Consider the following 71,028-nt stretch of genomic DNA (forward strand, 5'->3'; position numbering starts at 1 on the left):
CACACACACACACACACACACACACACACACACACACACACACACACACACACACACACAGCTAAAACTTTGAACAAACAAACAGAAGGTTGGTTAAAAACAAATGTGTTGGGTCTAAAAATCGCCATTTGCCAAGATGACTAGTGGATGTGACCGTGTGGACCGTGACGGGTACAGAACATGCACTCTCTGTGTGTGCACTCAGACGGATCATGTGCTGAACCCAAGAACAGGCCCCAGCAGATTTAAGAGAATTGAAATCATACAAAGTTTATATTTTGCCCACAGCAGAACTTCATGTGTCAACAACAGAAGAATCTGGAAAATCCCCAACTATTTGGAAGTTAAACAACATACTTCTAAACAGCTCGTGGATCAGGGAAGAAGTCACAGGAAGGATTAACACTATTTTGAGCTAAATGAGAATAGCAACCCAGCATGTACAAGTTTGTGGGAAACAGCTAAGAAAAGACCTAAGCTTTCATGTTAAGAGATGAAAAATTAAACCCAGAAATAGGAAGGAGGATATAATAAACATGAAGTAGACAGGAGTGAAAAATGTCAAACCTGAAAAAAAAAAAAAGAATCAAACAAACAATAGCAGTAAAAACAGATGTGCAACCCGCAGCTGGTAAACATCTAACGGGATCCACTTAGCCCAGGAGACGTGCACTGCTGCGGGACCAAAAGGTGGCAGGACAGACCCTGCAGACTGAAAACCAAACCGGACAACCGAACCAGCGACAAACAAGCACGGGGAAATGCTCAGACCAGTTCACTCTAGCCGTTTGGAGTACATCTTTGTCACCGTGATTGTGTCTGCACTAGAGAATGCTTTTCCTCTTAGAAGGTGCAGAACAATGGAGCAGCATCCACCATGATTGGGTGCAGGTAGTGAGCTCACAGCCATGCCCTGCTCTCTCTCCTTTCCAGGCTCAGGTGGCCCCTCCCCTTCTGTAAGCTCTCCCTCCAAACAAGGATGCCACCAACTGTGGGTAGAACTTATTCAAGGGGAAAAACCCGAATCTCTGCTGACTTGTTCCAGGCATTGTTTCCTAAGCAGAGTATAATGTTTATATTGTATTTATACTGGTTATTATAGCTAATCTAAAGGTATTAACACACACAGGGAGGTGAACATAGACCATCCTATGTAAGGGAGGTGGAACACAGATTGTGTTTCGGGGCTGACTGAGGAATTCCAGGAATGAGTACTCTGTGGGTACAGAGGAAACTATATTTAAAATATCCGAGGGACTAGGAAGATGACTCAGTCAGTCCATAAATTACTGGTCCTTACAAGCATGAGGGCTGAGTATGTTCCCTAGAACTCTCATTTAAAACAAAAAAACAAAAAAACAAAAAACAAAAAACAAAACGCCAGGACTGGAGGCCACACTTGTGATCCCAGCACAGGGAGACAAAGACAGGTAGGTCTCTAGGGCTTGCAAGTCAGCCAGTCCGGCAGGAACATCACTGGAAAATACCTGTGGCCTCCATATGTGTTACATGCATGTGAACACACATACACTTTTGAAAATCTAATGCATAGTTGGGAACTGTAAGGCAGCTGAGATGTTAGTCAGCAGGGAGACTCACTACACGCACGTCTGCCTACAAGGATAGTGTTGTAAACTTGTCACTCACAGGGCAGGGCAGGGCTGGGCCTTCCTTATGGTCAGCATAAGGCGATAGTGAATTGAGACTATCAAGCTGCGGACCCTCTGAGGGATTGGTCGTTTGGCCTTCAGTAGGCCCCTTTCACAAGGACCAACATGAGAGCATGGAGTGGCTTCCTCTAGCTACCAGGGATAACTTGAACACAGCCTGCAGCCGTCAGCATGGCTCCGCTCTGTAAACAGAGGCCTGACCTATTTAATTCTTCCCAGGGGTTGGGTAAGAGCTTGACTCACGCAGACATGAAACTGTGGCCTAATTGGATACTAATTACTCAGAGAGCTGCTGTTTACCCAAACTTCCAGTAAACCGGACTCCTCACGCCATTTGAGCAGGCAGCGAGGGCAAGAGGCAGCAAGGAGTGCGAAGCAGGTCAAGACTCGTCATCCCTGGAAGTCCTTTTGTAAAAGATGTGATGTCACTAATTGCTCAAGGATAAACAAAAGCAAGGCTGGCGAAGCCTAGTTTCCAGATTGAGAATGGCTTTCCTGCGTTTCTAAGGGGCCATCCTCTTGGAAATATTTTCAAATATGTCAGACTAGTGGGAATGCTAGAGTAAAGCCCAGGAAAGAGGCAGGGTCCCCTAACAGTGTGGTAACACACATGCACACACACACATGGACACACGCACACACACCGTGACAGAGTAATCCGCAATGGAGATAAACCTCTGTATATCCAGCAACTCAGCAAAGAAAAGGAGGTGGATGGGCAGCCTTTTAGGGGACCCAGGTGATGTCAGGGTAGGACTGGGCAGGAGGGACGGACGGTGGGGAGCAGGCCTCTGCACGCATGTAATCCTTTCCACGGAGAAACGTTAAGTAAACCAAACCCAACTCAGGAAGACATGTGTTATATTCTTGCTTACGTGTGAAGCCAGAGGAGGTGACGTCATAGAAACTGAGAGCAGAGGTCACTGGAGTCACTGAAAGGTGGGGGAGGGGAAGCGTCAGATTAAAATGGTGTGGGATGATGAAGTCATGTTTATTGTATATTTTATAAAGAACTAGAACCAGTCCCCAACACTACATAGTAAATGCCCAAGGAGGGAGAAACGCACATGACACAGAGTTGTCACCATGTTACCCAATGCATCAAATTAGCATACTGTGACCCATACATATGTATAATTTCACTCACGTGAAACATTTCTTTGAAAAAAAAAACCAACCCTGTATATACGGAAGATATATCACTATTTTTCCAAATGTCAGCCATTATGGGTGATTCATTTCAATTTAAGCTTTTTTTTTCTTCATTCCATACGAAATGGACCTGAGGAGAACAAAATTCCTTTGCGGAACTTGTCACTCCTTTCCTGTCACCCGTGTGTCAACGGCAGCGCTCCCGTGACTCTAGACACTACAGTGGTAAAGGGCTTTGACAAGCTGGAATAGACGACTGGCTGCCTCCAGTGAACAGAGGAGCCATACAGCTCACTCAGAATTAAATAAAGCCACCCTCACCCCCACCGCACCCCACTCCCATGGCACCGTGAGTCTCCTGTGACTGCAGGGTCAAAGTACTTGCACTTAGTCTTTCCACAGTCGTACCACACAGCTCAGCCCTCAGAAGTGCGAAGGGAGAGGTAGCCTAGGCACATTGGAGACCCTCTCCTAGCTTCTCTGCAGCTCCTCTGGCTGTCCCTTACTGGTGCTCTGTGGCTGCGGCTTCCCTTCCTTGGACTCTCCTGGACTTTTTGTCATCTTATACTTCATTTCTGTCAGTCTTCATGGCTCCATTTTCTCACTTATAAAGATACCTGTCATTGCCTGGGGTGCCCACCTTATCCATTACGACTTTATCCTAACAATTAAATTATTTCTGGGGGGGAGAAAAGCCTTCCAATGTTGTTGGACCTGTGGCTTTGGAAAGGTTGTGGGCTTTGGGTTCCTCCTTTAGTGCAGAGACTACATACCAAATGCTCATTTTTTCCCAGTTCTGCAAATCTACATAGACCTGCTAGGTCCTACAGCACTGATCTGGAGAGAGGAAGTCGAGACCAAGCCACAGGGAAGAAAGGGCTAGAGAGCTGGTTGCCATGGTGATTCCCTGTGCGGTTTCCATGATACTATGGCTGCCTCCCACATGGTCCTGTGCATCCCACATGGCTCTAGGTTATTTTGAGTCAATCCATCCCACGCAAAGGGCCACAGGTGACTGGACAACCTGTCCTCCTTCCCATAGTTTGGGGTCCAGAGAGGTCTTAGAGAAGGAAGGGCTTCACTTCAAGGGGGAGATGCAGGGTGAGTTCCAGGCAGGAGTAGGTAGGCTCAGGGCCACTGGGAGGCTCAACTGTAGCAGCCTCCAGCCTTCAGGGATGGTCTCCAAGCAAGGCAAACATTGCATCTGGGGCTTTCTGACAACCATGACTGAGTCTTGAGGTTTGCATTATGGGATATGTGTTTAGGAAACTCAAGAAAAGGGCCAGGGTCTTTTTTTTTTTTTTTTGGTTCTTTTTTTCGGAGCTGGGGACCGAACCCAGGGCCTTGCGCTTCCTAGGCAAGCGCTCTACCACTAAGCTAAATCCCCAACCCCCAAGGGCCAGGGTCTTAAAGTCACACTGGGACTCTGAATGGGACATTTCTATCAGTATGTTCAGGGGACAGTCTACCATGTGTCTGGAAAGCCAGGGGCCCTCTGAACTCCTCCCATCCCATTCATCCTGCTCCCACACCCTCTGTTGCCTCTGACAGAACAGTCAGAGAACACCTTCACTTCTGTGAAGACTGCTTTCTGCGGACTTTGATGGAGTGAGCTGACTCACGCCCTTACCCCTTTCAGACTCTGTTAGCACTGTGCCAGGTACTGGTTTGATTTTCTTTGAAGGAAGACTTCTGTACCTGACGTTAGAAATGTTGCAGGCGCAGGGAGAGTCATTGTCCCTGGGACATCGATTTTGCTGTTGCTCTAATCTAGCGGATTTTGTTCAGCCCGGTCTCAATGATTTGGACTTGAAATTTCATCCACGGAGGGAACAGAAAAGAATATTCAAGTATGAAACCAGCTTCGGATTGGCTGTTCACTATTCCTTTGAGCTAATCACATCTCAGCAGTGCTCATGGAGGTCAGAGACCAGGGGCTTACGAGAGAGGGGGAAGCAGAGAGGTGGCTCAGTAGAAGTCCGTCCTCTGATCTCACAAGTAGCTTATACTGTGTGTATCTAAGGGTGGGTCCCCATCAGGACCACTGCTGCCCTGGTTGGTGTCTTGGTGCTGAGGCCCAAGGAGCCCTGAGGATGCCTTGTATGGTGGTTTGAATGAGATGTCCCCCATCGCCTCTGAATCATTAATTGGTTCCCTGTTGATAGCACTGTTGTGGGGAGCAGGACTCCTGAGTGTGGCCTTGTTGGTCACTGGGGTAGAAGTTGAGAATTTAAAGATTTGTTCTCTCTCTCTCTCTCTCTCTCTCTCTCTCTCTCTCTCTCTCTCTCTCTCTCTTTCTGCTTCCTACTTGTGAATCAAGATGTAAGCTCCCAGGTTCAGCTCCGTCCGCACACCTGCTACTTGAGCCGTCATGGACTCTGGGGCTGTAAGCCCAAACAAACTCTTGTCCATGTTGCTGGGGTCCTGGTTTTTTATTACAGCCATAGAGAGTAGTTAACACATCCTTGTCCCTGTGCTGTGTCTCTGTGCCTCCAGTCTCAGTCTTCAGGAGCCTGGGCAGAATCAGCCGCACAGAGGTCAGAGGTCAAGGCCAAGCCTTGACCCATAACATTCCTTGAGAAGGCCTGAAAACCAAGCAAAAACACCCCAATCCAGAATGGCTGCAGGGAACAAATACCAGGGTACACCCAGAGGAGAGGGCTGGCCAACTGAGACTGAAATGCTGCCATTGCGTTTGTTCTGACGGGTGTGTGACTCTGGACGGAGAATTCTACTTAAGGCAAACTTTTCTCACGGTTGGACTGTACAGGCTACGTCAGTATGATTCACAATTAAAGAAAAAAAAGTTCAGAGAAAACTGGGAGCCTCCAGGGAATTTGTTGGTTGGACAATTGGTAAAACTAGAGCATGGAGCTTCAGAGACGGTGGAATCCTTGGTTATGGGTACCAAGGTGGGATCTCTGGCCTTGGGTCAGATCAGTTGGTAGCAGCTCAGATCTCAATCAAGACAGTCAAAGGGGATAGAATGGCCGACAGTACTGAGCTCCAACCTCTCGCCCGCTATTTCTGAAGCAGAACCTGAACTGGCTGGGGTGTCGTGCTCACTGGGGGATGGTCTCAGAAGACTGGAAAAGGGAAAGGAGATGGGGGTAGACAGTGTCAGACCAGGAGTTGGAAAGCAGACTCTCAGGGGCGCAGGGGGGCAGCTGAGAGAACCTGGGCCTGGTGGTTAGGGGAAACTGGAAGAAAAAGATATTTGATGGCAGAAAAAAATCCACAAATCCCTCTCCACAGAGGAAGTCTGAAAGCTGAAAATGTTTGTAAATAACTCCAACAAAGGTCCGGAAAGCCTGTTTGACCAGCTGCCCTGCCAGGCTGCCTGTTGGGGACACAGGAGCTCTGAGGTTTTTCCTTCAGATCCACTCTCCCCCTCTCCCCCTCTCCGTCCCCATCCCCTCCCACTCTCCCCTCCCCCTGTCCCCCTCTCCTTCCCTCTCCCTCTCTCCTTCCCTGGTTTCACCATTCTTTTGGGGGGGAAGGGGGAGATTTCCACACACCAGAGTGTCTGAACTTATTATGCAGGTAAATAAAGAGAGCTCACGGGTGGGGGCAGGGGAGGAGAATCACCTGCTCTGAAAAGCTTGCCACGGGAAGCCTGTCTCTTAGAAGAGCTGCAGAAAGGAAGGAGAGTGGAATTCTCTGAGACATCTTCCCATAGGGCTCACACACCAGGACAAGGTGTGTGTCCCTCCAGTACCCTGACCCTGTGCTCCAGGACAGGTGTTCACCTACGGAAATTCGAGGCCCAAGAATAAGCTTGGATGGGGGGGGGGCGTTATTTTCATTTGATTTCCTGCTGGTAGGAAGAGTTATTTTTTCCCAGTTGTGGAATGCAGGCAGTGCAGGTGGGGTAGCTGGATCCTATACATGGCAGTTGTCTTTGATGTTTTGAGGAAGCTCCCACACTAGCTGCACTGTCCATGCTCCCCAGCAACACTGCCAAGGCTCTGCTCTCCCCAGCCCCACCAGTGTTTGCTGTCTGTGGTCTCTTTGATAGTTGCTGTTCCAACTGGTGGGAAGTGGTGCTTCATTTGGGTTCTGATTTGCATTTCTCTGATGGTTACTGACTCTGGGCCCAGTCCACATATCTCTTAGGTATTCAAATGTCTTCTTTTGAGACACCTCTTTGGATTGGTTGAGAGACTCTTGAAGGAACTTCAGAAAGGAAACTTTATGAGTCTTTGCTTATGCCGTAAGAAGGCTGAGATGTGTGGGTCACTTTCCTGCAACCAGCAGCTTTAGATTACCAAGTAGCAGCCAGAAAAAGTCCCCTGGGGTCCTTAGCCAAGATGTCTCTCTCTCTCTCTCTCTCTCTCTCTCTCTCTCTCTCTTTCTCTCTCTCTCTCCCACACACACACACACACGTGTGTGTGTGTGTATAATATATGTATATGTGTGACACATATGTGTATACATATATGTATATGTGTATGACACATGTGTATGTATGTATCTGTGTGTATGTATGTGTGTGTATATCTCCCAACATTTTAAAGAGGATGGAGGCTCAATCTTTAGGGAAGGAAAGGGTGTCAGGAAAGCCACCTTCTACACCCTTCTGTACCCTCCCGCACCCTCCCGCACCCTCCCGCACCCTACAGCTCCTGTGTTTGGAGTCAGCAGTAATACTTAGTCCACGCTTGGACAGGCTAGATACCCTGTCTCAGTTAAAGAAAGTTGTCGTTGAGCTGCCCCACCCCCAACCCCAGGAAGAAACGTTCGTTCTTACTGTTTCCTTTATGCAAAAGAATATGCGAATTTCTTTTACACATAGAGAGATTTTTAAAGAACTCAAGTCAGTTAACTGCCTGTCACAGGAGCAGAATCCCTAGTGCGACAGTTAATCCTGACTCTGTTTGACAGAGTGTAGGATCACCTTGGAGACGAATCTTTGAGTGTGCTATGAGGGCCTATCCAGATTAGGGTACAGAAGTGAGGAGACCCATCCCCAGTGTGGGCAGCGCTTTCCTTAGAGTGGGTTCCAGGACTGAATCTAAAGGCAAAAGAGCTGAATGGCAGATTCATCTCCTGCTGCCTGACTGGGTGTGGAACCTGACCTGCTCCCCGCTGCTGCTGTTGTGGGCTGCCCTCACACTGTGAGGCCAAATAAATCCTCGGGTTGCTTGGGTCCAGCGTATTGTTTACAGCAAGGAAACTGGGGCCTAGCCTGCTGAGATAATCACTTAAGAGAAGGAGGTTTGTTTGGGTCACAGTTTCAAATGACATTCCTCTCCGACCTCTGCCTTTGTTGCCTTGGTCTCATCGAGAGGTGAGAGAGCACATCACAGAATGAAACCATTCACTTCATCGTATGCAAAAAATGGAAGGTCACTCGGCAGTCCTACAGAAGTCTCCAGCGACCTAAGTGCCTGGCATGAGGGGTCACTGTTGACTTTGAATCAGGTAGAATCCAGGGCCTGGTGCATGCTGGGTCAGCTCGCTGCCACTGAGCAAGCAGCTCTGAGCTCTGTGATTCTTTTGCCTTTGTAATCTCCTCATCAGCGCTGTGATTAGAGTCCTAACCGCACTGCTTTAAGCTACCCGCCCTCCATCCCCACACAGTAGAGAGCCTTCACAATCCTGGTTCCTACAAGCTTCTGAGTCAAGTGCAGGTCTTACAAGCCAGAAACTTGTCTGTCTGTCTGTGGTAGGATCTCAAAAATTTTCCTTCTTTGATGAATGGATGAATCAAAACCAAAAGCCGTATGGGCACAAAACACTCGAAAAATTCTTTTAATTGTGTCTTTTTGCTTTATTTCCCTCTCTCCTGGCATAGTAATCGAGTGCATTGAGAAATTTCGTAGATTGGTCTTCACCTTCCCTCCTGGATAAAATGTTTCAATTCAGGAGAAACTGCAGTGCCAAAGCCCCTGACCGTCTCAGGCTGCCCGTGTCTGACCTTTAGACCTTAGCTTGCTTGCTATTTTTCCGGCATATTCTCCAGTTGTCTCCACTTTCCATCACTCTGTGGGGAACGTCTGTGGCCACACTCTATCTGCCCCTCATTACCTAATGTTGCCCTTGATGGAATGTCACCAACTCTGGGTCCTCAGGACTCCATGTTTCCTCTGTTGCTTCATCCTCTTCTTGGGAACAGAGCAGGAGACCTGCTCAACAGACTAAGGTGGACGATGCCTTAAGACTGTGGGTCTCATCAGGAGTGCCCACTGCTGTATGCTCCCCAGATTCTAATGTACCTCTACTGGCATGCGTGTGCCCATGAGGTTCCTCTGGTCTGTGTGGCTAGGTCCTCTGGCCAATGGCTACCCAAGCACTGGCAGACAGTCGGTGGGGGGACAGGAATAAAGATAGGACAGTTGTCACCATCTCAGATGAGATCATTCCCAGCTCCCTCAAGAGCTGAGCATAGTGCCCCCTCCCCGCCATTGCTCCCTTCTGGGTATCTTGTGTTTGTGGAAATGGATGAATTCATCAGTTAGAGGGGACTCTGGCATCCATCAAACAGAAAGAGTTAAGCCAGGATCAAGCAGGTGGCCTATGGGTACGTGGGTTCCTACTGGGAAGGGTGATTCAAACTGCGGGTCACCTGCATGGACACCAGAATCCACAAACACCCTCTCTGATATGTTTATAGAAAGATAAAGAGAGGATATATCCCAGGATTCCTGGTTCAATCCCAGGTTTTAGCATCAATGTTGTGTTATTAAAAGATAAGGAAAGGGGGGGATATGTTCTATAGAGGTCTGGGGAAAGGGGGTGCCTCAGTGGGCCCATGCTGAGGCATCCCTGTCCCCTGAGGGACCAGCCACACAACTGTATAGTATAGAATAGAGTTCATTCAGGAAATGGGGAAGGGAGTTAAGAGGGTAGTAGGGCAGAGAAAGAGAGAGTAGAGAAGAGTAGAGAAGGAGCGGAGTAGAGGAGTAGAGGCCGGCCATGAGCACATGGAGAGAAGAGGGGAGGGGAATGGGGAGAGAAGGGGCGAAGGGGCAAGGGAGAGGAAGAGGAAACAAGGGAGCAAGATCGAGAGAGTGAGGAGGGGGCAAGCAGCCCCTTTTACAGTGTCAGGCACACGTGGCTGTTGCCAAGTAACTGTGGGGTGGAGCATACCTGGCTGTTGCCAGGTAACCATGGGGGTGGAGTTTAGAATGCTAACACTCTCCCTGGGACCCTGGTTCCTCTGGACTTCTGTCAGTTTCTTGAGAAGCAGTAAGAAGGAAAGTCTCTGGACAGGCTGGATTTGGACTCTTCAGAGCCAGGTCCAGCTGTCCTCTCTACTCCACCACTGGGCTCCCCCCACCAACCCCCACCATGAACACAGTCAGTGCTAACTGTCAATTTGATAGGCCCCAGGATCACCTGGGAGACGAGCCCCTCGTTAGGCCTGTAGGGATGATCTTTAATGCCTTCACTGATTGGGATCCATCTTCGTTGTGGGCGAGACCATCTCCTGAGGGGATCCTGGACTGTGTAAACGGGAAAGGGAGGGAGCCGAGAAGCAGTGTGTACACAAGTTTATTTCCCAGATGTGGATATAGCGTGGCCAGCTCATCCGGGCTCCTGCTGCCTTTCCTTCTGCACCATGAAGGACCGTGCCCTCAAACCACAGCCAGAATAAACCCCTTCTCTCTTAAGTTGCTTTGGTCAGAGCATTTTACCACAGCAAAGGGGAGTCACTAAGACAAAGAGGGGACCAGTTCTTGGAGCTTTCCCTCAGGGCAGAGGTGACCCCCTGGCCTCATCCTGCACATGTGGGGAGTCTGTGCAGCTCCCTTCAAGGTCCCTTTGATCCTTTACTTGTGAACTCTTCCTTCTTGCATCTTCCCAGCTGAGCTGCATGGCTAGGCCTTCTGTCAACATGCTATTTTTACCCAAACCACCCACCATTTTCCCCTCGCTCTTTGATGCTTTTATGATGTATTTTGCAACACCAGTTGGGAAAGTAGGGGAGGCTGGGGCGCCTCTCTGCTGTTTTCCCAGAATGCCTTCACAGTCCTGCAGGGAGGACCTCTGAGATGTTTGCTAAGGGACACCAGAGACTTGCTGCTCTCCACAGTGAACTGAAGCTTTCTCAGCTCTGCCCTTCCTCCTGTGCTCTGATTCCTTTACCTGTTTCCTCCAGGCCAGCTACCTGCTTAGGACCCTGTAGAATATTCCATCTCTAAGGCAAACAGGAACCGAGCCACCAGGGCCAGCCCCCTCTTGGCCTGGAGGACAGGAGGACAGCCAGTGTCCCTACCTGTGTTTTTCTCAAGACACAGTGGCAAACAGCATGGTCCGCATGTTGGGAACACGGAAACAGCTCAGTGCAGACGGAGTGGCCATTCCCAGGCACCGTCCACCCACACTCTAGCAGGTCCTAGCGGGGTGTTCTGTGTCCGATTCTGCTTACCTAAGGCTGATGGTCGGTGCAGCCCATTCTTAATGAAGCCCATTCTGATCAAATGCTCCCTTCTGTGAAGGACTCAGGGCTGGCTCCTTAGCGGGCTCCCTCTGCTTCGCGTTGGCTTAATGTTTAGGTTTATTCGAGTCGCTCTCTGCTATATTGTTCCCTGTTCACCCATTGCCTGTGTCCTTTTTAAAACATCTTCTACCCCTCTTGGGGCTAGAGTGATGGCTTAGCCGTTAAGACCAGGCACTGCCCTTGCAGAGGACCTGGGTTCAGTCCCCAGTACCCACATGGCACCCCACAGTCGTCTGTAACTCCATCTCCAGACCCAGTTTTCTCTTCTTTCCTGGGCCCTAGGCATACACAGGGTATACAGGCACGCACACAGGTAAAACATAAAATTAATCTTAAAATAAAAGCTGTTCTTTTTATCTGGCCCTTCTCTCTCCTCCCTTTCCCTGCCCTCCAGTCCATCCTCTCTCTCTCTCCTCTCCCCTTCTTTCCCCTCCCCCTGACCCCTCCTCTCTGCTCCTCCCCCATCCTTCCTTCTTTTCCTTTCCTCTCCCTGCCCCCTCCTCGCCCCTCCCCTCCCCCTTCCCTCCCCCTCCTCTCCTTCCTCTTCCCCTCCCCCAGTCCTATTCTCTCTTCTCCCTTCCCCTTCCCCTTCCTCCTCCTCTCTTCTCCTCCTCCCTTCCTTCCCTTTCCTCTTCCCTCCCCCATCCTCCCTTCTTTTCCTTTCCTCTCCCTGCCCTCTCCTCGCCCCTCCCCTCCCCTCTTCCCTCTTCCTTTCATGTTCTCGTTTGGGGCCCAGAGACTTGCACAATCTCAGACAAGCAGTCTACCACTAGGGTGCATTTCAATCCTCTTTTCTCTCAGGTTTCATTTGAGCATTTGATCTGATTTTATTTTGTCTCTGCAGTGTAATTCATACCCCCTGTTAATTCTTCCTAGTAAAAAGCCTCTGTGTCTGTAATGTTTTAATGTTTAAGGTAGATAGATCCAAGAGCACAGATGCCACCAGGGGTCCCTAAGCTGTTGTGATCCTGATCAGTGTTGGGAACATGAGTTGAAGAGTCCTCTCCGAGTCACGCATTGACTTCCAGCCCAAGAACCCCAAGGTGGGCTTGGATTCAGAGACAGAGTCTTTACAGAGGCCCCTGGATTGGGGTCAGGTCTCTGCAGTGCCCTAATGCAGGCTGCTGTTATCTTATGAACTGGAGAATATGGACACAGGAACACCAGCAAACGGTGGCCAAAGCGGAGAGCCATACAGGGTAGATGATGAGTATATGCCCTGTATGTCTGCACACCAGGGAAAGAGCTGGGCGTGGATGATGCTTACTTCCTCAAAGGGAGCGAAACTGGTGACATCTTCACATCACTCTCCAGCTACAACCAAATAAATGCTACCCACAGGTGGCCCTGTATGCCAGTCCCAAGGAGTTAATGCTTACAAAACATGGGAGGTTGGACTAAAAGGAGCAGAAACAGCTAATGTGAAACCAGCAGAGTGTTTTCGTGTGTGTGTGCATGTGTGTGCATTCGGTGTGTGTTCATGTGTGTCTCATGTGCAGGTTCTGAGAACTGAAGGCTTAGCTCCCGCTGCAGGGCTGCAGTGGACACCAGCAGAACCACAGATTCCCAACACCTGTTAACTCTCGGCAAAGTTGCCCCCCAAGCTGCCCCTAAAATGCACTGTCCGGGAGAAATAAATTATTTGGGTCCTAACCAGAAACCTAACTAGAATGCTGGGTCCCAGGTTCCTGGGGGACCTGCCTCTACTGCCTCTTTTCCTCCTGTGTTTCTTCACTGCAGAGCAAAAGCAGGCCTGGCTTCTGGTCACCTTCAGATTCTCAGTGGCTAACACCTTACTGATTAATGCTCCTGTGGCTGAATGAGCACAGAGTGAATAGGAGTTAATCAAAATGTTTAGCAAGCCTCACAGTCTGTCTGGAGATCCTTGGATGCCTTAGGAAGGTGGAGGCCCAGCATCCTACAATCTAATCCAAAACACAAACTTGGTGACTGAGGAGTGAGCATTATGGGTAAGAGGCTGATGTGCAGGTGGAAGGGCACCTTTATCTTGACAGAGTGGTGGCGCAGAGCATGCCAGTCAGGAACAGGATAGGCTGCAGCCCCCAGGAAGATGTCTAGATACTCAGAGGAGGAGATGGCTCTGGGCTTCTGGTCACCTGGATCCCTCAACAACTCCAAGCCACAGTCTACACATCAGGCATAACAAGTCAGGAGCCACTGATGGATCAGGATCCAGCGCCTCCAGTGCAGGATTTTTATCTCTAAGCCTCAATTCCCACATCTGCAAAATGGGTGTAGCAAAACCAACCTCTCGGGGTGACCGAGGAATACATGGCATGGCAGATGAAAGTGAACTTTGAAAACGGCGCTGGCTGTTGGCAGTCATTAATTATGTGCTCATCTTATGATACAGGGAGCTGCACCCAATCCCAAAGTGGGTCCTATTTCTCAGCACCACATTCATGTAAAGGTGATCACAGCTGACATGCAGTCCGTTTCTATTCAGAGCCCATGTCTCATATGTTGTTTGTCAGCCTCCATGTTCTGTCTTCCAACCAGCCAGCCTCTCTTCGGTTCACTGGGTGAACCCGTGCTTCTGATCTGCTGTGCCACCTGATCACATGCTGGGCCCTGGCTCTACGTTTGAAGAGACTAGGAGTTGGACATGCAGGAACTGGCTTTGGCAACCCTGAACCATTGTGCCACCTGAACATGGCTTCGGGAGGCAGGGAGGGGACAGTTACTCATAGCGCCTGGAACAAAAGCCATGTCAGTTCCAGTTGCAAAGATGTCGTCACACCAGCTATGCCCAAAAATGGTCTTTCCCAAGTGTCATATTTCAGGCGGGACTCACATGATTGAGCTCCACCCAGGAGTTACAAAATGCTTTCATAACTGGGGGTTTCCCCCGCTAGGCTGTGGGTCTCACCCTTCTGTGTTGCTCTGAGAGAGCTGACAGATCAGCATCTGGCACAGATGAAGAGATTCGAAGGTCATGGGTAATTTAAAATGCAAACTAAGGGCTGCGGATAGAGGAACCGGGAGCTTGAAGGAGCCCCTGCGTGACATCTGCGGTAGTGTCCGTGACCCCTTTTTAAAAATAAAAATTGTTGTGTTTTATAAAAGAGAAAGAGAAACCAGAGACATGCTTGGTGGAGATGCGGTATGGTGGGGGAGGGGGGAGGCTTGGAGGGGTGGGAGGTGTGCCTCTGTGGGCATTCCTTCCTCCTGAGGAACCAGACACATGTATAGAATAGAGTTTATTTAGGGCATGGGGAAGGGAGTTGAGGGAGTAGAAGAGACAGAGAAAGGCAGAGACAGAGACAGAGGGGGGGCACATAGAGGCTGGCATGAGCATGTGGAGAGAGAAGGGCAAAAGGAATGGGGAGAGAGGGGACAGAGGGGGAGGGGAAGAGAGCAAGAGAAGAGAGGAGAGGGGGGAGGGGAGGGGGAGAGAGTGAGGGGGGAAAGCAGCCCCTTTTATAGTGAATCAGGCACACCACCCGGCTATTGCCAGGTAACTGTGGGGCGGAGCCTAGAAGGAATGCCAACAACAATTAATAATATTTTTTATTTAAAAAATTATACAATATATTTTGATCATATACTTTCCCATTGTCTAAACTCTTCCCAGATCCTTCCTACCTCCATATCTACCCAACTGCACGCTCTTTTCTTCTCTCAAGTCAAAAACAAAACCTCAAAACTGAAAATCAAACCACAAACCTACAAAGAAAATGCCAACAGGACCAAAAAAAAAAAAAAAAAAGTCCAAAGAAAACAAGAGTGTGCCCCACCTCTCCCCCAAACAAAACTTATGGAGTTGGTTTTGTGTTGGCTACTACTCCTGGGCGTGGGACCTGCCCTGGAGTGTGGCTGATATTCCCAGGGATACTCCATTTGGGATAACTGGTTTTCCCTCTACCGGAAGGTATGCATTACAAACAGCTTCTTGGTTAGGGGTGATACTTTGTGTCCACTTCCCCTCCTCCATGCTGGGATTCTGTCTGGTTTGAACCTGTGCGGGTCTCAGGCATGCTACTGTAGTCTCTGTGAGTTATTTTTGTCAATCCTGGAAGACACTGTTTACTGGGAGTTATTCGACACCTCTGGCACTTCTAGTCTTTCCCCTCCACTTCCAGACAGATCTCTGAGCCTTGATGTGTGTGTGTGTGTGGGGGGGCATTAGGCTACATTTTATTGCTAACACCCTTTAGAAGAGTAACAGTAACTGGTTTTTCCTTAAGCCCATGACCTGTATAACCTCAGTGTCACCTATAAGTTCTGTCCCATGGAGTGGGTCTTAAATCTGACAGAAACAGCTTGGTTATTGCCATAACATTTGTGCCGCAACTGCACCGCATATCAGACAGACGGACACCTTATTGCTGTAGGTTGAGGGATTGTAGCTGGGTGGTTCTGATGATTGCTTTCTTCCTCCGATAGTGTGCAGAGTAACTTCCAGTGCCGTGCATGCTGGTCAGTCCTTGTGGATCTTCTAGTTGGGCGTCATCTCGGTTTCTTCATGTTTGGTGACATAAGTACATTGTGTCTTCAGCAATAGGACCTTACCATCACATATGGATAGAGATCATAGCATTTGCAACAGCCTGTGGATTTGGGTGGGGGGTGTCTATGGACATTGGGCTTTGTCCAATGATTGAAGGCATTCCTGATGCTGGAGATTATCCTGAGCAGTGTAAGATATGCAGTTGGGGCAGTCACCCCTTATACAGTGACTCCATTTATGTTCCTTTTGTATATGTGTATGTTTTAGGAGGTTTCTAGAGTGGTAGGTTTCCATATTGCTCTTCAGAAGGTCTTTGGTGTTAGTTACCCCTCCCCCGACTCCCTCCTTTACCTTTCTCCCCCTCCTCACACTTCACCCTCCTCCTGTTGTTCCTGTATCTCTTTAAAGCACTACAGTCCCTTTCTCCTTCCTTGGAAGACCCTGTCCCCGGTTCCTGATTATCTACCCCTGTGGATATTTGATTTGAAGCACACATATCTAAATCTTAAAAGATAGCATCTGTATATGAGAGGAAACATGCGAAATTTGTCTCGGTCTGAGCTTCCTCACCTAGGATGATTTTTTTTTCTAGCTCTATCCATTCGCCTGAAGTTTTCATAATTTCATTTGTATTAATAGCTGCAAAATATTTCATTGTATAAATAGTCTGGATTTTCATTGTTATTTATCAGGTGATACCCAGCTAGGCTCTTTCCAGTCTCGGGCTACCGCAGCAACAAGGGTAGATGGGCAAGTGTCTCCGTAGTGAGATTAGTCTTTGGGGTACATGACCAGGAGTAATGTAGCCGCGTGCTGTGTTAGATTGATTTTCAGCCTTTCGAGGATCCTCCAGCACTGACTTTTCGTAGTGGTTGTACAGTGAGTAAGCATCCCCCTTCCCCTCATTCTCGCCAGCACGTGCTGTCATTTGTTTTATTGGTCTTGGCCGTTCTGACTGGGGTAAATCTCAAGGTAGTCTTTAAATTTGTATTTCTCGGATGGCTAAGGATGTTGGACATTTCTCTAAGTGTTCCTCATCCATTTGTGTTCCTTCGTTTGAGAACTCTCTGCTTAGTTCTGTATTCCATTTTAACTGAGTTGTTTCTTTTGTTGATGTTCGATTTTTTTTTTTTTTTTTAGTACTTTGTATATTCTAGGTACCAAACCTCTGTCAGATGTATAATTCATCAGGAAAGGTCTTTTCCTATTCCATCGGGTCTCGCTTTGCCTGATGGCCTCCTTCGCCATACGAAGGTTCTCAGCTTCATGAAGTCCCATTTATTGATTGTTGGGTTTTAATGCCTGTGCTATGAATATCTTCTTCAGAAATTCTTTTCCTGTACCCACGAGTTCAAGCCCATCCTTTACTTTCTCTTTTATTAGAATCAGGGGTCCTGGTCTTCTGCTGACATTCTGATCCGTTAAGTTTTGTAGAGGGCGATAGATATGGATCTATTTATAGGCTGCCTACAGCCATTCAGTTTGGCCAAGACGGTTTGTTGAAGGAAGATGCTGTCTTTCCTCTAGTGTGTCTGTTTGGCTTCTTTGTGAAAAATCCATGTGTGTGGGATTATTTCCAGGTCTTCTCTCTAATTTAGTTGATCACTGTATCTTCTTAAGTCAACAGGCCAAGAGGAGATGTGTGCACAGAGGTACTGAATTGACTTCCTGTCTTGCTGTTTCTCTCACTGTGTAGCTCTGGCAAGCTTGGGATTTGATGTGTAGAATCAGATAGCTTCAAAGTCCCGACAACCCTCCTGCCTCTGTGTCTCGTGTTTTAGGAGTACAAGAGGTGCACCACAGTCCCTGGTTTTAGTTTCACTGTTTCTCCACCGCGGAGAGGCTACTCGTTCCTCAGCTCAGCAGGGGCTCAGTCTTGAGTTAAGGAATAATAGGAGGGGTGGGTGAGATGGACCAGTGGGCAAGAGCATTTGCTGCCAAGCTTGATGGTGAGTTTGATCCCCAGGTCCCACATGGTAGAAGGAAAGATGTAGGTTTGGGCTCGGCCTCGCTGCTAGGGCATACGAAGGCAACAAAACGGGGAGGCGCTAGGCTACATTCCATCCTGCTGGGGCGATGGTGGTGGCAGAACTCAGCCTCAGACGGAGACCCCAACCCCAGGTGAGAAATCACACAGGCTGAGGCCAAGGTTGGGGTTCTCATACTCCTGGGTGCCCAATTGCTGCTGGAACCTCGAGGAGTTGAGAATGGGGGGAGGTGTGGCCAGTGATGAGCAAGGGGAGGGGCTTAGCTCCGGGTGAGTTTCCCAAAAACGCAGGCTTCCTCCATAGCAGGTCTTATGAGAGAGACAGTTTGCTTGTCCAAACTGTTTACTTATAGTGGAAAGTGGAAGCATACCAATTACTGGGGTAGACCAGAGATTAAATATCTTTTGTGGGAGGGAATGTCTGGGAAGGGAAGTTTATTGGCTAAACCCTCAAGGCCCATCCCTCATGAGCATGGAGAACTCTGTGCTCTGTGCTACATGACTAGGGGTCACAATTCTCAAGTGGGCTGTGGTGGTCGTGTGCTCCAGGACAGGAACCCAGTTGGGAGTTGATGAAGTGCCTACTGTTCTCAGATATAAGAGTACGTACGGGGGTTTCTGACTCCACTCAGCCTTTCCAGTTTCTGTCTAGTGACCCAATTTGCCTGACAGAGAGAATTGGCTCTCACAAGTTTTCAGACTTGCACATGGGTGCTATTATGTTCTCGTTCTCTCTCTCTCTCTCTCTCTCTCTCTCTCTCGTGCATGTGTCTCATATAAATGTAATAAAAATGTTAAAGAAAAAGAATGACTTTTCTACATATTTATGTTCCCTTTTCTCTTTTTTTGGTAACTTTCATAAAAATTATATCAAATTGAAATCAGTCACACGTAGAAAACATCTGAACTGATGATATCTCCGCAAATAACCACCTTATAATAAAAGTATTGTTGATTCATTGGGTTCATTAATGGGCTTGGAGCAGATATTTCACAGCCATGTGGGAAAACCTATACATCATTTTCTTGTATCTTTAAAGAAAATATTAGATTTAAAGAAAATATTAACATTCTTAAAACTTGGACTTACTGCGTGTGTATGCCACAGCACTTGTGTGGAGGTCAGAGATCAACTTTTAGGATCTGGTTCTCTCTTGCTATGGGTTCTGTGACTTGGGCTCTGGTTCTCTAGAATCTTACCGACTTGCTGCTGTAGGTTGATCATTGAATGTCCTCAGATGTCCATGTGTTGAAAAGGTTTGATCTCCACTAGGGTCTGGTGAGACCTCTTCAGGGATCTTCAGATCATGGAGAGCACACCTTTGAAGGAGATTATAGGCTCTAGCCTCATCTTTCTCTCTTGTTCCTTCTGCTGTGCCAAAATCTGGTACCATGAAGCATTTGCCCACCACAGAGGCAAAGCAGTACAGGCAGGTGATCAGCCGACCACAGAATGTCATTGCCAAGAGTGTGATCCCAAATGACCTGCTTTTTCCTTTATAAATAGATGATCTCAAGTATTTTGTTTAAGCAATAGAAAGTAACACTTTTATTAAGCAGATAATTATAATTAGTATGATTCAGAACTGTCAAAAATCAGTGATAAAATATACTATTTTCTTAGAAGGTTTAGGATTGGAGTGGTGCATCATGAAGGAACAAGAAAGAGGAAGTTTCAAGTACTTAAGTAAAAATGTGTCATCATTAACTGTGGAGGGGTGTGATGGAGATGAGGAAAGTGGATTCCAGGGGCCCAGGGCTTCTTTGCCCACTTCTACCATATTCTATTCCTTTTGTTCTATGCAAGCATCTCTCCTTTCCAGAATGGCTCTCAAAGCATGGTCTTCAGGTTCCTGATGTAAAACATTTTGTAATAATACTAACCTATTTACTCTTAATAACTATGGCTTTGGTGCAAACACAAAAATTAAGAATTCCAGGTTCCTTTTTAGAGGTTGTCAATTGCTTTCTTCCCTACATTTTGAAATAAAGAGAATGCTCCCCAGAAAAAGTCCCATGTAAGAATGGATTTGATAAAGCAGTTAAGCTTCATTTCCTCACAGAACAGACTTCTTTTCAACTCTGTAATAGAAGTCTGCTGCATTCTGGATAAAGCATGGTGACTGCCTGAGAAAGTGTGTTGGCCATGTTGGAGTTACCAGCTAAACTAACCACTTCATTTACTACTTTTTTTTTTTTAACCTGAAAGAACAATTGGTAAACTATATCTTACTGTGGATATTTGGTTGATTGTTTCTCAGAATTAAATGAGACAAGCTTGATGCTTTCAAAGTAAACAAATTAGGAAAAGGATGGTCATTGATGATAAAAAGTTGAATTTTCAACATTTAAGAACTTGTGTCTGTGACTGTGAGCTTGATAACTTTCTGAAGTTTTTCCATATAGACAGGCAGAGATATTAAGCCTGGAAATCCTTTGACAGTATGTGCTAACCTGTGTTATTTTGCAAATAACGAATGCAGGTTACAAAAATCATACATGGGCAAGGATTCAAAGTAGACTGCTATGGTAGAATACAGTAACAATAAGCTACTCTATGGCTTATCTGACCATAGTTCCTCTCTTGTTACCATGTATGTAGCAGTATCTTATAGAATAACCACAGTATCAACATTTAAGAACTTGTGTGCCATTGAACACTCTTCCTTAATTTGATTATGAATCTCTTAGGCCTGACTTCATATACTCAAGATGTAAGAGCTTAAATATTAAAGAGATGGGTAAACATAGGAGACAAAGCTATAATGTAGTTGAAAAAAAACTTAAGCACTCTTAGGCTAATGTATGTGATTTCGAAATGAGAATTCTAAACGTTAAAAAAAAATTGTCTGCACGCGTGTTCACATGCTTGCCTTGCCACTGAAGAGGGAGTCACATCCTTTGAAACTGGAGTTACAGCCAGCTGTGAGCTTCCAAGTGGGTTCTGGAAACCAAACCTAGGTGCTCTGCAAGAGCAACAAATGCTCTTAAACTGATTTAACTCTTGCTCTGATTTAACTTTTAAAATATTTAATCTGTAATACAATAGCAAGCTGGTGTTTTGCAGGTGTTTACCACCAGCTCCCTGGAGGACTTGGGGGGCTGACTTCAGCCCCTGCTGGGTGTTAATACTGTCACAGTTGGGAGACTTGTGAGACATAGGTGTGGTTTCTCAGTATCTTTGAGTAGGGAGCCAGAGGATGCACCCTAAGATTATCAGCTACACATCATCTCATTGATATCAGAACTCCAGCGAGGGAAACGGTGCTGTGGCCTCAAAAGGTGCTTCAACCTCCAACTCTAGTGTTTCACACAAGCTTCCTAAAATCTCTTCTTTCTCCAAACTTCTATTTCCAATCCTTCCCCAGGTAGATTTTTCACTATAAACAGTTTTCCCCTCCTAATTCCTCGAGGAAGGGCTTAGTGGATTCCATCTTGTTTCTAGCTTAATAAGCTGGACTTCAAGGTCATGCAGATGAGGGTGCGGAATGAGTTCAAATCTTCATCTACCTGGTTTGTGTGGGGGCTGGAGAGGGAGGAGGAGTATTCCAAGGAGCCGACATCACAAAGAGGCATTGTCATAAACCAAATACTTTATTATTTGAGAAAGAGGAGGCCAAATTACAAAACCTTCATACTTAAGACCACGCCAAAGACCTCTGAGGACTTCCATGACTGTTAGATTCAACCATGTAAAACCGTCATCTTGGCTGACAAAACTCGGGCTAAACTTGGCAATTTCATGTGGCTCGACTGCATATAAACTGACTGAGGATTAAGCTTTTGACTCGAGTATGTTCCTAGTCCCATGTCTGTTTATATTACACACAGATGTCCCGGCGACAAACAGGTCCCTGTGCTAAACCGCAAAGCATTTCTCTCTGGGCATGCAGGCCAAGGCAACCCAGGGCTGGCACAGCAGGTCCCAGCTGGTCCTGCATCCCCTGTGTGGTCTCAAAGGCTCTTTATGAATATCTGGTCTGAGGCCACCATGCTGGTAAATGGAGAAGCCCATCCACTTTAGAAACCATATGACTGGATGAAAGCGTGGGGGTCTCCTGGGGGAGTTAGCCCTTCACCACATAAGAACCTCATACAGACTGCTCCAATATATCATTTCCCAGCGTGCTTGCCCTGTCTGTGCTTCTAGGTATCCACCCCCCCACCCCACCCCCCAAAAAAGAGGCGCAAACTCTCTGAGCACACAGAGCAGAAAGAGGAGCATGCAGCCCAGATGGTAAGAGATGTAGCAGGTCAGTGAGACAGGAAGCACCACGCTTCATTTAAGGTCAAAGCTGATAGAAGATCTCTCCTGATTGCCCTCACCCCTGCCCGCCCGACACACCTCCCTTCACACGACAGAGATAAAAATAAAGCTTTCGTACAAATTGCATTTTTTTTCCAGTGAGTTACTTTTGCAGTAAAAATAGCTGCTACATAAATCCCTTCTGATATCTGAAAAGGAGTCATAAATTTCCAAAAATAGTCTTCTTATTGTAGTCACACAGAATACCTTGGGGTGAAGGAAGGGAATGACTGGCTGTGGGGTGGGGGAGGGGAGTTGCCTGGAAAACACAGTTACGCCAAAAAATAAAATACATTTGTGTATAAACTGGCTTAAGGCATGCAGGGAAGTGGAAAACACGTGCCATTGGTCAAGAAAAATACTGCTCTACGGCTTTACAGTCCAGGAGAGAGCGGAGAGGCCACATGGACCCTCGAATAATAACATTATGTTTCTTATAAAAAAAAATATATACAAAGTCCTGGCTGGAGAATGAACCAGTCAGAACGAAAACAACAACAACAACAGAACAAAACAAAAGTAAAAACCAGGGTCATCCTTCAGACCCCATTCCTGCTGGCAAATAAAACAAAAACAGAATATTATGATTTCTCTCAGTTGGCCCCTAAGAGATCAAATCTGTGTAAAATGGCGTTCCTATGTGCTAGTGAAAAAAAAAAAAAGATAACCTATCAGGTATCTGCATTCTTGATTCAAACAAGTTATAATTACTTTAAATACAATATACAATTTCTGTTAAATAGAACTGTCGCAGGATTCGGACAATTATAAGATACAATAATATATACAGACAAACTGACTTCTGAAATGGAACAATCACACCCTCCATCTGCCCGGCCCTCTCAAGCGGGGGTGGCGTTTGCGCTGGATACTCCTGGTGGCCAAAGGCCAAAGGCCAAACAATGTTTTTCAGTGTTTGTGTATCCACCACATGCTGGCTCCCTGGAGCATCTCAGATAGCCACAACGATTGTGATCTGCACACGGCCTGCTCGGTGCCACGGTGGCTTCCTGGAGACTCTTCCCTTCAGAGTCTCATACAGGACAGAGAGGCCGTGTCAGTTTCCACCATGGAGAGTTGGCTTGTGGAAGAGGCGTGAGATGAAAGGCCACTGCTGCTTGGTGGCTCTCCCCAGAGGGGTTTCATCCTGCCCTCCCATGGGTCTTTGGAGCAAGTGGGTCAGGACGGGCTTCCCACTCAGTCCCTGGGGCCCGGGGCTGCCTCAGGGTGGTCCTGAGGACTTCAGTCTTCCGTATCAGGCTGGACGCCCAGGATGGCATGCAGTTCCTCCGGAGTGAAGCCTAGCAAGTTCTGCAGGTCGCACACGAAACGGTACACGTAGCGCTTGCCCGATGTCTTGTGAATGATGTTTTTGTCATAGTAGTAGCGTAAGCCCCGGCTCAGCTTCTCGTAGTTCATCTTTGGTTTGTTTTTCCTCTTTCCCCACCGGCGAGCCACCTTTAGGAAGACACGGAAAGGCCAGAGTCACCTATATCCTCTCTTGGGTCATAACCGGCTCCCCTGGCCCCAGGGGCTCACCCAGAAGAACTTAACTGTCATGGGGACCCACAGATGTTCAGTCTGGGTCTCTATAAATGCATGCAGATGTCCCTGCCTCTGTCCCCAGCTACAAATCAGCACAGCCTCTTATACTAGCCATCTGCAACCAGGAGTGCCCCCATAGTCCTGATTTCAAATTTTTATCCTTTCTCTCTTTTAAAAAAAGTCAGTTTTTTTTTTTTTTTTTTTTTTTTGTATTCCAGGCTGGCCAGGGAACTCACGTGTAGCCGGTGAGGATGACCTTGAGTTCTCATCCTCCAGCTCCTTCCCACCCCTGACCTTACCCAAGGTACTGTGATCACAGGGCGGCCTGTGCCATCACACCCGATTTATGTGGTGCTGGGGATGGAACCCACGGTTGTGGGTAAGCTAGGCAGCCATTCTGCCAGCGAAGTCACGCATCAAGCCACGTGATAGCTGAAGAGAGTATTCTGGCCCATGAGTCATGCTCATTCCTCCAGACACAGAGAGGTTGACAGATTATTAGGATGGCTGGAATCATGCCTACCAAAGCCTTCTCCAGCAGGAAGCCTCAGTGCCAGCTCTGAAGGCTGCTGGGCCGCTTATGTGTTTTGCCTAACTAGGAACAAAGGTAAGCTCCCTCTAGAGCTTGCTGAGGGTCACCAGAGACCCTCTGACAAGACAATGTCCACAGAGGGAGAATGCTGCTCAACGAACATCAGGCCCATTCATCCACAAGGCAGCGACTGCCTTTCAGCCTAAGACCCAGGGGTTCCTGGTGGAGGAGAGCTCTTGTTGGCTTTCCTCGTACTCAGGGCTGGCTTTAGAACCCACCGTGACAGACTGAGACTGAGAGGGCCAGTAACCATACCTCATCAGGGTCAGCGAGCTTGAATTCCCATCCGTCCCCCGTCCAGCTGATGAAAGACTGACAGGACTTGTCAGAGAGTAGCTCCAGAAGAAACTGCCACAGCTGGATTGGTCCACTTCCTGGGGTAAAGAAAGGGAGGCCAGTTACACAGGGAGTCTGAGATCTTCAAGGATCTGACCCTCTCAGTGGCCAGGTTGCCTTGAGAACATGTCCCCGCTGGGTGGGCGTTGTGCTGATGAGTAAGTGGGGCTTCAGGGAGCATCCAGGAAACACTATAATGGTCAGGAGCCACAGTTCTCTCTCCTCCCTACCCACTACTCATGTAAGAGGACAGCTCTGGGAGGAGGATGAGGACCAGCAACTCTCATTAGCACTAACCCTCCTGATGCTGAATGCCTTCCTGTACAAGAGCCTTAAAAGTTTATTTCTGAAAATATCCAGTGGTATTGGAGTAGGGACTCAACGGCCATTTTATCAATGGCCAAAAGGAAACTGTATCATGAGACTTGCTGCCACGAAGCACACAGGGGTGACCTACACTGACAACTGTCTGTCTTTGCTCCACAGGCACTCAGAACTACCACTCTGAGAAAGAAGCTTTCTGTTGCCCTATCTCTCTTAAGAATGTACAGCAACTTGTCTTGGGTTTCCTATCACAGTTTAGGAAAGGAAAGATGAGATCTGATCCTAAGTGGTCACCTTCCTCTCAAATATAAAAGGCTTTGGGGAAGCACAACGAGGCCTCAGATTGAACCAGACCGAGCTGACTCACTTTTGTGGCCACTAGGACTTTTCACCTCTGAACAGATTCACCAATGGGTTTCCACACCACCCATGCTAACACCACGGGGTTAACCAACAATCAGTACTGTTACCATCCTGGTAGATATTCCTAATGCTGTGGGATTTTCTTAGCGGTTCTTGGATTCCTAGGTATTGGGGCAGCCACAGGTTCAAACCCCTTTATGAGTTTTTATACATATATGTAGCTGTTTGTTTTTGATGATGGAAAGAAAAGTCCCACATCCTCATTTTAACCTCCTATCTTAAAAATTGGGTTTTTAAAAAAAAAATCCACAGTGGCTTCTTGTGGCCAGCATATGAAAAGAGGATCTATTTAAAGGCATCTGAAGGAAAGAAAATGAACATTCTTGATATTCTTGCCCTGGTTTTTGAAATCGTCTGGTTCTAAAAAAGCAGCTCTAAGATCTGTTCTCTGTCTAGAAGAGCTCTCCCATCCTCTCTAGGATAGTTTTGGAGGCCAAGTGGGGTAAACAGGGCTGGCATCCTTTGAGCCAGGCCAGGCTGGTTTGCATTCCTGGAGATCCAGAGTGAGTCAGAGTCAGGACCAGAGTCGGTCTGACCTCCGACCTCCTTACCTCCCATCCCAGGTAGAAGGTGTGGCCTGGGATTCCCCCCCCCAAACCCCCCGGATCCTAGCATGAAAACTTCTGCAAGCCTGGCCTGATAGCTATAGGACTTGCATACATTGAACCTCAGAGTATGAGGGTCATGGCAAACCTGGACAAGGCCTGAGTAGGCATGGCAGGTGCTTTGGTCACCTAGGAGCCTGCTGGGGCCCCGAGTGCTCACTCACCAGTGAAGCCAGCCAGTACTGCTGCAGGAATAACTGGTTTGCCTTGCTCAACTGGGTCACTCCTCTCTTGGATGTAGTCCTTGAAGGACATGGTCGGCTTACTGAGGCACAGAGACTGGCTACAGTCCTCCTCGAAGCTCTCGAAGGAAGGTACCCGCTGCACATCCAGTAGGGACGATTGGCTGTTCCAGGACCGCAGCAGCGAGTCAGAGCTCTCGAAGCTGTCCCCACCGTTCTCGGGAGAGTCGTGCTCCTTGGGTTTTCCTGGTTAAAAACAACCAAACAATGCTGAGACCCCTCCGGGGTGTGAGAAGAGTCAGGCCCTCTGGGTCATCCAGTCAGGGGCATCGTGATCCCAGCCCCTGCATCCCTGCCAACCACCCCCAAGGCTACACACAGGGCTGGTACGGCATCATTCAGACCTCCTCTGAGCACTCCTAAACTCAGGCACTAATTTCTTGGACAACTTTATACGCAAATAACATGAGAATGGATAAAATGTAGCCTCGTGTGGGAAATCGCTCTACGATCACGAGGAAGAGCAAATGCCACACTACAGATAAAACCCGAGACTCCAAAGACAAACACCAAATTAGACATCCAGCCAACGCTACGTGTGACATCCCAGGGCGGCAAAAGCCAAGCCGTGATGACACAAAGGAAAACGGGTCGCTCTTGTAAAGAGGTCTGGGAAGAAGCCTCACAGATTGCTAGAAACTCTGCCTCCATGCGGATGGCGGTTAACACAGGAGTGCACAGCCCCGTTAATCCAACCGGATGTGTGGACTGTGTATGTTACATTCTTAAAAAAAGGAACCTAGCATATTCCCATACATCTCGGCAGAGTACTCCACCATGAGGAAGTTAGCTTAAATTTCTTTAGCTACCCAGTGTTCCTCACTGTTTACCAACAGAACCCGGACCAGGGTTTCAAACAGGTTGTGAGCGTGCTTTCTGGATAGTCACTTGGAAGGTGGCCCAGTCCTTTAACCTCCTTCTCCAGTGGCTGAGGACAGGATGTGCTTACCAAGCATCTCTCATCCTGACTGGCTTCCAGGACAAACCAATAACCTTATTCTAGAACATTCTCTTACCAGAACTGCTGTTGAGCAAATTCAAGTTGCCACCGGGGAAGTCCTGGCTGATGGAACAGTAATTGACACTGACGGTGTTGAGCCGAGACTTGGGCAACATCTGGAGCTCCTGCTCAGAGCCGAGAGCTGCAGGCGTGGCTGACGGCGGGCACATGCCATCCAGGAGGCTGTCTTTGAGGTAGCTCGGTGCCTGCATTCCATATGGAGCCTGCTCCATGCCAAAGCCTGAACACAAGGGTGAATCAGACATCAGACATGAGACCGCAGAGACAGCCAGCATTCCAGTAGCTAGACCCACACACAGAGGACCCCATTCTGTGACAGGTATCCGAGTGCCAAGAGTCCAGGGCACAGAGTTTTCCACACGTTTGTTCTGGCCACCTCCTGTGTCATACTGCATTAGTGTCTACTATTGACTTCTTCTTCCTCTTTATGGTTAAAATGGTCTAGAGCGGTGGTGCCTCCTAGAGATTACAGGAGCCTCTTAAGGGATGCTAAGTTTTCCAGGGGCCACATAAAAGTCAAGGAACAGGTGAAGTTGATTTTCCATTTTAACTGCCCCTGCATAGCAGTGGTCACCTCAATATATAAAGAGTATCCTAACTCATCAAGGAATAGTGTATATATTCTTGGTTTCGTTTTAAGACCTCTGAGTTAGTCAGGGTCTTAGATTCTCAATGCACATTTCACGTGGCCCCACCACATTTCAGCTGCTTGGTGGACCAATGCCGAGGGCAGCCCCCACAGGAAGGCCTAGGCTCTCCGAGGAGCCGGAGAGAGACCAACACCAGAGATCTTAAGGCATAGTCACCTGACTGACCTAATGTATTGCTGTTGATCCAGTGAGGAACTGCATTGAGGTGTGAGTTTTCCTCATATTGGTCTTCTGTCTTTTCTTGGTTCTCTGAAAAAGAGACACAGAAGACAGTTTGAAAACTCTATGAGGAGAGCCATACCTCGACTTCCTGTCGTGTGGACACCAGGACGACTTGCCTCGCCGCCGGCCGTTCACATTCTTCCGTTTCATTGCAATACCCTTATGTTTAAAATTACAAGATACTTTTCTAATAATCTTGGGGTAAGTTTTCCAAAAACCGGTGATGTCACTGTCTAGAACAGCCCGGTTTGTGCGTTCACTTCAGGCCTGTGTTTATGAAGAACCATCTGTCCTGGGGCTGGGAAAACAGTGGGTGAAAGCAATGGGCTTGGTTCCTGTCCTCCATGAGGCTCCACATCCTCTAGGTTGGTCTGGGATGTCCGGAGGTCCGCACGGAAAGTGTGTGCTCTCTGTACGTAACTTTACTAGGAACACGGGATCACACACGTCATCCCTTTAAGCCAACCAACACAAACATACACGCTGAACAAAAGCCCAGGAGACCGGACTTGCCACATAAATGGCTGCCCAGAAACGCATCGGGTAAGACCAGTCCATGCTCTCCAATCGGATGGAGTCTTTAAAGTTGGTTTTCTTAACTCTAGGAAGCTTAACTAAACCAGTCTGGCGGCAGAACCCCACGTGAAATTCTGAGTTTATATGTTGAAAACTAACCATGGTGCCGTAACTTTTTGTTTGTTTGTTTTTGTTTTCCTTGTTTTAACTTAAGTTAGCCTGACTGTCACCATTCCTCATTTAAACCCAGGTATCTTTTAAGCAGGTCTCACTGATCTTCTTTAAGGTCGACGACAAGAGCTCCCCTAGCCTCGATGAGAGTTCTGAATCCAGTATCTGCTTTTAACATTTCCGTGTCTACACAAGTCGACCAGTCACAGCCGGTTCTCTAAAATCCTCAGTGGGCAGGAGTCACCTCCTAGCAAATCCAGAATGATCTGTGTATACCAACTCACACTCAGGCAACCCTGTCTCTCTCCATCCTCCTGGTGAGTTCACCCACCTGGCACCCTGGCTGGCCTACATTTCCAAGGTGCTCTGAGCTGGTACAACCAGAACAGCCTGGCAAGAGCCAGCAATTTGGTGACTCAGGCTCTTGCCTCGTGGCTACACCTGGCACTCCACGAACATTGTACACACTTCCCTCCGTGGAATGAAGCCCTGTCGCCACCTCCCCGTTCGACTTGCTTGGGGGGTGTTCTGAGGCAATGGACTCTACCACTGGGCAGCCTGAGGTGGAAGGGCTCCCCGGGTCCCCGCCTGCCTCCCAAGTCTTGCACCTTACCTTTGATCATCTGCTCCAGATGTTCCCAGAGGATGTCGCCCACAAAGTCGGGCGCCAGCTCCAGAAAGCGCTCCTTGCCGAGGTTACACAGCATCTGGCCGTTCATGCCAAATCGCTGTAGGTTCACATTCACCAGGCTGAACTCGTTGGTGGCCCAGTGCAGCCACTGGCACACCTGCTGCTCATTCCACAGCCAGGGGTCTGCGAAGGGAGGGCGAGAGTGGACACTGCCAGTGAACATCTCGGAAGACCGAGAGGGCGTGCGGCCCTCAACAATTCCCCAAGCCCAGCCAGCTCCGAATCAGGAAATGAGCACACACGACCCTGCTGTGACACAGGGATGTTCTAAGGCCCCAGTGGCACTTGGTGTTTAATGAGTGCGGGGTTAGGTGTGCAGCAGACCACAGGCTTGTGGTGGCTACGTTTCTTGGGCTCCTTGAAAGAGACAACCAGGAACATTTTCAAGACGGGCCCAGCCCAACCAATCCCACGAAAGCCCAGCACTTACTTTTGGGAATGCCAAGACGCCGCTGCTCCTTGTGGAAGCCACTGAAGGTGGCTTTTAAGGCTTGGCTCATCACCGCCTTGCTACAGGGAGTGAGCAAAGGCAGCTCGCAGGCGGCCGAGTCTAGAGAGAGACCACAGGGACGTCAGGACTCGGGTGGTAGTGTCCACAGAAGCTGATAAGCCCCAGGCTGCAGAGAACCCTGACTGCAAATCTTGACATGATTCTTAACAGAATCCAGCTGCAGAACTGGGGTGCCACTCGGCACTTCAGCAGTCGCCGAGCACACAGGAGGTTCTATACCCATTATTACCAGAAAAAGAAACTCCAAAAGCAAACAAGGAAAGATTTTTAAAAAGTATACTCCATTACCATAATCACAGAGATATAATTTGGCGTGCTATTTTTTTCCTTTTAAAAAAAGTAAGCAAAGACATTAGGAACCAATTGTGCTTAAGAGTTCCTAGAATTACTCCAATTACAGAAAGGAAAATCCAGAATAAAAATGAATCTGGTGTACATGGCTGTAATCCCAGCACTGGGGAGACAGAGACAGGAGAATTACGAGGTAACCTCGGCTATCCAGTGAGGTCTAAGTCAGCCTGGCAAAGTCCCCGTGCGTTTGTGTTAAACTTTGAAAATAAAAATGAAATATTTTGCGAAGCGTCATAAAGCAGGGATGCACGGACATCATTCCTACCTAAAACGTATTCAAAAAATTTAAATTTTACGGTTTTTGTTCAAAACACTTCGAAGCGTCCAACCTTGCAGCCTGCAGCCTGTGCACAGCCGAGGACCGCTATGAACGTAGCCCAATGCAAAACTGTCAGACATATTCAAAACATGAGGTTTTACTTTTTATAACTTGACTACGTGGCTATTGAGAGTGGCCCCCCAACAGATGACAATGTCAGGCTGCAAGGCCAAAAAGCTAGATCGTCCCTGTCTGCCTGAACGTGTTTGGTGGGAGCTGTGTCCAGTAAGCTAAGCAGACTGGCAGAGGAAGGTGGGTGTGTCAGGCTCAGATAATGCTGCACAGTAAAAAAGGCACGCCACACGGTTTTGTTTTGGTTTTTGTTTTTGGAAAGGAATCTTTTCCGATGCTCTCGGAAATTTCAGGAACGGTATTTCTGCCAGATCACACTGCTCTTACGAAAGCACGGGATCTTTAATCAATCTTTCTGGGCTGTGTGCTTGAGCGCCCGGTTCCATGACCAGTCAATCTGGAACGTGTTCAACCAATTACTCTACGAAGACACTGTCGAGACTTATGTGACGCACCAGGCTTTTGACTGGAATAAAGAGTGGTAGTGAGGATTCCTACCGAACTATCAAGGGTGAGGTGGAGCAAGAGGAATTTGTGGTCCCAGAACTCAAAGGGGAAAGTGTGTCTGAGTTCGAGTGTCCACGTATGTGCGTGTTGTGTGCGTGTAAGCTGAGACACCTTTCAGTGCCCACCACCTTCAATCTGAGAAAGATGCCAGGGATATGAGGAAGTGTTTGTAAAGATCAAAGTACGACTCTCGGAGTTCCGAGCTGTGAGTCTCAGCTCACAGTAGGGATTTCCTGTGAAGACACCAGAGCGACCAGTTCACTCACATAAGAGGAAAACCACCTTCTCTCAGGCCCCAGGCGTCTATCAGACTTCTCATACCCAATACTCAAGATATTGACATTCTTGGCTGGAGAATGATCTATCTCTATTAACTGATCGTGTGTCTTTATTAACCCTGCTGCCGAGGGAGGGAAGCCCCGCACCGTCTGTCAGGGTGGAGAACAAATTACCATGGGAGACAGAATCCAAGCCCGTGGGTACTTCTTGGAGCGTCTGCTCTTCACTGAGAGAAGGGAGCACAGCAAACAGAGAGCCGTCAAAGGTGTCGAAGGCTGGCTGGCGCTGCGGAGCAGAAAAAGAAATGCCTCGTGAACTTGCTGCATGACGTGTTTTCTTAGTGGTCCACAGTAACCCAGCCATGGGTCCGTCCTGATGACATCAGCCATTCTAAGGTAACATGGGCCAATGACCTCAAAGTAATCCAAACAATTCTATCTCACTCTGCACTCTTTAATTAACCTCGTAGGGCCAGATGGCCTGGAAGATTATTTTATCAGCATAATCAACTTAATAAAGGAAATATATCCAGAAACGGCAGAATCTTAGGACCACACTGAGGGGTCTTCGGAGAAGACCAAGACCTCTTTTGGCAGATGGGGTGTAGGAAAAGAAAAACCTGAGCTGACACAGGGTTTTGGTGTCACGCAATTCAAGCAAAAGGCTGGGAAGGCACGGGAAATCGAAACAGTAACAAGCTATTTTCATCTTTGGATGGCTCCTTTGAAGTATCTACCACCTGAAGTGAAGCGAGGGAATTCCTCATCACAGAGCGGTTTGGACAGTAATAATCTGTGAAAAACAGCCTTATTTTCCATGATAATAAAAAATAAAAGAGACCATAGAAAAGAAACGTCCACCACAGGGAAACTTTCAGGAAAAATCGGACACACACACACACACACACACACACACACACACACACACACACACAGCCCTGGAAACTGCGGACGGCTGCCTGATCTCACAGACACAAGGTTTATGAAACACGGCAGCCCCGAATGGGAGGAGCATCAGGCAAGGCCGGTCCACCCCAGCCCGGTTTGTTTAGGAATCGTGAAGAAAAGTTCTATTTCTCAACATAATCTGGAAACCCTACATCATGTGTAACAATGACCCGTGTGTTGAGTCACGGGCGCGAATAAAATGTGTAACACATTTACAAATGAAGTCAGCCCAGCACGAGCCTTCACTCCAGAACTGCAGAAGAATGAGTGATGGCCCCATTGCGCAAGAGGACAGGCTGCTAGCCCCAGGCCCAGTTCCTCAGCCCCCAGACTGCCAACTACCTGGGAGGACAGGCCCCCTGAGGAACGTGAAGGCCTCAACTGGACGTACCTAGGATTTTGCGCAGGGATGATTTGGGTGAAATATTAAATAAATGTCAACAGCGAACAAACCAAACCAAAACCAAAACCCTCCCCCAAGCGTTGCCCAGGCCTCTAGAAAGTGCCTTTCTGGAAGTCCTTTTTTTAAAACCAGGAAGTGAATGAACAGCGCAAACCCTTGCTAAACATTTCCACACAGACTCTGGCAATGGACATCTTCTCCGAATCCAGACGTCAGCAAGTTCTTTCAGTTTACAGAGGGCTTTTTCCCACCTCAGAGGCATGTGCAGCTTCTGCTCCATTACGCTAACTCCTCATACCTTTACCATCTCTGTCCCTTAAGGCACGTGACTACATCAAACAGAGAAAATGAGTGCCAGGTTCTGCCTCTGTGGTTTACGCCAGACGCATAATCTTAAACATGGTTTAGGGAGCTGGGGAGGAGGCGGAGTAGGAAAAGCACCGGCCGGGCAAACGTAGGCACAATGCGTTAGAATCCCGAGAACCCATGTGCGGCTGCCCAGGGAGACCCCTTGCCTGTAACACCAGTGTGCTGGGAAGGGGGGCAGATAGGAGAATCCCCAGAAACTTGGGGCCAGCTAATAGAAGACAAGAGACCCTGTTGCAAAGAAGGGGTTAGGCAAGAGCCAACGCCAGAGACTGTGCTGTAGTTTAGTAATCCTAGAGCTAGGAAAGCAGAGACAGGATTCCTAAACAGGACTAGCGGTGAGCGACAGGTTCAGCGAGAGATGCAGTCTCAAAAATAAAATGGAACACATTAGAGAAAGACACTTAACACTGGCCTTCTTACTACACACACACACACACACACACACACACACACACACACACACACCCCACACACAAGAAATGACCAGTTTATGCTACAGAAATGCTCCAAAAGGAGTTAACAGGTCACAGACACAACATGGAAAGTGTTTCCACAGGGAGCCAGCTCTGTCTTTAGTCTGTTTTGGGGTTTGCATAAACAGCCTCGGGCTGCTACAGCAGACAGAGCACCCTCTAACCTGGTGGGCGCGGCCCCTCCTGGCGGGAGTGACACAAGATGCCCATTCTCCATTTAAGTCAAACAGCCTTCTGGGAGTGAGTCTGACCAGTGAGGACACTCGGGGCCAAGCCTGGTGACCTGAGTTCAAAACGCGGCAGACCTCCACGGTGAAAGTAAAGAGAGAACTGACTCCCACAAATTATCCTCCGGCCTCTGTGTATATTGTGGTGCATGTGCACAGACACAAATAAAAAAAGGCAGGGAAGTTCAGAAACAAACAGCCTTCTTGATCAGCCATGGAAACTTCTAAATGGGTGACAAGCAGGGGATACAGTTTTTTCCAGCTGTTTTCTTTAACAATCACGGGACTCATTTTTCCCATTCGAAAGGAGCCTCAGGATGAACTCATCTGCAAATGAACTACTTTCCTATCTTAGGGGACAGATACAAATACTACCAAGATACCCATTTGACAACACAGAAAACTGAGAGGCTCAAAGAGAGGAGACAATTTCATCAGAGCCACAGAGCTAAGATATCTAAAACCTGGGGCCATGTGTTTTTCTCTCTTTATTAATGGAGTTACTGGAACTGACAAGAAAATTTAATTAAGAAGCTCATACATACCTTGAGTGTCCCTCGAAAACTGTTGGCAACAGGAGCCACTTGGTCCATGTTCTTGATTCCAAAGTCATTCATCTTGAAAAAAGTGAAAGAGACAGAGTCAAAGAGGTCACCATTGAAGCACGTTTCAAAGACAGCATTGACCACTGACGGCGGCTTCAGTTTTTAGCTGGATAGAACACTACAGGTGGCCGAAGTCCACACACTCGGATATGGGAGTTCTTATTTAAAAGGGACCCAGGCAAAGTAGCTCTCAAGGAGAACAAGAAAACTCTCTCTCTCTCTCTCTCTCTCTCTCTCTCTCTCTCTCTCTCTCCCCCCCCTGTCCAGCCTATGCAGAAGCACATGACCCTGAACACCCAGCTCCTCACATTGTCCCAGATCCTGGGCTCTGAGTATGAGATCTGAGAACATCTCTCCTTTATGGGTAGCACAGTTTTGTGTTTCTTCAAGAGGGTAGCCCTTGCTTTAACAGTAGGGGCTTAAATACCAGAGCTGGGCTGACCAACCAAGCAGCTACCAGCTGGCCACCTGTGGCTACTGGCACTGGACATTGCTACTGTGAAGGGAGACAGGCTCTGAGGAGACACATCAGATCTCAAGAGCTAGTAGGAAGAAGAAAAATGTCTCTGTACTTTGGATATTTACTTTGTGCTTATATAATGTTGTGAATACATTAGGTTGACTGAATACAGTAAAATCAATTTGACCTCTTAAGACTGTTTTGAGCACGTTGAAGGAAAAAAAAATGTGACTTGCAGGGGGTCTGAAAATTTTTTTTTCTGGGGCCCTAACGTGCAGTTACGAGTCAAGCAAGTGACACACTAAATAAAGGAAGGCCCTTCAACAGTAACAGAGTGTTAGACGGACCCAGTCACCGAACCTCATTTCCACACACCATCGCTCTTCGGCAGCTCCTGTCTTCCAGGCTCCGAGCTACAGAACTGGAGCCTTCAATAGCTCCATGGTGTGGAGTGTGCAAACCTCAGCCCCACCCCCACCCCGCCCCCACCCTCCGCTCTCCTTCATGCGTACCCACCTGCTAACCACACACTGCCACTAAAATTAGCATGCAATTGATAGAACTCACTAGAGGCAGCAGATAGCATAGCCTCGAAGAATTACTTAAACGTCCTTCGATTCCCTCTTTGTGTCTTTTTATAGTCAACATCATGGCCAATGGCAGATGGCTTAACAATTCCCTACTAACACATACTACTCACATGCCTATACCGACATGTGCGACATGTGCGAGTGAGTGCACACATGTGCACACTCACACCGTGATAGAAGGCATCATCGAGAGCAGAAAGGGATCCTGGGGGAGGCTTCTGATTGCAGATTTGGGTTAGAATAGTCCAGAAAAGCTGAAGCGCATTGAAGGAGTCACCTTCCCGGTAAGGTCACAGCAGGGCCTGTGCAGTCTCCAGAGAGGGCACATTTGTTCAGGCTCTCCCTTGGTATATTATTTAGCTACACTCACTGAGGGTTCAATATTCCTCACAGATGAAGGCTAGACAGAATGCCTGATGGGAAGACCAAGTCCCACGTCCTCAATCCTCCTGAGGGCGGGTTCCAAAAGGAAAATCACCTTATTCCGAGACAACCGAGGCCCAATGATACTGAGGCACTGGCCCGGGTCACATTCCTGTGGGGGTGTCTATGGAGGTTCACCTCAGATCAGTAGGGCCTTAAATCCTAGCCATGGCTGAGTGGGCTTTGCCTACCACAGTTCACTGAAGCAGAGTGTGCAATTATGATTAAACCAGGCCTTTCTGTCACACTTCAGCCCTAGGAAATGCCCGCCAACTGAGAACTTCAGGTCGCCTACTTGGATGAAGTCAGCCCTGTAACCTGTTGATTAAACACAAGCCACCTTCAGAAAACCCAGCGACACAGCCAGAGGTGTCCACATGGTCCCTCCAGGGCCCGTGGGACAGCGCTTTCTGTGGTCCCAATGTGCAGACACTTGGGGACTTCACCGTGATTCTTCGCTTCTGAGATAGGCAGAGAACAGCTTCGGAGATCTAGAATAGAGCTCCCCTGCCTTTTGTGTACAAACAGGAGCAGAAAAGGGAGGCTCCCACTCCCACATAAAGAGCTGTAATTACTGGCTACAGAACAGGGTTCCTTTGTTGCCTGGCTTTTAATGAGTTTTGTAAAAAACCATGTAGAATTAAAGCCCTCTACTAAATGGCTTCAGGCAGACACGCGGCTAATCAAATTTAAGTCCATTTATCCTACTGGATGTGCTTGCTAACCCCTGGGACAAGTCAAGACTCTAGATAAATCAATTTTCAAGTTTAGAGCTTTTTGGTACTTTGGTTGGGGGGGGGTGTACAAGAAATGGAAGAAAATGGCAGAAATGTAATGGCTGAGAATAGTTAATTAAGTTTTGAAACAAGAATTTCCCGGATAACTGTACCCTTATTGGAACAGGTAATCACTTACATAAGAGAGCATAGGTTTGTATTTAGGTAAAAATTTAGGTTAAGAAAAATAAAAGAAAAAAAAAACCTTTTGAAGGTTGGTTTGCTTTTCGCTTAGCGATCAGTTTAGAGAGATGAATGACTAATTCCATATATGAGAGTTTGACTATTTCCCTGTGGGATGCGCGGTGTTCACATTAACTGTACTGCAAGATTACTCAGATTTTAATAAAAGCTTAACACGGAGATGTATCTCCCGATTGGCGGTGTGGGCAGACTGATAAGGGCTCAGGAGCTTTCACAGCAGGGAGTAAGTCTCTCTCTCAACAGTAAATGACTCCTGTCTCCAACCAGGACTGCTCACTGCTTTACTTTCTAAATTAGTAGCGAGTCAACTACTATTTTAGGCTCCCCTGAAATTGAGTGCAGGCTAGTACAAGTCTTATGAGATTAAATAATAAATTAAAACAGAAAAAGGTCAAATATGCAAACGCTTCGGGTTACCCCTTCATTCATATGTTCTAGGAGGAAAATAAAAGCAGAACAGCCACGCGCACCCCTACTTGGACGGGTCCCGTACTGGCTTCCCAGGGTCCAGGGGAACCGAGAGCTGGCCGAGCAGGTGACATGTTCCCGGGAGCCGCAACTTCCCAGGTGTTTCAGGCGTCGGACACCCCCACATCCTCCCAGGCCTAGCTCCTCTCCCACTCAAGTCACCCCAAACCTGGGGCTACTTCGGCCATCTCTCCAGGTGTCTCAAGCCCCCTGGAGAAACACAGACGCGCGCCCCGGGCAGGAACCGCACAGGGCGACCACTGGCTTCCCTAAAACAAAAGCGGGCTGCCCGCGCCCGGCCCGGTTCCCGGATCCCCGGCTGAGGCCACTGGGTGCCTAGGAACCAGCTGGAGAGGCTCCGGGGCGCGCGATCAACCGGCGGGAGCAGGGGCCGCCCGCACTGCACCCCACCCCGGGCGGAGTCCCTCCCGAGGAACGTCGCGCACGGGGGCCGCTCTTACCGCGCCGCAGCAAGCAGGGCCAGCCGGAGGGCGGCGGGGAGAGGAGATCGAGGCGGTCCCGGCGCGCAAGGCCCGGCGAGACGAAGGCGTAGGGCCGATCCGGGCGCGCGGGGTCGGAGACGGTGGCAGGGACTGGCGGGCCTTGGTGGTGTCCACTCCGTGCTCAGCACCGCGGTGGAGGAAGTAACCAGCCCGATCCCCTGGCCGCGCGCTCTTCTGGAGCTGGGGGAGGGCCGGAGGGGACCGGGGGAGGGGACAGCAGGGGTGACGGAGAGAGCGCGGAGGAGGAGCAAGCGCGAGGCCGGCGTGGGAGGAGAGTGTGCTCCGGCAGCGGCGGATCCACGCTGCTCCCGGGCCCTTCCCTGCGCCCCTGCAGCGGGCTGTCGCCTGCCTGCTGGCCCCTGCTCCTAAGGCCCGGCTTGGGCCTTGTGCCCAGGAGGTTCAGCTAGAAGGGCAGGGCCGTGTCTGCCCGCGTCTCCCTGGCGCACGGCCGTCTGCAGGTCCAAGCTGGGGGCCCTGGTGGCACTTGGATTGAGTGGTTAGGCTTCTGCGGTAGAACCGGTCCTGTGTTTGGAGCTACGTGTGGGTCCTGATTTCTGGTCCCTCCGACGTGAAAAGACTCTTACGTGGGGTTAGGGAGGCACAAAGTGGGCGGGTGGCGGAGTCGCGAGTGGAAGAGCAGAACGTGGCGCAGCCGCTTGACTCTGGGGAGGCCCCTCCTACTACCTAGGTGTGGATAGCGCCCCCTAGGGCTGAGCCGAGTCTTAGCGCCAACCTAGCTGAGCACTCCGGCGCCATCTATTATTAGTCTTACTAATGCTTCAAAGCACTGGTGTTTTACTTAACATGGTCTGCCAGGTCAACAACATGCCAAGTCCAACGTGACTCTCCCAAACTCACGGTCAAAACACCAGCCAGAGGGTGGCTTCCTTTTTGGTGAGAAGGCGCCGAGTCCATGATTGGAAACCTATATGATTGGTCCGGAGGCATAGGTGTACGTTCAATATTATTGCGTTCCTCCTTGAGTTTAGATCGATACCAGAGATTTGTAGGAAATTGCAAATGGCAGGCTTAGTTAAGGCCACGGCACTGACGATTGGTACATTACAAGGACAGACTTGCTGAGAAGGGAGTAGAAGGTCCCAGCTTCCCTTGTACTCAGGGTTCCTGGTTTCCATGGCAACTCCCCTTCTGAAGTTGTTGCCAATCAAGATACTGTTGCATTTGATACTTCTCTCTAGTGTATCACCTTTGCAGGAGTCAAGGCCCAATCCACTAAGCTAAAACAGCTAGGTTCACAGGGGATTGATATTTCCTCAGGGCTTCTCCGTGTGAATTCAGGTCTGGACCAGAGAACCCAGGTCAAGGAGGAACTCCCTAAATAGAAGACAGATTCCCTGTTCCGTTTCCATGGAGACATGGAGCGGCATATGCTAACTTAAAGAAGGAAAAAAAAAAAAAAAAAAAAAAACCCAGCAGAAGGTACGGACTTATCTGAAGGAGTGTGTCTGTGGGCCCTCTCTCCCCGCACCTATGCTCACGCCTTGACCACGTGCCTGAGAAGCTTGGTATGGATACACATAGGGATCTCTTGAAGCTCAGGTGCCCAAAACAGGACCGCTTGTTCCCATCTCTTCTGCTCCAGAGACCGTGGGTACTCTGAGACTTCTTTGGTCCAGGAAGGCCTTCTTGAGCCAAGAAAACATACCTTTCAGGGCTGTTCAGGCTGACGGCTGGAGGGCAGCGTTTGATAATACTGAGCCGAAAGCTACAAAAGAAATTAGTACCCGAGTGTCATGGCACCCCTATTGTTAAACGTTGCTTAGATAATGAAGCAAACCTATAATAGGGTTTATCAGCAGGGCTGAAAACTTGGTAGAGACGGGTTCCAAATATCTGAATGACAAGTTTTTCTGAACTCTCTTTTATGAGCATTTTAGGAAAATCTCTGGCAGGGGTGGGGGGTGGGGGTGGGGGACCCTGTCACATACATGAAGAGGAAGGACAGTCTTCAGGAAAGCCACCCCAACCTGCCAGGTCTGAGTATGTGACACCTAAAGTAAAAGAACAGTAGCTAGACGTACTCGTGGAGGCTAGGGAGCTCTCAAAGACGGCAGGCACCTCTGTGTTCTGTCGGTGGTGGCCCCACCTACCTCAGCCTGATCAGTTACATACTTCGGAACATAACAGATACACATTTACCTTTTCTGTTTGTTCTGCCCACCCCCTCTTCCTCTTCTTGGATGGTTTCCTAGTTACTGAGCAGAGTTAGCACCTAGCCTGGCTGAGCTCTGCGATTATTCATTGACTGTTATGGTTCCATTCACTGGGAAGCTGGGGCCTTCCTGCAAATTGAATCTAATAAAAGCAAACCCCTTCTGCTCTGAGATCAAAAGTCAATGGTGTTGGGAGGAAATGGAGGCTGGGAAGACGCGGAGTTGGTGAGGAGTGAGCAGGTGAACTGTGGAGGTGGGGGAGTGTGGGAGGCTGTAGCAGTACAAGGACCAACGTAACTAAACCCCCCACCCCCAACAGAAGGGGAGACAGTACGAAAGAGCATAGGAATTACATAGAGAGTGAAATACAGAGTTCTTTAGGATCTGGGCATAATTATGAAACAATGATTAACCTACCAAGTCATCCTTTTCAGAAACTGCCGGGCAGCCTCCCGAAGAGCTAGTTTGTGTTTACTTTGTGATCTGGCTGGCTGGCTCTAACTTGGGGGCGTGGCGGGGGTAGGATGAGGAGAGGATGGGGCGGGGTCCCAGCTACAAGTTAAACATTTAGTCTGAGGTGTACCATATTCACTCAGCAAAAACAGTGTGAGGTGGAGAGGACAAAAAGGACTGGGGCTGGAGTTCCTGCCCCTTGAGGATCACACACAGAGTGGAGCCCTTTGAACCCAGAGGGTGGGGAAACAGAGGCAAGTAAGGGCCTGGAATATGTGGGGAGGTAGAATTACCCCAATCTGAGTATGGTCTGGATGCATCAGGGAGTAGTTGGCAGTCTACTGTTCGCAAACCCCACTGGTGTTGGGTCAAGGTATGATATGAGAAAGGCAGACTTTCTAACCCCACGCCTTTCCAAACCAGTCCTCTTTTGCCAGTCTGCTAACCTGCACGGTCCCAGGGGTCTGTACTAGGTGACAGTTGGCAGTCTCCCAGGTCCCATCTAAGGGATCCCAGTGCCTGTTAAGGCCTTAAGTCTTCCCTAATGTCAATATGGAGAACCCTAGGGAAAAAACCTTTTCCCGCTGTCCCTCTAGCATGTTTTCTGCTGGCCTGAGGCCTCTTGTGACTCTCAGGGCCCTAGGCATGAAGACAGACAGACTCCTTGGGTGGAGCCTGCTCTTTTAACCTCTGAGGGCAGCTGTTGGGCCACATTGCCTGGGATCACCCTAGCTCAGCCTTCTGCTGGCTCTCCAGCTGTGGCCTCCAGGGCAAGTGTCTTTAGGTCTCTGGTCTGAGGTCCAGCCCTTTTTCTCCTGAGCAAAGAACAAAGGGGGCCACACAATGAAATGAAAGTATGGGGTATCATCAGCCATTCCCCTGCCTAAGTAGGCATGGTCTCTGCCTGCCAGGCTCACCCTTAATGGCTACAGGGCCAGCCCTCACAACCGGGAAGGTCAAGACTGTTGCAGTCAAGAGAAGTCTTGGTTTCTTTGATTTTTCTTGGCTTTGATAGTTCGAGACCCCTGGAGTTATATCTGAATTTCGAAGCTTGAAAGTTCTTCAGAGCCAGTAAATGGGGTCAATGCTCATATTACAGAGAAGGAAAAGGAGGCTGAAGGAGGATTGGCTCCCTGCTCAGGGACATTGGGCAGTTTGCTTACAGGACTGGGCCACACCCCTGGCCTGGATGCTACGCTGTACACTCCACCATCACCCTACACAGCTGTTTCCCTTATAAGGCTAAGACTCCATTCTTCAAGAGCATCAACTGTTTTGAAAATCCACCACCGCGGTATTAACCTGCAGGGTGGTGTGCCTAAGGCATGTCTGAACAGCTGAACTCGTAATAAGGACCCATGGTATTTGTAAAATTGATAATCTCTAAATAAATGTGTCTGTACTGAGTCAGACCCATACAGATCTATGATTTGTAGGTTTTTTTTTTTTTTTTTTTTTTTTTTTTTTTGTTTCTCCTCCTGAATCAAACATGACTCCTACATTTGCTCTGAGCCACCAGGATCACTGAACCACAAATAAACTAAGAGTTGTTCATGATCCCGTCAGACCTTCTAAAAAAAAAAACCCCTCAGTCTTTGACATACCTCCAGAGACAAGACAAAACCTGGATTTAGCTGTGATCTGTGTGAAGAACCAAAAGGAAAATGTGACAGGCTTCAGTAGGTGTGGACGTAAATCATTAAGGCGGCAGAATAGTTCAGTGCCAAGGGTCAAAAGCCACGTGTGGCATAAACTGATGTGGAAGTGGGTAGTTCAGATATCTGTTATGGTTGTGGAGACCTGGACACAGCAAATGGTTTACGAACGGTGGGGGGACTCAGGTTTCCCAGCTCTGAGGCCTGGAAGTTAAAGCAGTGGCTTCCAAGTCTGGTGCTGCCTCTGAGGAGTGGTTTCTTAGGTACCAGGAGACTCCCCACATCCTGGAACACATTCTTAGGATCGTGTCTGTTCCAGAGTAGCTGAGCTACAGACCCCGGTTTCCACAGAGGTCTGGTCTCCACTCTGTGTGCTTTGCTCCGATTGCCTGCTGATTATTCTTGGCTGTATGTATCTGTGTGCCCAGAGAGGCCAGAAGATAGTGTTGGATCCCCTGGGGAGTTGTGAGCTGCCCAATGTGGATGCTGGGGGATAACTTAGGTCCTCTAGAAGAGCAGTAAGTGCTCTTAGCCACTGATCAATCTCTCTATCCCACTGCTGTGGCCCAAGTAGGAGGAAGGTCATCCTCCTGTCTAAACTTTCAATGGGGGAAGATCAGCAGACTTATCTTCTGGAAGATTCTCACAGAACCTCAAGTCTCCTAGCAAATAAATGTCCCTTTGGACGCCAATGTTTACTTTCATTTGCCCGTTGTTGCTATCTTGGAAGTCACACAGGTTTTGAACAGGAGAGACTTTCCCATTTTGTGCTGGGAATTCAGTGCAGCCCTAGAAGGGGTATCCACAGTACAGGAAGCCAGCAGTCACTGCTTGAGGCCCGTGTGTGGTCTCTGAGGCAAAGACAGTCACACTCTTTCCCTTACAGTCTCTCTCCTTTTTATTGTGGACAACTATTCCACTTCTGTTTGCAGGTATATGGGAAGTTGCTGGTCTGAGTGATGGCTGAACCGTGTAGTGTATTTCACTCCACGGTAAGGACATAGTTCCATGTCTGTTAGACCAGCCTGAGTTAGGGAGGAAGAGGCAAGACCATGCTGATAACCTATCCAGGGCTTCACTCCAGCCCATCATGTCCTGCCTCAGCCTGTAAGCCCCATCCTTCCTGGCAGAGTCAGGAGTAGCAGAACCCCCTCCAGACACTTGGCCACCCCAAAATAGCTGGGCTCTGTGTAGGGAGAGACAAAGGAAGCCCTCTCCCGGTGCTGAGCTGGAACATATGCACTTCTTGGTAGCAAGTGTGAAGTCTGTCTAAACTTAGCGAGTCTTCGTTTCCATCCCACCCTTTGGTGTTTGTGTCGGAAGGAGTGGACTCTTTTCCTGCCAAGAACCACCTGCTGTACTTTAGTGGGGGGCGGGGGGGGGAAGCAAGCGCTTGACATTTAGAAAATGACTTTTCAATGGAACTCGTGAATTTAAATTCTTCCACGAATTCTTCTAGAGACACCTCACAGAGGAACTATGTTACATTAGTCAGCCAGCCCTTCCTCAGCTAAAGCCTTCCAGTAGCTCTGGTCACTCAGACGAAAAGCCAGAGTTCTGGGAGGTGGACGCCATGAGGCCTGGCTGTCCACGAGCCTCCTCCAGGGGTCCATCTGGCTCATCTCCCAGTGGCCTTCTCCCACTTCAGGCTGCTGTTCTGGCTTCAGTACGACCCCCAGTGGCCAGGAGGCTTCCTTGAGCCACTCCCTCCCAAACACTCCACCCCCAGGGCCTCACCTGGCTTCTCTCTCAAATCCAACCTAGCTAAAGAAGCCACCTGGCGATCTTCCTGGGCGCTCAATGGCGCTCTTTCAACTTAACTGACTACGTCGTGCAAATTTATTGATTTTTATTTAAACCCCTGATGCTAGTTAAAGCTCTTTTTTAGTTTTGCCCTGTTTTTTGACTGTTTTGCCCTGCAGGAGATGGGCCCTTGCCCCTACCCCTCCACTGCACTTCCCAGTCCTTCCTTCCAGTTAATCGATAGTTATTTAGTTAACTGATTATTTTACTTTGTTAATCAATTCTTTGTCTCTCTGGCACGTATTTCATTCCATTAGGGCTGGAATTGTGTCCGACTTGGTATTACCTTTCTGCAGCATTACAGAAATGTCCGACACAGCATTTAATAAGTAATCTTTGGAGTAAGTTGCCCCAATTAATAATTCTCAGCATAGCCTTCTGTCACCTTTCAAAGGTAAACATGTCGGCTAGCCAGCCCTGGTATATATCAAGGTTCCATCCGTTAAAAAAAGAGTTCACCGTGAGACACCAGTCAGTCCGTGTGCTGTTGCTATAGCAAGGTGCTGGAGATGGAGTAATTCATAAAGAACAGAATTTTATTAAGCCCACCGTTGGGGAGATTGAAGTGTTGACCTCTAGTGAGGTCTTCTTCCTGCTTTGGGGCAGGGGGTTGTTTTGAATTCCTTTTAAATGTGTTATGGTTACTAAGGCCGTTTCCAAGCAAGCACATCATGACTTCGAGCATCTTCCCCTGTGTCCTGTCACCCTTCCCTTGGTCCTCCGGCCCTCTCCCACCTGACCCCTTTTCCGTCAGGTAGTTTCACATATGCCTTTATGACATCTGTGCATACCTGACTGTATTCTTTCTGTAACCGACCATGGCAGTGGTGCCACAAACTGAGAGGCAGGGTACGACGTGCAGCTCTCTCCTAAAAGCCACGTGGGCCCGAGTTGATGACTCGGCTAATTCTGAAAAGCTCCCGAAGGCCTCCGTGTGTCCTCAACACGTGAATTTATGGGCTAAGAGTATATAAGCAGCGACACTTTGCTAACTGGTGACAGAATTCTCATTTTTATACTACTTTGATTAATCAATTAATTTTTTTTGACAGCCAAATCTTTTTTTTATTGGGGGAATGGGTTTCTAGGGGGTAGGCGTGGGGACCTCACTGCACAGCTTGTTCATTGGCACTGCCTCCAGAATCCTGTGGCTTCATCACATCTGGAAGCTCCAGAGGGCTGGAGAAGGGGTCAATACGCAGCGCTTCAAAGGTGTCATCTGCTCGAAAGGCCAGGCCCACTGTGGCTGGGGCCTGTGGCCTTGCTGTCTGACTGGTGAAGCCACATTCGCCCAGAGTTTTTCCATCATCGAGGAGCTGGTCGTCCTTGTACAGCCGCTGCTCCTCTGGCGGCTGCTTGAGGATGCCCTCAACGATGCGCTTCAGTTCGAACACGGTGCTCGACTCCTTGGCGTCCGTAAAGATGGTGGTCTTGTGGCGCCGGATCGTGAGAAACACGTCCTGAGGACCGCGAGCCCGCGTCAGCGTTAGCCTGCGGCCCCCGGCGTGGCCCCGGAGCCCCCGCCGCCTCCGGCCCCGCGCCCCTCCCCCCGCCTAATCAATTCATTTTTAATTTTTAAATTAACTTAATGCGTGTGTGCACACTCTCATGCACCGACACACTTTGGTGTGTGTCATGGCGTGTACTTAGAGGTCAGAGGACAGTGTGTGGGAGCTATTTCTCTTTTCCCACCAGATGGGTCCCAGGGATCAAACTCAGGTGGTCACTCGTGGTGATGAGTGCTTTTACCAGCTGAGTCAACTTGTCAGCCCCTTCTTAATGTGTTTTTTTTTTCACTTCCGGTCAATTGCTCTTTGAGAAGGTGACACCCTCTCCAGTGTAAGTCACTTGCCCAAAGTCCCAGAGCCTATCCCCAAAGCTCTGACAGTAGCTCTTGATTCTTTTTCTCTAGAATATTCTCCCATACACTCAGAACCGAGGTTTAGGTGTGTGTGGACCAAGACGCCACCACCCCTCACCTCTTTCCCTATGATAGACAGAACACGCATTGTCTACGTGAGAGACGTGGTTAGTGACTCAGCAGCCCTTCAGCTCTCTGCTCTTTACACAGACATGTGGACAGCCAGGGAGCTGCGACTCTCAGCTCCCCGCGCTTTGCAGAGGGTGCAGCCTCCAAGCTCTCTCTGTTGGCCGCCATTATTCAGGAGTCTAGTAGCCCCACAAAGATTTGTTTCAGAACTTGGGAGTCTAAACTGTCTCAGCCATGTGGCTAGCAAGAACACCTCAAGTGTAGCCGACTGCCAGATGTGAACTCCGCTGTGGTGAGGTGGGACTCACAGTCACTCTCCACAAAGTGGGGTAAGGGATGGAACCCCCGCCCCGCCCCGCCCTGCCTCAGGATCTGATGCCTAGGAGTGTGGCCTTATTTGGATAAACAGACTTTGCAGTCACATCTAAAGATGAGGCCACCCTGGCTTACTGGGATGGGGCTTGAATCCTGTGACAATATCCTTAGGAGGGACACAGAAGCATGACACAGAAGAGAAGGCCAGCTAAAGATGGAGGAACAGATTACAGTGATGCAGCCATAGCCAGGAGATGCCTGGGGCCACCAGGAGCTGGGAAAGGTGACGAAGGCTCTTCCCAGGGGCCTTCAATGCTACCATGGCTTACTGACACCTTGGCTCTGGACTTCTGGCCTATAGAACAGGGAAGCAGTAAGTTCTCTCACTTAAGATGACTTGGTACAGTACAGTAGGACATGACAGCCACAGATACTCAGTATAGGTCCCGTGAGAATCGATCGGGTAAACCAGAGGAACTCGGGTACAATGGGGAGCCAAGATGAGAAGTCGTCTAAGGAAATGAGGGTCTTATCAAGGCCGTTGAGAGTAAAAAAACAAAACTAAACTAAACTAAACTCCCCACCCCCTTCTAGGTATAGAAAGTAAAATAATCAACTGGACAGTGGCTTGGTGCTTTCATTTTCTCCATGAAAATGAGAACATCCCAGCATGGTGGGTCATAGCTTCCATCCCTGAAAATAGAGGCAGATGTCCCAGCCTCTATGAGTTCGAGACCAGCCCACTATGCACAGTGAATTCCAGGCCAGCTAGAGCTATGTAGTGAGTCCCTGTCTAAAAAGAAAGAGAAGGAAGGGGGGAGAGGAAGAGGGTGAGGGAGAGAAAGAGAGAGAGAGAGAGAGAGAGAGAGAGAGAGAGAGAGAGAGAGAGAGAGAGAGAGAGAGAGGAAGTCGAAAACCAGCAGTAGCCTGTGGGAACAGCACTCAGTTTATGAGGGCAATTGTGTATTGGAATGCTAACTGCAAGCCCAGGTGTGTGTGTGTGTGTGTGTGTGTGTGTGTGTGTGTGTGTGTGTGTGTGTGCTCAGTCTCCACAGTTCACACGGGGGAACGCTGACAAAACTAAGAGCTTACAAATAATAGCTTGTTAATAAAAGCAGGGAGCAGCTCCTCTCCCCAAGCAAAACGTTTGGCGACTTAGTTTCCCAGAAATTCCTGCAGTAGTGTCAGGGACAAGAAAGCCAGAAGAGTGGGCGGGATCGCGTGGGCTTTCCAGCTTCTACCAGTTCTAAGTCCTCAGAGCAAGGTCCCTGGGAACCCCTCAACAGGAGTCCAGTCTGGGTGAGGAAAGCCAGCCCCGTGCACTTCTATTCTGGGACCCAAAGTCTAGGCTGTCCCCATGTTGCTGTGCTTCATTAGGGCCTCTTGCTCTTCTCTGGGGAGGAGGTCACTGCCTTTGTTTCCTTCCTTCCGTTCAGGCCTGGCCCCTGCTGGCGTCCTTGTTGCTCTCCTGACCAGGTTTGGCTCAGTCCCACCTCTGAAAGTGAGTCACTGTAATAACCACCTGACTGTGTTGGGCCCCACCGGGGTTCCTTCCAGCCTATCTGTTGATCTGTGCATGGCTAATATGCAAAATACCTGGCCACATACATCTACCTTAGTTCACTGCTGTTGTGTGACAAAACTTTTCCTGGGGTGATGCCACACACCTGTCTACTCACCCCAGATAGGGAACCAATGCCAGACCAAAGTGCAGACATCACCAAAGTCCACTTTGGTGAACCGAAGACCTTTATTGGGGTTACTTATAGGAATGTGGGTGAGGGGTTATTTAGAGCAGAAACGACTCAAAGACAGCTGCCTCACCAAAGCCTACCCTGGCCTGGATCATCTCACAGAGCTGGGAACCTGGAGCACACTGCACAGCCTGCAGGCAGCTGGACAGGTTGTAGACTGTCCTTTCCAGGTGTCTTGGTTGGTCTAAACCTCTTCCAGGCAGCTCAGCTGGTTTCTGTTTCTTCTAGGCAGCTGGTCGTCTGGCCTGCGTCTTCTTTGCAGCTGTTCTTTGAGAGTCATTGTTGCGGCTTGGCTAGTTTGAAAATAATAAATATATAAATTTCTATATAAATACAGATATAAATATATCTATATAGATATTTTTATATAGATATAAATATATTTATTAGATATAAAATATAAATATAGAAATTAAAATATATAAATACATAAAATATAAAAAATAAAATATGAATTTTAAAACTCTCAGCTTTTATTTATTTTAGTGGGGTGGAGGGGGTTAGTGAATTTGGTCAGTTTCAGGGACTTCCTGAGGCCGTCTTAAAGGAAATTCACCTTCATGTTTTAAAGAGCTTCTCATCAGGATGGAATGATTCATCAAAGCAACTGTTACACAGTATTCTACTTCCTATTCCAGCTCTTACATTTTTGGGTTATTTTACTGGGCTCTTATATCTGTCACCCTTCTCTACCCTAATCCCTTCCAACCCCCCAACACTAGGTAGAGGGGAAAGGGGGCTTAGATCTTTTTAGACTACTTCTTGCTGATTAGGGGTGTAGAGTTCCTTAGGGCAAGTCCAATCTCCATTGTCAGGATATCTTCAACTACTACTACTACTACTACTACTACTACTACTACTACTACTACTATTACTACTACTACTACTACTACCACCACCATTACCACTACCACCACCACCTCCTCCTCCTCTTCTCCTTCTCCTTCTAATTCTTCTTGTTCTTCTTCTTCTTCCTCTTCCTCTCCTCCTCTTCCTCCTCTCCCTCCTCCTCCTCTCTTCTTCTTCCTCTTCTTCTTGTCTTTTTGCTCATGACCACTTGTTTGACCAACAGCAACCAGGAGCAGCAGGGGGAACAGCAGCCAGCCCAGGCCTTCTTGGGGGCTTTCCCATTTATACTTTCTCTAGAGTCCCCAGAATTAAACTATCTGCAGCTGGCAAAAAATCACGTCCTTCCTAGAGCACAAGACAATCATAGTGTTGAGTTTGTGTTGGAAGCTGAGAAAATGCACTTCAGATATGAAGCTTAAAACTGAAAGCTTTACTTATTTTTTTTATTTATTTATTTCATATTGTGAGTACACTGTCACTGTCTTCAGACACACCAGAAGACGGCATCGAATCTGATCACAGATGTTTGTGAGTCACCATGTGGTTGCTGGGAATTGAACTCAGGACCTCTGGAAGAGCAGTCAGTGCTCTTAACTGCTGAGCCATCTCTCCAGCCCCCAGCTTTACCTTCTGAATGTTCAGGGATGTGGTCAGTTCGGAATTTGAACTGCATCCTGAAGAGAGATTGTATGACATTTTTAAAGGATGGGAACACAAGATGAGGGGAGCTGGGGAGAGCTACAGTGTTATCAAATTATATGTTGACACTATGGGTTAAGCAAGGGCGTACTGGTTGGAGACTGGACCGTATCCTGAGCACCCGGCTTCAATGTCCTTAATTCATTGTCCTAGACATTAGATCGGGAGCTCAAAGCCCTTCACTCATCTCCCTAGACGTTAGGTGTGGAGCTCAGTGAGTACAATAGCCAATTCATTGTACGTTTTTACGACTTATGCACCCTGGTTTAGATAGCAGCAATTTCTATATTCCTTACCCGTTAACAGACAATTAAGGAAACGTTTGGAGGAGCAAGATAGGAGTTCATTCCTAGGCCCTGGGAACATGGACTTGTTTCACCATGCCAGCAAAACAGAGGTTGTCCTTGAGATGACTGGACTCAGATGGCTGTTTACAACAGAAGCCGCTCAGCTACTGGGAAGTCCTCAGCTCCCCCAGGGCCTCAGACCTTGAATTCAGTTTCTTCTTAGGATTAAATGGAGTCTGAAAATGAAATGGTAGTACTTAGAACAGATCTGTTTTTGCTTGTTCCCAGCAAGTGTTAGTGACTGTGAGAAAACTGAAGTGGCCCCGTATCCCACACCTGGGATTCAAACATAGTCACAGGACATAACTTGGTTTTTAAAGAAACCAAAATCCTCACTACATAATTCTTTCCGCCTGCTCTTCCCTGACGATCCCGGAGCCTGTAAGTGACTATAGACGCCCACCGATGGGTCAGGAAGAGCACCTCGCAGCAGTAACATGGGTGACTGTAGACACGCACCTAGGGGTCAGGAAGAGCCGCCTCCAACAGTAACAGCCATTTGCTCTCAGCAGCGTCACCAGTGGTTATGAGACTGACGACAGTGATCTATGGGTGTAGACGGACAGACTGCCTGTGGGCAGTTAGACAGACACATCACACCCATCTAGTAAGACCTTAGAGGTTGCTTCCCCGTGGGGACTTATGACCTCCCAGCTGTGGGCTTTTGTTACAGCTTACAGTACCGGCTGTGACTTCCCTCTTGTGGAGCCTTACCTATGACAGACCACAAGCCACTATTGTACAAGCAGGCGAGTCTTGCCTAGCATAACCGTATTTCAGCATGTAGGACCAATAGCTAAGCTTTCTCCAACCAGCGGCCTGCTCTGACAGTACACAAACGTGTAGACGGCAGGGTGGGTGTTTCCTGTTTACTCCCAGCTTAATTTCCCCCTGCAGCTGAAACCTGGGCATGAGTTGTTTCAGTAGGGTCTTACTGTCTAGTCCTGGTACGCAACCTACAGTGTACAGTAGCAATAGCCTTAATGACCCTTGGAGCTGTGGGGAGTTCCCTGGCCAACAACTCATAGGAGGTGGCCCACTCCCCGCACTGGGGTTTTCCTTCAATAACCTTATGATCTCTGGGAGTGTCCTTTTCCATGCATGAAGGGTACCTTTTGGATTTAAACCTTTTAGACGTTATTTTAACCCATTTTTCCTTTCAGTTCACCCAGCATTGGCAGGGTTGTGAGGTAGGTGGTAGCACCAGTGTACCTGGTTGTCTCCCCAAATATGCAAAACACTCAGGTTATTCTTATCGAAACCTTTCCAGATGACGGGCAGGATAAAATCCCGAACCATCGCCCCTTAACCAATAACCAGCAGGGCCCCATCTGTTTTCACGAGGTGTCAGGTGACCCCAGCGGTTCACAACTAAGGAGGTACTTGTACTGGTCGGTTATGTGCGTCAACTCGACACAAGCTGGAGTTATCACAGAGAAAGGAGCCTCCCTTGAGGAAATGCCTTTCCTGAGATCCAGCTGTAAGGCATTTTCTCAATTAGTGATCAAGGGGAAAGGGTCCCTTGTGGGTGGTGCCATCTCTGGGTTGGTGGTCCTAGATTCTATGAGAAAGCAAGCTGAGCAAGCCAGGGGGAGCAAGCCAGTAAGCAGCACCCTCCATGGCCTCTGCATCAGCTCCTGCTTCCTGACCTGCTTGAGTTCCTGCCCTGACTTCCTTTGGTGATGAACAGTAATGTGGAAGTGTAAGCTGAATAAACCCTTTTGCTCCCCGACTTGCTTCTTGGTGAGGATGTTTGTGCAGGGATAGAAACCCTGACTAAGAAGATACCAAAGTCACGCATAAACAAAGTCTAACACAGCATGGGAAGGTTCCATCCATTTGCTGCTTCCTCCACGGATCAAGACTGGGTATGAAGCGTGGATGGAGGAGCGAGGTTACTCAGCCCCCTGTGACCCTCAGTCATTCTCCTGAGCCATTTCATTTCCGTATCCTGGAGCTCTTCCACAGAACCTCCCTCCTCCTCTCCATCCTTGATGTGCTCGCTCTCTCGCTCCGTGAGCCTGACTTAATCTGTTCAGCCTTACTCGGGGCCAAAGGGAAATGTGGTCTTGCTCGCCACTGCTGGCTCCCCGGGTCAGACGGGCGCTTTGGATGTGCCTGTAGCTGTTACCTCCCCGTTCACCAAATCTGGCTGTTGGAGGAGTTGCTGGCTGGGTGAACCCCCTCCAACCCTAGAATAACCTTGGGAACAGTTATCCAGCCTGGGACAGGCTTGGTCGTTTTCACCTGTTCCACAGTGAACAGCTCTTCAGGTTTTAAGCTGCCAGAAGCCCCTTAGCACACAGTCTGGCTTTCTTTCTATGTTTCTTCCCCCCCTCAGGAACTCCAGTGAGACACAAATCCTGCCACCATTGTCTCCAGGAATACGGCCCTCTTCTCTGCTTTCCCCCACCCCGTTTTCTCAACCTTTGTCTCTGGTTGTTGCCTCTTTTGCTTTACAGATGCTCTTTGCTCCCCTGTCTAAGTCCCTGAGATCTGGCAAAGCCTTTCCTGCTCTTTGAAGGTCTTGCTCCAACAGACTCAGCAAGTTCCACACCAGGCTTGAGGTCCCTGGTGGGTCAGCCTTTGAACTCCTCCACGAACAGCATTCCATCTGGACCAGAGTGCTGGGGTTCAAACGCAGCCCCTCTTATCCCTAGTTCCCTCAATCACCCTGTCCCTCTTCTATGGTCCGTCAGCCCCTGATACTCATGAGGACCTCAGACTAAGATAGCCGAGTGTTCCTAATGGTTCCCAGAAGCTAATCCACCAGGGATGGGAGGTTACTCTACTCAGTTTTCCTGTGCCTCCGGCAGTCAGACTGTTCCCATGGCCCACAGCCTCTCAGGGCAGGGCGGGACAGGCTGGTCCTCCACCGTCCACTAAGTCCAGCAGTTCAAATGTGGAGTGTTTCCTGATCACATCAGTTCCTTGCACCAAAGCATGGTTAATGCCCCCACCTGTATGTTGGGTCTTAGATTTTCCCTCTTCCTACTAAAGGTCGGACTTGAGAATCTTCTATTGTGTTTACAGTCTTCCCCTCTTCCCCTCTCTCTGAATCTTCCCATGGGTCCCAAGTTCTCACATTCCAGGAAGAGATTTTAGCCTCCAAACTGTAAGAAGCAGCAAGTTAACACCTTCATCGCTTCTCTCTTTTATCTAACTCACCTGCCAGATCCTAGCACAGAGAATGCTGCCCATCTCCCTTTCTCCTCACAATTGCCCCTTCACACAAACAGGTTCCTTATGCTCCATCTTGGCCTCTTGTGGTTTCTAACTACACACAACAGTGGACAGGCAGCCTCGGCCTCCACGACTGACAATCTCCCCCTTGTGAGAAATCTCCGAGACTGCCAAGTTTCCTCCAAACCGTTAACTGTTTTCAGGGCATCTCCACGTTCCTGGGGTAGACCCCGGTCATCAAGCAGGCATGGCCCTCCATGTCACATAGATGAAGATAGCCATCCTAAGATTTCTCCCACAGACCGTCCGTGTGTCCCACAGACATCAGGGTCACCTGATAACTCAGCCCTAGTTACTCATCTTGCTACCCATGACGAGAACCATGCAACCGCAGTCACACAGAGGCACGCCAATGCACACCGTACAGGAAAGGACAGCTCTTTGGGAATTTCCTCCCGGGAAGCTCGGTGTTCAGGCCTCTCAGCCGCAGTTGCGCACCTTGCTACCTCTCCCCCCCACCAGGACCACTCACTTGAAGCTCCCCAAATTCATCCTCGGTTGCCAATTGTGTTGTGTGAAAAACTTTTCTTGGGGAGACTCAAGTCACATCTCTATTTTAGATAGGGCTCCCAGGACAGACCAAAGTATAGATAACACCAAAGTGACACAACAGAGAAGGAGCTTCTTGCCCACAGAGTGACCCCGCAACACAGTGTTTGAGGTGAAATGCTCCCCACGGGCTCGTGTTCTTGAAGGTCAGAGAAACGTTGCTTTCTGAGAGAGTGGGTGGTGATGGGGGTCTTATCAAGGCGATTGGGGGCGGGGCCAGGTGTAAAGAATAAGGAGCTGAATCAGGAAGTGGCTGAAAGGGGCGGGGCCAGGTGTAAAGACTAAGTTGAATCAGGAAGTGACTGAAAGGGGCGGGGCCAGGTGTAAAGAGTAAGGTGCTGAATCAGGAAGTGGCTGAAAGGGGCGGGGCCAGGTGTAAAGGATAAGGTGCTGAATCAGGAAGTGGCTGAAAGGCTTTGATATTTTGTAGCGGACTTCCTGTTCGCTCGCTAAGATGTGAGCTGGCCCAGTGTAGCGCTCCAGTCACGGCGGAGCCTGCTACTTCTGTGTCTTTTCTGCCATGGTGGACTGTAGCCCCTCATGAGCTGACACAAACCCTTCCTCTATGCTGCTTTTCATTGTGTATTTGGTCATAACTACTGGAAATAACTAAGACCTGCCATCTGCTGTCTCTCCAGGCTCCAGGACTCATTCTAAATTCTTTTCTCACCGCCCAACCATCCCTCAGTCCTCCCGACTTTATTTCTATCACAAACCACAGGCCCGACCCTCCTCTCACTGCTGTCCTCTGGTCACTCACCACCATCACCGGGCTGAACCACACTCAGCAGCCAGGTCACCCTCTTGATTCCTCTCACCTAGCAGCCAACCTTCTCACTGGTAAATCCCATCCTTTCTTTGGAATCCTTAGCAAAGGTCAAACCCTCTTGGTACCCACAACCCAGTGGCAGGCCCACCTCCCACGATGATATCCAGCCCACCAGCCGATCCCACAACCCCAGCTCCCAGCCCGTTCTTGTGCGCACTGGGCCTGGAACAGTTGTTCCAATGTTGTGGCTCCAGGGCCTTTGGACTTAGGGTGCCTTGGAATTCCCCGTCCTCCATGGTTGTGAATCTGCCTGTTTCATAAATCACACCCAATGGCACAGAATGCTTTTCTTGACCCTTCTGTTGGGGGCCCTCCGTCTGTGGCCCAGCTGCTAAGGCCCAACCGAGCTTTCGTTACTTTGAAAGTCACCTTGTTAGTATTCTGCTAATCTTATTATTCCCCATATACAAACAAAAACTCAGGGAGGGCAGAACCTCGTGTTCCTTATGGTGTTCCAGCACTTTCTACGGTGCGTAGGATCTCTAGGTGTTTCTGGACACTCCTGCAGCTAGTCAATGATTAAAGGATGAATGGCAGAGCTAGGTTTGTCTGCCACACCTTCCCCCTTCTCCAGATCTTTATGACTCTTTTCTTATCCAACTAACCACTCAGGGTCGCCTTTAACCCTGACCAGAGTCATTCATGAATGACTAACGAAAAGCCAGAGAGTACGTTATGAGGACTCTCCCTCTGGGTGACAGCTGCTGGGGGCCATTAGCTTCTTCTGTGACCTTGCCTGTGAAGATAAAGGACTATGTGCCACATGTCTGGCCAGAGAGTCTTCGGATTGGCTTCTCAACCTTATCAGCGTCACCGTGAAGCCTCTGAGCTATCCTGACACAAATTGTTTTCATTAATTCCGAGAACCCAAGGAAGCAATGCACCCTCCTGCGATGACTGACTAAGGAGTATGCACTCCTTCCTAGAGTCATGTTGCAGACCCTAGTGGCCTCTGTCTCATGGACTGTCATAGCTGAGGATGCCCCTCAGGAGAACTTCATGCCACAAGTCAACACAGAGCCGCTGAGCAGAAGAAGGGTGTTTCCGAGGGCCTCGGTTACAGACTGAGTCTTCCTCTCACTGAAAATACAACAAAGGGGGTTGTGGGGAGTGAGGCATGGGACAGGAGTAGGGAGTGTGGGGGATGGAGAGTGGGGGGATATGATAGTAGGGGGTGGAGAGTGGGGGGTGGAGGGTGGGTCTGTAATTCTGGTACTATGAAAGCTGAGACAGAATGCTTTATGAGTTTCAGGCCAGTGTGAACTACAGAGTGAGACAGTCCGAAAAGAACAAAAAATACAATAAAAACAAATGATTTGTTGCTCACAGAAAAACCACACTTACAAATAACATGTCCATCAAAGTGCCCATGGGTGTTGGGGCTCATGGTGAGATAGATTCAATGTTTTGTCTGTGACTCTTTGGGACAGTGGCCCAAGGTATCTCCAGGAGCCTCCAATGTCATCTTTTTCTGCTTAGTTCCCACCTCCTGAGTAAGGGAAGAAAAGCAGAGGCAATGACGCAACTGTAGGTGGCAAGGACTTGGGATTTTATTACACAACTTTGTTTAGCTGCAAGGGAGACTGGGAAATGGATTCTCGCTGGGCGACTCTGTCTCTCAGAGAGGTGACGGTAGACATCTGAAGTCTCAGTGGGTAAGAGCACCGGCTGCTCCGGCAGAAGCCCTGGGGTCACTTCTCAGCACCCACACAGTGGCTCACAGGACTCCAGCTCCAGGGGGTCTCGAACACACCCTCTTCTGGAATCTTTGGGCCGCATGTGCACATGGTGCACATACATAAGTGCAGGGAAACCACCCGTGTACCTAAAACACAATAAACAAATCTAAATCTTTCAAACGTGTGTGCACTCCAGATGGGACACGGACGACAGACTGGAGAACAGTTCCACCCACGACCAGCTCTGTGGGCCAGGGCTGCAGTGATTTGGCTTCCTTTTGGGGAAAGGGTAGGGGGTGATGGGCACAGACTGACTCAGAAGCAGCCACATCTCTGAAAGTCCAGCACAGGCAAAGGCGGCATCCTGAAGACCCCCATGGGATGTGCAGTCAGGGGGAAGATGGACACCTTCAACTTATTCCTTTATAAAACTTTGTGAATCTTGTAGCTTTTCAGGAACTCTGTTTCTGTCTTGTGCTTTTGAGGCGATGTCTTCCTGTGTGGCCCAGACCGGCCTCCAACTTTTAGTCCTTCTTATGTGACCCACAGGCTGGCATTGTGTGCATGTGTGTGTGTGTGTGTGTGTGTGTGTGTGTGTGTGTGTGTGTGTGTCTGTGTGTGTGTGTGTGTATGTGTCTGTGTGTGTGTGATGCATGTGTCTGTGTGTGTCTGTGTGTGATGTATGTGTCTATGTGTGTGTCTGTGTGTGTGATGTATGTGTCTGTGTGTGTGATGTGTGTCTCTGTGTGTGTGTCTGTGTGTGCGTGCACACACGGAAGTGTGCATGAGCATGTGTGTATGTGTCTGTGTGTGTGATGCATGTGTCTATGTGTGTCTGTGGGTATCTGTGTGTGTGATGTGTGTCTGTGTGTGTGATGTGTGTGTGTGTGTGTGTGTGATGTGTGTGTGTGTGTGCACACACACGGAAGTGTGCATGAGCGTGTGTGTATGTGTCTGTGTGTGTGATGTGTGTGTGATGTGTGTGTGATGTGTGTGTCTGTGTGTGTGTGCTGTGTGTGTGTGATGTCTGTGTGTGTGTGTGATGTGTGTGTCTGTGTGTGTGTGCACACACTGAAGTGTGCATGAGCGTGTGTGTGTGTCTGTGTGTGTGATGTGTGTGTCTGTGTGTGTGTGCACACACGGAAGTGTGCATGAGCGTGTGTGTGTGTGTGTGTGTGTCAGTATGTGTATGTAAAGATGATTAAAAAGCAAGTTTGGAGGAAGAAATAAAAGACTTTTCATAGCCCAGACAGCTAGAGCAAACATTATTTAATGCAAGGCAAGAGGTGGAGTGTCAAGTTCTGGCCACACTGGAATCAGGACACAGACTGCAGAGACATGGCTGCCAGTGTTCAGAAAAGCCTACATTGGTGCTTCAAACTGAGATCTTGGTAGCTAAAGGTAAGGAATCAGAGTGGGGAAGTTAGCTGTTTTCCCCAGACAGGCTGTTTTTGAGACCACAAGTCAAGCATCCGATGTCTGGTATCGGGGAAGCCGCTTTGCTTCTCCGATCCCTGCAGAGATGATTTGCTGGGACTAAGAGTTCAGTTTGGGGCCTGTGGGCAGCATTTGGGGGAGTGTTCTGTTAGCGTGTGCATTGTGTTCCTTTAGCGCATGCATGTCCTTTGTAACTCCCCACCTTGGTCCTTCTGAGCCGGTGGCTTACACAGACCAAGTCCTGTTCTTCTGGGGACAGTGGTGGCTCCCTATATTTACCCACCATCACCAGCGTTGGGGACACCCATGGCTTTCAGCGTGGGCACTGGAGATCCAAACTCAGACCCCTGTGTTTGTGTAGCAAGCACAGTTATCTATTGAGCCATTTTCCTGTTTCCACAGCTACATTCTCAGCTGTACTTTTAAAAATCCGCAGGAGCTCTTGTGTGAGTCTGTCTACCATTCTCCCAACCACACGAGAAATCAAAACAGACAAGTTCTGAGAGCATTTATTTCAAAGTAGCAAGGTTTGTCTACTTGAGTGGCACTTAAAAAAAAAACAAACAAAAAAAACAAAAAAAACCCCCAAGACCAGAAAGCAGCATTTCCTAAAACAGAAAGGTGAGCGGAGGGGCGCCATTGTTTGACATTTCTATAAACTGTCCGATTCTGCCTTCATGAAAGGTGACCGGCTGGCCTCACACCTCCAGAATCAGTCCTTGCAGAGTCGTGCTTCTGGGAAACTACACACACTAGAGTGTAAGGATACCGAAGGCCACGGTTAATTGTGAGAGCTGTTCTGATGTCGTAAGTCAAGACACTCAGGCACCCGAGTATCTTCAGATGTAGACTGTCACCACCTCCTCATTGGTGACAAGAGAAAATCTGGGTACCCAGTGTGACTGCCAGGTCCTGAGGTCTCATGGCTGGTCAGCAACAGGGACCAAGGATGACCCAACGTATTCCCACCACTGCTCCGCCAAGGCTCTGCCCCTGTCACGGGTTTGCTGCTTATTTCAGTGCAACTTGAACATCCAGGTATTGGATTTTGCTCAAAAGCAAGGGACAACTAATTAAAGAATGACCGAGCTCGTGGCCCTGGAATAGCCAATTGCTAGTCTCACAGTCTTGGTGAGTTTCTGGTCACCGGCATCGGCCCACACAATAACCCTTTGTACTTTCTGAAAGACTCATATAGTCGAGGTGGAGCCTTGGAGTGAAGGAAGGCAGCCCAGCCAAGGTGAATGTTCCCTCCTGAGAGTAGGGCAAAGGTGACCAGCTGAGAGCTGACTGGAGGAGGAGGGGTGTGAGGTCCTGGGCCAGCCCAGCCTTCTGAACAGGTGCCTCTGGCCTGCTTTGACCTCCAGGTTAGGGTCACCTCTTCATTCTCACCCATTCTCACTCCTTCTGGCCCAGAACCGGCCAGGTCCTCTCAGTCATGTGGTGGCAAGCTGATTAGGCCAACTTGCCATTTCTGCGGCTCCAGAGGGAGCTGAGAACGGCTGCCACCAGCGTTTGGACGGTGTTCCAGGAAGAGCAGTGGCGTAGTGACTGTGGCCTGAGCAAACAGTACCTCCACCGGCTCCCAGGTGTCATGGGCATGAGTCACCCAGATGCTATCTGAGGGAGAAAGTCCAGACAGGGTCACTAGTGAGTCACAGGCCCCGTCAAAGACCTTTGAGGTATATAGAAACCAGGTAGGAAATAAAAACAGAACCCTTACTGGGAGACCATTAAGCAAGCCTGGACTCTGTACCCACAGAAAGGGTGGGTGGGCCAGGGTTGGATCTCCAAGCCCCTGGAGCCTCAATGGCTGTTGGGGACCTTCTTGTTGTTTGTGTGTTTGGATATGCCTCCGAATCCCAGGTTGAGCACTCTCTCTCTCTCTCTCTCTCTCTCTCTCTCTCTCTCTCTCTAATACTTATTTATTTTATGTATAATGAGTACACTGTAACTGTCTTAAGACACATCAGAAGAGGGCATCTGATCCCATTGCAGATGGCTGTGAGTCACCATGTGGTTGCTGGGATTTGAACTCAGGACCTCTGGAAGAGCAGTCAGTGCTCTTAACCCCTGAGCCATCTCTCCAGTCCAGATTTGAACTCTTACACCTAGGTTCATCAGCTTCCTGCTGGGACTCAGTGGCCCTCCTCACTTAAAATGCAAAGTCAGACACTGTGGCTTCTGGAATGGAGGCACCCGGCTGAGGAAGGACGATGGACCCAGGAAAGCCAAGCGCTGGGGTGTCAATGTCGTCGTCTTCACAGTCTGCATCAGCGGAGGTCTCGTGTGCTCAGCGTTCAGTTCCTTTCCTTTTTAAGACTCGTTTGACATCATATACGAATTTGCCTGATAAGGCTTTTTATGACTGTTATAAACGAGAATTATTAAATGTTTGCCCAGTTGGTTGAGACACTGGAGTGAATTTAAAGGGACGCCGAATGCATGGTCTCCCATAAAGTCCACTCCACATTTCCCTTCTAAACTTTCCAGAACCTTATACAGGAAACAGCGTCATCAGCGCAGACAAATGGAGGAGGATGGGCAGATATTGCCTCTCCCGGGGCAGTTTCGAACGCCAGTTTCAAAAGGAAAACAAGACAAAACAAACAAACACATGTGACCCTTGCTTTAGGATCAAGAGAGAACATATGGAGAAGAATTACAATATGTGAATTATTCTGTGCTATTCTTAACACTGGTATTAAATAAAAATTTTAATAGGCCACTGACTTCCAGTGAGGCACCACATGGACACCTGTCCCCGTCACAAGCTTGACATTCCCTTTGGAGACAGTTAATGGTGGAGCCCAGTGCAGCATGCCAGGGCCTCTGTCTTGGTGGCACAGAGGGTGTGTGGCAGGATGAGATCAGCTTTCATTTTGCCAGAACCAGAGAGCACCATCTTGGTCCTTGGAATCCCTTGCTCAAATCATAACTTTCCAAAGGACACTCCAGGTCAGCCCTGGTTAGGTCCTCGTTCTCCGGTTATAGGGAGGGGAAGGTCAGAAAACCCTGGCTCGATTTGCACACCTGCTCTACACTCAGTGCCCAGCGTTTGCCGAATGGATGCCGGATGCCAGAAACCAGGTTCAGACTGTGGGAGCGAAAGTATAGCCTTTCAGCACCTCTTCAGAGACTCCAGCTCCACAGAGAACACAGGGGACCAACAATGAGCCCCGTGCTGTGTCTCAGCCTTGTCATGTGTCCTGTCAGCCACACGCATGTAAAGCGCGTGTGTGCAGACGCTCGTGCGCGCGCGCGCGCACACACACACACACACACACACACACACACACACAAGCACGTATCTCGAATGCAAACACAGGAGGCTCCACTACAAGCTCCGCCCACTTCTGAGAGCTGGTGCATTAGGAGATCCTTCTGCCCCACAGTGTGAGTGGATCTTCCATAGTCTCATTCCTAAGAGCTGAAAATGAAGAGTCAGCCACCAACAGACCCTGAGACATCCATGAGGAGTCAAGCGTGAAGCTGCATATATTTCTGGCACCTAGGAGGCAGAGGCAGGAGAACCTTCACCCTTCACAAGTCCTAGACTAGCTGGGCTACACAGTAAGACCACGGTGATAGACAGCCCACAGGTGTGTGGGATAAAGAGTGTGTTCATCTGCCGTGCTGTGTAACGAGTGAGCCTGTGTCGGATGGTAAACTCTCAACGTTTATTTTCTCGTGGTTCCAAAGGCCACAGGTCCAAGACCAACCGTGGGGACAGTTTCTCCTGATCACCTCTTGGTGGCTTGTAGATGGTCTTCTTGTTTGTGTGTCTGTCTTCTAGTCTTCTCTTACTGATGATACTGGTCATATTGGGTTAGGTCCTGTCCTAATGGCTCCAGTATATATGTGTGTGTGTGTGTATGTGTGTGTGTGTGTGTGTGTGTGTGTGTGAGAGAGAGAGAGAGAGAGACAGAGAGACAGAGAGACAGACAGAGAAAGAGACAGAGACAGAACGAGACAAAGAGAGACAGAGATGTGTTCATGTGGGTAGTATGCACATATTCATGTGCAAATATGTGCAAGCACATATGGAGGTCAGAGGTCAACATTGAAAGTCTTCCACAATGCAATATAGGTGTGTGTGTGTGTATGTGTGTGTGTGTGTGAGAGAGAGAGAGAGAGAGAGAGAGAGAGAGAGAGAGAGAGAGAGAGAAACTGAACTTGCATTTCACTGACTCTTCAGGCTACCTAGCCAACAGCCCACAGATCTCCCTGTCTCTGCCTCTCCAGCACCAGAATTGTAGGTATGCACTGCTGGGCCTGGCTTTCATGCTCAGGTCCTTGTGTTTGCCTGGTGGGCACTTTATTGACTGAACTGCCTCTCCAGTCCCGCATGTATACTTAAATTAATTTTTTATATCTCTGGGTATGTCTGTCGTGTGTGGTGTTGTCCACAGAGGCCAGAGGAAAGCATTATATTGTTTCAGAGTTGGAGTTACAAGTGAATTTGAGCCACCATGTTAGTGCTGGGAACAAAACTCAGGTCCGCTGGAAGGCCAGCAAGTGGTCTTAGCCTCTGGGCCATCTCTCTGGCTACTTAGAATTTTGATTTTTTTTTTCTACCAGGTTTGCATTCTGTGCTGAGCAGCACAGCCCTGGCTCCTCCCTCAACTAAACTTTCTTTGATCTCCCCTCCCATTAACCCTCTGTATTCTCCCATCTGATTTAACTCACATAGTTTTATGTGACTGTATAAAATCCAGCAACCACACTAAAAGGAAACATATATTTGTCTGTCTGTGACAGACTGACTATTCGCTTACTGTGGTCGTCTCCGATTTCCCCACAAATGACACAACAGTTCTTCTTTATAGCCGAATGCTTTCATTGTTTATATAAACTGCATATATCCATTCCCCAGTTGTTGGACACCTCCCTCGGTTGTTTAGGCGTGGTGAGCAGTGTTCAGTGAACACAGATCTCTCTCTGCCATGGTGACTTCTGGCTGAGAATGAAAGTTAGTTCTAGCATTTTGAGAAACCTGATTCCCAGAGAGGCAGGGCTAGCCTAAGTCCCCGTGAACAATGTCTGAACTTCCCCTTTGTCCACATCTACAAATGGCTACATTGTAACACCATCACCTCTTTATCGCTTTTAAGTGGATCCCGTTCTGAGGAAGAAGGGGGCTTTGGTATAAGTTTAGAGACAGATAAACTTTTAGCCCCCCAAAGGTAGCTACAAGTTCTTTGTTCTTCTCCCACCTAGAGGGTGTCCCCTGAGGACCTGTGTGTGTGAACAGCACAATACAGGTAAAGCAGTGCTGACCTTAGTTAGATGAGACTTCTTTCTCTTGGACACTCAGGCCTCGTTGAGTGGCCTTGGATTGCTCCTGCCCCACTGCAGGACCATGCATGGCTCCCATCCAGTAGTGTACTCTCTGTTTGCCTTTATTTCCCATCTTGTCTTCAATGAAAGACTAGATAACCATGGGTTCTGGGTGCAGTCAGTGGCTAGAGTGCTTGCTTAGCATGTGTGAAGCCTGGGTTGGATTCCCGGCATCACATCAACAGCATTTGGGGATGTGAGTCTTCTCGGCACTTGGGAGTGAGATGCAGGGGGGTCAGGAGTCCAAGGTCATCTTCAGGGTTATGGTGAGGCTGCATGAAAGTCCGTCTCAGAAAGCAAAACCAGTAATACACCCTAAAGAGGCCCCAGCCAAAGCAACAGGTCACAGAAGAAATCACAATAGAATTAGAAGCTATTCACCATGGCACAGTTAGGAAATATTAGATATTAAAGTGGAGCTGAGGCAGAATAAGGGAGCACACTCACAGTTTTAAACATTCTGCTGGGAGTGAGGGGGGTGGGGAGAAAGGTAGAAAAGTAACAAAGCAAGCATCTATCGGGGGAAACAAATAAACTTGGGCTTGAACTTTGAAGATGATATCTTTAAATAGGTCCCCTGAAGTGGTAGCATTCTGTGTGCATGGGGGGCGAGGAGAGTCCACACATCTTCATATCACCAGCATGTGGTGGGGGGTCCACACATCTCTGCATTACCATCATGGTGGGAGGAGTCCACACATCTCCACATCGCCGATGAACTTTCCACACACTGAACGTAACAGGCTCCTACCACTTCTCCGTTTGACTTCCTCCATTGCTGCTTCCGACATCTTTGTGGCTATGAGAATCAGGGCTGCTCTTCAGATGCACAACACTCACTGTTTATTTCTGTGCCCTCCCAGGAGGGGATTATCCTTTCAGAAATATCATGCAGTCAATCCCAGGAGCTGCTCTGTCCCCATGTCTGCTGGAGGGTGGACACATCTCTAACTTAGACCATTCTCAGCCACCATTTTACTTCTGGAGCCATTAAACAGCCTCGGACCACATCCTGGCCCGCCGGCCTTCCATGCCCATCCACCCATAGTCTGGCTGGCCCTGGTTTCCACCCACCCGGGGTTCTGGTCGGGCCACATCCCCAGGCCTCAAGAGTGCCTCTGTGTGTCTTGCACTCAGCAGCCTTCACTTCCTGGACTTACTCGTTTCTTTCCTGTGTCCTCTGTCCCATGCAATCAAGACATCTCTACCCCATGGCGGTCGTTGGCTCTAGAGTCAGCTGGCCTGACTTTAAATACCATGCTTCTTACCAGGGTGTCCCCCAAGGCACACAGGCACCCTTACTCCCAGTTTCTCACATCGCTGTCCTGAAAACAAAAGCTAATCATTCTTCAAAAAATTAAACGCAGATCGGATCTTATGGCCCAGCAGTTTCTGTGGTTAATCCTCACCGTCAGCTTGACTGGATTGGCCTTACCCAGAAGCCACAGCTTGCCTGGCTACACTTCTGTGAAATTCACTGAGACACGAAGCAGATTGGTGGGGAGACGTGAAGCCCCATAGAGGGGACCAGTGTAAAACTAAATGTCACTGAATCGTAGACTATAAGAATGGTCAGTTGTGTGTCACATGAAAAAAGGAAGTGTGTGAGGAACATTAACCGCCATTACTTTCACGACTTTCATGCCCACCGCCTGAACTGTGACCGGCCAGTTTCTACCCAGGCTTCCCAAAGCCTTCAGCTTTCTTTTGTGAGATCACCAACACCACACCACACAGGCTAAAACCTGCCATCTTCCTATCTTTAGTATTTTTTGAATGTTTGCGTTACATTTAGACAGATGAAAGCGGTTTGTTTCATCCACTGTACACACTAATAAGATCACAAGCGGCTTTCAAATGTGGAAATTACTGCTGGGCAAATAGCTGCTAATTAATAAATTGAGAAATGCCGCAGGTGTGAGGGTGTCCTGCGGAAATGCTGCCTTCTTGCTTGTCCTGTGTTATCTGGGATTTCAAATATTTCCCTAAGTTACTGAGAAGTTACAGGGTCCAGGCTCTAGGCACCAATCAAATGCCTGGTGGGTCAGGTAGCCTTTTATCGAGAATTCTTCTGACATTAGCTCTGTCATTTGAAGATCCCTTTTTGTTTGTCCTTATGTGTGTGTACACGTGTTTATATGTGTGAATTTAGGCGCTAATTAATAAAGCACCATGGTGTATGTGTTTTTTTTTTTTTTTTTTTTTCGGAGCTGGGGGACTGAACCCAGGGCCTTCGCTTTTTAGGCAAGCGCCTACCACTGAGCTAAATCCCCAACCCCGTGTGTATGTGTTTCTATGTATGGATTCAGGCATGTGCACCATAGTGTATGTGCTTATATGTATGGATTTAGGCATGTGCACCATAGTGTATGTGCTTATATGTATGGATTTAGGTGTGCACCATGGTGTATGTGTTTATATGTATGGGTTTAGGTGTGTGTGCCACGGTGTATATGTAGAGTTTGGAGAACCACCCCCATGGCACACCTTGTCTTCCAGCTTACTTGTTCTCTTGTGGCTGCTGGGTGGGCCTGGCTAGATCTGATATTGGATTTCCCAAATGCATGGTTTCTGTCACACTGATTTCTGTCTCCACCATCTGCGCGCTTAACTGGGCCAACAGATAATCCCGTGGCCCTTTGGAAAGGCAGACAGGCCTGTCCTTTCTGTGCTCACGAGCAAGAGGGAGTTGTGTGACACTGGAGACATCTGTCGTGTCCAGCACTTCAGATATACTATGACTCGGAGAAGCTAAGAAAAAAGCCCTTGGGGAAGGGCGTCTTAGAGGAGGTGGCTTTTGTCATTGACACCAAGGGATAAATATGAGATGAAGAAGACAGACAGTCGAGGTCAGATCCGGAGACCAAGAAAGAGCAAACAGAGACATCTGGCTTGCTGTTGCTGCTAGAACAAACTACCTGGTGATCACCTGGTTAGAACGTCTTATGAGGGCCAAGGAGATGGTGCAGCCAGTAAAAATGCTTGCCACACAAGTCTGAGAACCTGAGCTAAAGCCCAAAAGCCTGCATAAAAATACCCAAGCACGGCACGCCTGTAATCCCAGACCTGAAGAGGAGGTGCTGGATCCCTAGGGCTGGCTAACTAGCCTCTTAGAATTTGATGATGCCCCAGGCTGAGATCCCATGGATCCCAGTAAATGCACTCTGTCTAATCCGGCAGTCTGAAGCCCTCCACAACCTCCCTTCTTTGTCGTGTGGTAGCGTATTCAGGGTCTGGGGGTGAAGTTATTGGTACCCTGCACACTCAGTTTCCTGACTCCTAGAACAGAGAGGCAAGCACTAGGTGCGATTGCCTGTTTGGCGTCGGTAGCTCTGAGATACTCCCTAGCAGCCTGTGGGTCAGACAAAGGTTTGGTCCATCAGGGAGACTCTGCAAATAGCCCGATCCATGTGCAGGAGAAGCAGGTCGAGTGTAAGGCTGGGCCCTGTAGAGCACGGACGCTTAGGGCAAAGAAAGAGCAGTACCATTCAACTTAGGTGGGTGATCTTGGGAAGAATGGGGAATTAAGAACAGCAAGCCAGGAAGCAGTGCTCCTGCGTTAGTCCCGCCCCCAGGTTCCTGCCTTGAGTCCCTGTCCTGACTTCTCTCCATGATAGGCTATAAACTATAGGCTGAAATAAACTCTTTCTTCTCCCAAGTTGCTTTTGGTAATGGTGTTCCATCACAGTGGTGAAAGTCAAGACATCTTTCTTGTCTTCTTTTTCTGCCTTTCCTCCTTTCCCCCCTGTGTGTTCCCCTGTGAGTGTGTGCATGTTTGTGTGCATGTGTGTGTGTGTTGCATGAGTGTTTGTGTGTGCATGGAGTGTGTGTGTGAATGTGCATATGAGTGTTTGTGAGTGTGAGCATGTGTGTGTGTGTGTGCATGTGTGTGCATGTGTGTGTATGTATGAATGTTTGTGTGTATGTGATGCATGTGTGTGTGCATGTGAATGTGTGCACATGTATAGGTTTGTGAGTGTGTGCATATGTATAGGTGTGTGAGTGTGTATGTATATGTATGTATGTATGTATGTATGTATGTATGTATGTATGTATGTATGTATGTGTGTGTTGTGCATGTGTGTGTGCTCACATCTCTGCCTGAGGTAGGGTGTCTCTTGCGTCTGTCACTGCACTGTGTACTTCTGGCCTTCCAGATTCTGGCTTTCTGGTGCTCTGCAACCATGTTAGGCTCTTTACATGGGTCCCAGGGGTCAAACTCAGACTGTGTTAATAAGCATTTTATCCGCCAAGCGGAGCCACCTCCCTGGCCCACTCCTCTCTTCTTCTATCTTGACTTTTTTTTTTGAGTGGATTACCCTTGTTTGAGGATGGAGCTCACGATTACAGTTCACAGTGATGTAGATGACCCAGGATCATCTCATGTCAAGCTTCTTCACTGAGTCACCTCTGCAAAGTCCCTTTGGACATGAGGAGGATGTGCAGGCCTCAGAGATTAGGACTCCACCGCCCTCGAACCTCCATTGTCCACCTCCTATGTCCTCTCAGACCATGGCCCACTGGACGTTTCTATTCCAGGCAAGAAGATCTCCACACTCCTCTGGGCCTCCAGAGTTCTCTGACAAAGCCTTTTTCCCTCTTGGAACATCCCAAGTTCTTAGCAACTTCCAGAACCCCACCTCCCCTGGGAAATCCCCACCACCACATCAGAGCTCACACCTCCCTCTTTACCAGGTCCTTCTTCTTCACTGGAACACACAACCATACCCCCGTCAATGTTTTCCTGTGTCTCTTCTTTGGTCGGTGAAGAGAGAGCCCCAATACTGTACCCTAACCCAAGAGCCAGGAAGCACTGCATAGAGCAAATCAATAAAAAGGCAACGTGTGCTTGTACCTCAGAGTGATTGGGAACTGATGTGACATCAGTGACCAAATTAACCAGAATGCCCAGTGTAGGCCCTGCAAACAGGAAGAAAGAGCAAAGTATGAACCACACAGACCCTCAGGAGGAGTTTCCATCCCTACCCCTACCCCGGTCCCACGCTACTTGGCTTTCCTTCTCTGAAGCATTTGGGAATAAGGAAAAAAGAGTCTTCCCCCTAGAATGTTCTACCACAACTGTGCTTAGAATCAGAGAGAGACTGGAGCGACCTTTCCAGTTCCGTTTACCCCAGCAATCCCAGAAGAACAAAGGCCCCAGGAGAACCTCACGGAACCCTTTCGTACCCCGCTTTGCTTTGTCTCCCCAGGAAACCGCCGGAAAGCCAATTAATTGAAAGCACCCATTTTCTTTAGCCATTTGTAAACTAGATTGTAAATTAAGATAATAAGCACGTGCCGCTTTAACAAAGTATCTAAGTACTACAGTGTCTTAACCTGAAGACACCGGTCCACTTACGCACACTCTGAAGCAGCTGGCTCTGCTGCACTTACTCTCTGTGGTAACTCAGGGGTCCTGTCATCTTGCTGTCAATATATGACCTCAGGGATTGTCACGGAAGAGGAAAAGAAAATGTGTCAAAGGTCATCTTGGGAGCTTTATCACCAGAAGCCAAGGGGATGGTCAGGGTAGCCACAAAGAAGTCTGGGAAATGTAGTCTTCATGTGTGCCCAGGAAGATGCAGAATCAGCAGTCTCTGCTGTACCAGGTTCACAAATGCTGAGGCCATGTGTGGCCTCCTTTGGACACATTTGATTGACATGACATTTGCCCTGACAGTCACAGATGTCTGGAAGCGTGGAGACCAAACCTTGAGGTCACCAACTGTTCCTGGTGTCATGACATAAACAGTGGCGTACTTCAGTGAGAGGCCAAATCTTTTAAGTTCAGACTTCATTTTTGAGAAGCTGACCTATGTTTAAACTCAGGTAAACAAACAGGCTGGTACCTAACATTAGTTTCCAAGTTGTCCCCCAACAAAACCCGAGCCTAGCTCTAGTCTCTAGGCTAATCCCGACAAGACCAGACTCTCCAGGTTATTCCCCCAACAAACCCGCACTCCCAGGTTACAAGCCCACCCCCTGCCTATCGACCGCCAATGCAGTGGGGAGCAGAAATCACATTTAGGATATGACTCCCAGCACCAGACAGTTATGTAAAAGGCCACAGTAGCTTTCCAGTTAGATGCTTACACACTTACCCCCCCACTTGCTGCTTATTATAAAGCTTTGCCCTGATAGATATTTGGGGTTCCTCTCTCCACCAAAACCATCCTGCATGTCAGTGGTGAGCTGAGGGCGGGAGCTAGCTCACACAGAATAAAGACCCTGCTATCGGTTGCATCAGATTGGTTCCTGTCTGTTTTTGGGGGGGATGGGATGGGGATCTCTATACTTCCCTGGGTACTACATCAACAATTCACGAGTCTGGCCACCCTGTAGTCATAACCAAGTGGTGATTTTCTATCGCTGGTGACATGTACGGTGTGAGTGTGTGCTGTCCTCTGGTGATCACATTTAAGGCTTTGCTTGGTTTTCTTTCCAGATAGTTTTTTTTTTTTTTTTTTTTTTTTGAGCTGGGGACCGAACCCAGGGCCTTGCGCTTGCTAGGCAAACGCCCTGTCTTTGGCTTCGTGACCCAATGCTGGGGTTTTCTATCTTAGGATTCTGCTGGTTGCCGTGCCCATTTCTGGTTTTTTTGTTAGCAGACGCCTGTACCTCTGGACTGAATACCCTAGCTCTCCCCGCCTGTTTCCGGTGTGGACTGGAATGGCAGGGCTGTGTTCTGGCGAGGCTTCCTTCCAGTGCGTTCTACTTTCCAGAATAGGGACCTGCTTCAGGCTGAGGCCCCTCTAAAGCATCCCCCGGAGGCAGGGCCTTGCCTTCCTGGAGAGACTGCTCTGGCTGGAGTGTGGAGAACTTTTGTCCATATAAAGGGCTGTGTCCTGGAACCTGCAGCTTGCTCCAAAGTCTGAGATTCTTCAGGGAGTTGAACACTAAGTGAAAAGGCTCCCACGGGAGCACGGAAAAGACGTCACTGACGTCGACCTAACTAGCCGCCAGATCCCAGTGACTTGTTCCCGACGCCTCCCACTTCGAACTCCTTGGAATAATATTCTGAGGAGGTCTGAGCAGAGGAGTGCTCAAATAAATCAATGACAGCCACTGGAACGCATGAGTAATGGAACTTATCATCGACCGGGCCTCTGAAGCCAGGCTGGGTAGGCGAGCACGCCTCCTGGACCGTGCGTGGCTGCCACGCCTGCGCCTGGGGCCCTGCTGACTTTTTCTTACAAAACGGAAGGTTTTCACTTCCAGCCCCCATCATTGCTCAGTGAGGAGTCACCCAAATGGGAGAAAAATGAAGCTAGGGCGTCTTTGAACATGGTTGTTTTAAATTCCTCCTTCCCTTCCGTTCCGTTCCGTCCCGTTCCCTTCCCTTCTCTTCCCTTCCCTTCCTTTCTTAACATTTTGATCCGGAACATCTGTTTTTGCTTAAAAGTCCAATTATATCAATAACCGTTTGCATCCAGTCCTCGGACATAGGTTCATGCAGATGTTGCCTGACGTGGGATTTTTGTATGATATACATTGTTTTTTGTTTTTTGTTTTTTAAAGCGAAATTCACTTCGCCTCTGCTCCCTTCCCAGTGAAGCTAAATCCAAGAAATGTACAAACCTTGCAGAGGTGTGCAAAACACACCCTCTCTGCTGCTCATGCGTGAGTCACGGGAATGTCGTGTTGGATGGGCTAGTGACTCACTCTGCACTGTGAGGGCTACAAGGAGCTGCTGACTGACTCCGAAGGTTGGTAATGGGACCACTCAGTGCGGTGGAGTGAGGAGACCTGCACACTCAGGCCTGGGTGATTCAGACAACCATTGCCTTGGCTCAGAGCAGGGAGCAGGACAAATTGAAAGTGATTAAGGAACCCGGGGCGTGGGAGCATTAGGTAGCCGAGCGTGACCGGCATTGAGTATAGAGGGCCGACAGCTTTTGCTTTCACTTCTGTTGCTGAGATTAAAAAAAACGAAAAAACACCCTGACAAAAAGCAACTGGGGTGAAGAAGCGTTTATTTAGCTTACGGTTCCAGCTAAATCGTTACTGGCATCGTTGTGGAGAGGTCAAGTCAGGCGCTCCAGTCTCGTCCACAGT

General features: G+C 48.7%; 2 protein-coding genes across 2 annotated transcripts; both read right to left on the bottom strand.

Annotated features, from left to right (window-relative positions):
- Nucleotides 1–21,299: 21,299 nt before the first annotated feature.
- Nucleotides 21,300–38,489, bottom strand: Ets2 (ETS proto-oncogene 2, transcription factor). Its single transcript, XM_032900374.1, has 10 exons — nt 37,816–38,489; nt 34,374–34,445; nt 31,583–31,694; nt 29,801–29,920; nt 29,293–29,493; nt 27,936–28,019; nt 27,116–27,340; nt 26,022–26,285; nt 24,425–24,543; nt 21,300–23,490 (listed from the first exon to the last, which is right to left on the bottom strand). The coding sequence occupies exons 2-10, from the start codon at nt 34,443–34,445 to the stop codon at nt 23,275–23,277; spliced, it is 1,413 nt and encodes a 470-aa protein (XP_032756265.1). The 5' UTR covers nt 37,816–38,489; the 3' UTR covers nt 21,300–23,274.
- A 6,492-nt stretch (nt 38,490–44,981) lies between these two features.
- On the bottom strand, nt 44,982–46,100 carry LOC116898345 (elongin-B-like). Its single transcript, XM_032899666.1, has 3 exons — nt 46,010–46,100; nt 45,922–45,929; nt 44,982–45,495 (listed from the first exon to the last, which is right to left on the bottom strand). The coding sequence occupies exons 1-3, from the start codon at nt 46,098–46,100 to the stop codon at nt 45,049–45,051; spliced, it is 546 nt and encodes a 181-aa protein (XP_032755557.1). The 3' UTR covers nt 44,982–45,048.
- Nucleotides 46,101–71,028: the final 24,928 nt, after the last annotated feature.

The sequence above is a fragment of the Rattus rattus genome, chromosome 4, assembly GCF_011064425.1.
Source record: "Rattus rattus isolate New Zealand chromosome 4, Rrattus_CSIRO_v1, whole genome shotgun sequence".
NCBI classification, from domain to species: Eukaryota; Metazoa; Chordata; class Mammalia; order Rodentia; family Muridae; genus Rattus; species Rattus rattus.

What these genes read in the sequence shown, in the direction of transcription:
- LOC116898345 (XM_032899666.1), bottom strand. Translation starts at nt 46,100, where the DNA reads ATGGCGGCCAACAGAGAGAGCTTGGAGGCTGCACCCTCTGCAAAGCGC.
- Ets2 (XM_032900374.1), bottom strand. Translation starts at nt 34,445, where the DNA reads ATGAATGACTTTGGAATCAAGAACATGGACCAAGTGGCTCCTGTTGCC. An exon ending in GATCAACAGCAATACATTAG is followed by an intron (nt 27,341 to 27,935) that starts GTCAGTCAGGTG and finishes CCTTGTGTTCAG; the next exon opens with GCTTTGGCATGGAGCAGGCT. An exon ending in AGCTCGCTGACCCTGATGAG is followed by an intron (nt 23,491 to 24,424) that starts GTATGGTTACTG and finishes GTCTTCCTAAAG; the next exon opens with GTGGCTCGCCGGTGGGGAAA.